We start from the raw sequence: 60,948 nt of genomic DNA, 5'->3' as shown, positions 1-60,948 counted from the left end.
TCACTGATCTAACCCAAATTTCACACTCGGATCCTTTAAATAAGTCTGTCCTCGTATTAATGTATGACGCTCCAGAGACGAAGAGGCTGCTGAAACTGTGCCAGGTGCTTCAGGTGTTATAATGCTGTGGATCACTTTGCACCGATGAGCCTGAATGGGTTTTACCCGAGTGAGAGTAAAGGCAGGGCGAACACTCTGTAAAAGGAGGGGATCTTTGGGATGTTCTGACTATTACTCTGACTCAGTCACACACACACACACACACACACACACACACACACACACACACACACACACACACACACCGTCCTGCTGCCACAAACAAACTAAAACACCAAATGTGGATTCATCCGCCACTGAAAATAGTCCCCGACAAATGCTTTATTTCCTCCTGTTTGAGTGTTGAAAACCACAGTGAGCAGCTGATTTAGGAAAAATACTTTTAAAGAGGAAACTATGTATTTCTGAGCTGTTTTTATAGATTTTCATCTTTAGTAGACGTCAGTGGAGCCACATTCAGGGGAAGTTGTGTTGTTGTCTTTTCACTGGATTTGTTGACAGTAATACAGAAGGCGCCTCATCTCTTGAATAAAAATAAAAATGAGTTTTGTCTGTGTGAAAAAAGTTGCACAAAGTCCTCAAGTTTCAGTCAATTTCTTACATTTTATTACTGTTGCACCATTTATACAAGTACATATAATTTTGAATGCATCAATTTCCATATCATCTTTTTGTTTGTTTTGAATGAACGTGTGCTGTGGAAGTAGCAGTGGTGACACATGGAATGAAAATATCGACTGTAGTTGGCATGGATGCAGACTGAGAAATTATTTTTTTCCACTTGACCAAAAAGACAGGACTACAGGTTCACCCAACCACGGACATGCAATTTACTGAGTCAAGAGAGGAAGAAAAACTGAACCAAGCGACGCACGACGCTCCTCAGTGTTTGTTTCTGCTACGGTTTGACGGGTGCTGGGAGGAAAACGCCGTGCGTCAGCCGGAGGAAACCGAAAAGCTGGCAAATAGATGGCTGGGATGAGTGAATATATACATATATATATCTGTATATATGCAAAGGTGGAGACCATGAACGCACATTTACTCAAGAACTGTAGCTGAGAAGAAATTTGGGGTGCTGGTATCGTACTCGACTCCAAAACATGTCAGAGGGAAGTTTTGTCACGTTTATCCGTCATCTTTCTACGCAAATTCAGATTTCCCAATCTTTCCTTATTCCTTTCCTTCCTATCTTACTTCTTTCCTTCCTCCGTCTCTCGTCATTCCATCTTTCCTTCCATCTGTATCTCCGTTTTTTCCCTCTTTTCAGTTTTCAGCTCATATAAAAGCATGAAAATCACCAAAACTGGAGATGCAAGGTTTCTTCTTCACAATCACTACGTAAACATTGGATGTTTAAGTAGTTTACACTGCTAAGTCCGTCCTTCCTTCCTTCCTTCCTTCCGTCCTTCCTTCCTTCCTTCCTTCCTTCCTTCCTTCCTTCCATTGCCAGTCCTGAATCTACAGATATAAACTTTCTCCTTCACTGTCAGTACTTTTACCTTGGACTAAAAATCACAGTACAGCACTTCGCTGCTGTGCAGTACTGCAGTACTCTTCTACAGTAGTACATTTTCTTCCACCACTGCATACACGAGCATATATGCAGTATATATTTCTGGAAAGTAAAGGAAAATCAGGGGTGAAGATGACGAAATCAGAAGCTCCCTTTTCATGTGCAAGGCTTTTCCATCCCATAATGATAGCGTGGCGTGCGCTTGCCATAGAAACGTGGACCACAGTAGATGGAGTAGGTTGTAAGCGGCTCTGATCATTCACTGAACCCCCGGCCCCCCCCGTCCCCCCCGTCCCCCCCGTCCTGGATCAGACTGCTGGGAGTCACAGAGCTTCACAGGTGCAGGAAACAGAGCGGGGCCAAACAGCACCTGTACCTGATCTCACCTGGGCTGTTTTCACCTGCTTAGATACCAAACTGGTGAGGTTTGCTCCACAGGGCAGCTTCACTGACGCTCCTGCTGTGATCACATCAAGCTTCCACTATGAGGGCCAAATTTCAATGAATCTACAGACTGAGGAGTGTTTAATTAAAACGGTTTTGTCACATTTAGCGTTTTTATTCCACTGCAGCACTTTCCTCCAGGTGTTTAGCTTGACAGCATCATCACGGCTGAGCTTAAAATGACCAGCCAAGGTGAATTTCAAGGTCAGGAAAACACCAAACTCCAGCATCTGAATTAAGTGGAATGAAGGACTTTTATTTACAGTATATCTACTGTATGTCTACTTTGAGGTACTTTCACTGTCAGCGACACAGTCCAGAAAATGAGAAGAGGAAACAGCTTCAGACACAGCTGGACCGACGCTATCTGAGCTGCCCTGATGATGCAGAAAACGTCACCAGCTCGGTTTTCCAGGCGAGGTCAAATGATCGTGAAGCGTCTCCCCCACGTCTGTCTTTTGAAGTAAAGCAGATTTGGATGGAGGGTCGGAGAATTCCATCAGACTTTCTGAGGACACCGTGGAGATCTTTACAGCGAGGCTTTGCAGATTTTATAAGCGTATTACAAATGTTAAAAAACCACTTAGTTCACTTACAATATAGCTAAGGGTTTCAGTACAAAATCTAGAAGTTTATCTGAAAAATTCCTACGACTCTTTTATACGTCTAAGAATGTGTTTTGTGCTGCAAAGTCAGCCGTTTTCCACCTCCGAAATGTCTCAGAAAGCCCAAACGTTCTCAGGCCTCGAATGCCCTTTAAGAGCTCCTGGGTTGCAGGAAAACGATGTTAAAACAACCCAGAAATACCAAACGCCAAATGGGTGGAGCACAATGCCACAGCACCCCATGACTGTAGATACCGAGAACACAACCATCTGAAGAGGAGGACGGGAGGAAGGGGGAGAGCTGAGGAGGAGTCGATGGTCCAGCCGGCAAAGTGATTTCTAAAGCCCCCCCCCACCCACCCCCCCACCCCCCGACCTTCCCTCTGTCCTTTTCCCCAGATTTCGATATTGTGGCATCCGCGGAGCAGAGGGTGCACGAGCGCAGGCCTTCTGTGGGCTGAGATGGGTTAAACCTCCTGACTGTCTGAGGGAGCGCGATGATGGATGTGGGATGGCGAGGCGCGTGGCCGACACAGACTCGTATCAAAGTTCAAATACTACAGCAGAAAAAAATAAAACATAACAATAATAATAGCAATAATCATCTGCAGCGGTGGGAAACTTCTCCAGGTGGTTGCTCCAGTCCTCCTCATTTAACAAATCATCATTACGATTATTATTATTATTGTTATTATCATAATATGGGTGGGCTAGTTAATTTCATTTTCATTTTTTAATCTTCGTCGTCGTTGAGTTAGGTACTTTATTTTTTCATTTCCGAAAAGAAGCTGTCCATTAATCTTGAACTGCTACGGTTTGATCCTTGCTTGGCGCCTCTGTGGCGTTCGCCTCCTTGGCGGGAGGCTCGGCGGCTGGTGTTGAACTAGGGGCCGCGGCGGCCTCCTTCGCCGGCGCGGGGGCCGCCGCCTCTGTGGGCTTGGGGTCAGGGGAGGCGGCGGGGGCCGCCTCGGCTTTGGCTGCTGGTGCCGCGGGGGCCTCAGTCTTTTTGGCGTCGGCCTCATCTTTGCTCTCGGCCGCCGGGGTGGGCGCTGCGGCCTTAGCCTCGGGCTCCTTGGCGGCAGGGGCGGATTCTTTGGCCGGGGCCGGAGCAGCTGGTTTCTCCTCGGCCTTGGCGGGCTCTGCACTCTTGGGTGCCTCAGTTTTCGGCTCAGCGTTGGCGGCGGGCTTCTCGGGCTCCTTCGCGGCGGGAGCTGCGTTCTTTTCCTCCTCTTTAGGCGCTGCAGCGTCTGCTGCTGGCGCCTCCTTGGCCGCCGTGTCGTTAGCTACCTCCTTAGCATCGGTGGCAGCCGGGGCCTCGTCTTTGTTGTCCTTCGGTGCTTCGCTCTCCTCAGCAGAGGCGCCCTCTGCTTTGGCATCCTTGTCTTTGGCCTTGTCATCATTTACGTTGTATCCCTTCTTCTTTTTGCTGAGCTTGCCTCCCATTTTGAATCTGTGGAACAGAAGGGAAAAAGAAGTTTAGTATCCTGGAAACAATCATTCAATCATTGCGAAAAAGAAGCAAGCTGTGCAAAAATAAACCAACCGATGGACCGAATGAGAGCAACAAGCACAAAAATCAAGGCCTGAGCACGCTGGAAGCTCTGAGAAATAAATGAAATATCACCACAAACGATGGAGAGAGCGACGCTTCAAGAGCTGCTCCTCTTCTGAAGATGATGCTGCGATGAAGAGCAGTCTCTCTTTGTGGTAAATATGAATCAGTGTATTGCACCAGCAGCCTCTCAGCGTTCAGGCTTTTCTGCATGAGACAGCAAGAGCATCATTTGACATGTCTGCATGAGCTTTCACGAGGGGAGAAGATGATGCTCGTTGAGATGCACACAGAAACGAAATGCAGTCGTTATGCATTTATGGAGAAACGTCTCTCATGCTGCATTTTTGATGTATTCTCTCAACCTGAACCACACGCTGCTCAGAGAGCCTCCCTGCATGACATTTCCCTCTCTCAGATCAGGCAAAGCTTATTTAAAACCGACCAGAGGAAACAGTAATGTGAGTTGAGAAAACAGTCAGCACAGTGGTTAAAATGTGCGTTGGCCCTGTGACAGACACCAAAGCCTTTAGAGTACGAAACACAAATACCAAAACGACAAACTTCGTGCATCGTGGACTACAGAGACTCTCACACCTCGTCATCACCTCTCAGATGAAGAACGTCTTATTAGGAAAAACCTTCCACAGCTGAGACACTGAGAGCAAGAGGAAATAAAAATATGACAACACTGCTATCAAGTGGCTTTTAAGAGACGGTAGTAATGCTTTAATACAATTAAGTAACTAATCAAATTCTGCTATTTCTAACAAACACAAGTGTCGAGCTTTCGTCAACATAACGAGGAAACATTTTACCGTACATGGTTAATGTTTTATCGTCATGTTTGGTGACTCACAGCTCTTGGCTGATTATTGGCGACAGAGTCGTCATCTTGGTTAAATATTGAGAAAGTCAACGGTAACTTGAAGTGTGAGACTGGAGGTGTCGACTTTTTCAATATGTAACTGAAACCACAATCTTTATTCAACCAGAACCACAAACAGGACGCAGGATGCAAACCTGGACGCTGGCGTCAAGACAAAGAACGCACAATTAAGGCAATAATTACATTTCCTCCAAAACATACTTCACAAAATCATTGAGTAATATACAAAAAAATGTACTTTTAAGGCCACAGGCAGCCTCTTAGATCATTTTCTGCAACACATTTAAAGGAGATGAAATGTGTATTTGGAGAATCCAGAGCAAACAAAACCTGCCTGAAGTGAGAATATGGGTGAAACGTCCTTTAAACATGAAGAAATCCAGAAAGATGGCAAAGCTGCGAGCAGCATCCAAACAGCTAAAGATGGTCCTGACACATAAAACACGGGATCATCAGCAAAGATTCAGTTTTTTAGCAAACTGAATGGATTCCTGAGGTCTGTAGAGGTTTTTCTGAAGCGACTCCAAGACTGCACTCAGAGCTGTGGGCAAACTGTCATTGAGCAGGTACAGAGGACTGTGTGTAGGCAGGCTCAACACACACACACACACACACACACACACACACACACACACACACACACACACACCTGCAGATTCCTGGCTCCCGCCTACATTTTTTCATGGATATCACCATCTGTCTGCTCGATGGGAGGGAAGACTTCAACACCACAACAAATCAGGCTTATTAGGAGCAAAGACTCAAGAACGGTTAGATTTGTTATTTGAAAGATGAAGTCTGTGTGTTGATGCACAAAACTGCCAAAAACAACTTGGCAGTCGATCCTGCTCATTAAGAAAAGGCAGAAAAAAAGCGCCGTGTGTGTTTTCAGTTCTGCCTCTGAATTTCCAAACTGCTGTAGAAAAGCAACTAAAAACTACGGATCTGCTTTCAACCTCGACGGTATTTGGACACGGAAACACTTTTGTTTACTGTGCCTGACAAAGCAACAGCACGCACCTCCACCACCACACAATCCTCATCATAATCTGCTTATTTTTATCCAGAAAATGTCTTTAATGAACTCTCGGATCCAGCAGCAGCATATAGACACCCAAGATCTGTTTCATGTGAGGCAGCAGTTCATGAGAAAATAACGAAAATGCTCAAAATTCCCTGATTTAACAGTATAAAGAAGTTCATGGATTCATACGAAACCGTACCGAATTTAATCAAGTCTGGTGAATAAGTCCACAAACGTTACATGAACGTGAACTTTTGAACTTCCACTGGGGTTTGTGCTTAATTGTGTTGTTGCCCTAATTGTTCTTCTTTGTCCCATTTAACATCTAATATGACTGAAAAGCGAGTCGGAACAAAAACGCTCTTCCTGGTTTCTCAGCTTCCCAACATTGAGTCTCTTTGCCTGTAATAAATAAAAGCTGGTGTAAAAACAGGATGAAATGAAGAAAATGGTGTCAAATCAAACGAAACCAATATCTTTGATGGATTAACTTCACAACACCTTGAGATGATTCTTCATTTCTGAGGTTGAAAATCATCTGTTTGTTCTGTAAATATGAAATCCGTCCAAACGTCTCTGAAAGCAGACGTGACCTTTTCCTCCCAAACAAACCAGACCACCGAGAGCTTCTGCTGGCTACTCACAGATTCGCCCTGTGAATGGGACAGAGCCGGCGGTGAATCCACTCAAAATGCTAATCACCTCGTCGCCGCTGACTGAATTACTCCACTATTCATGCAAAACTCCCCTGAACGTCCAGCAGTCGGTATCTGCCAGGGCCGCCGCTCCTGCCGCAGCTTTATACGGGCCACAATGGAGGTCTCTCTGCTGCATCACATCATTTGACTCCCGGCTTGCGCTGCCAGTACAATGACTCACAATCATCTGGGCGGACAATGGCTGCTTTTCAACCAAAGGCACGCTTTCTCGCTGCTGGGCGTGTGGTTTTAGTGTTTGAAGAGCCGGGGCAGGGCCGACACAACCGGGAGAAAATGCTCTGGGTCACACAAAAGACTTAATTTAACCTGCAAACGGCAGTCAGGGAAGCACAAAAGGAAGTCTGATCGGCCAGATGTGAACTTCCAGCATCACTTCATGTGGACGGTGGAATCAGGGCCGAGGAAAAACACAAGTTAACGTTTGGCTGACTCTTCTGCCTAAAGTGTCTCCAAATGAGGTGAAAAGAGTCTTTAAAATACCTTAAAATGAGTCCACCTGGAGCAGAACGTTAAATTCAGGGATGAGACAGCTTGAACTGTCCGAACTCTCCAACTTGCTGTTTCACCCAAAGTCATCATTCCTATCACTTCATCTTTAGATTAATTAAATTAAATGGATTTTTTTTGACTGTCCAAACGTATCCATAAGCAGTTAAGGAGTCCCAATCCCTTTAGACACAGTCTCATTGTCACAGCTGTAAAAGCCGTTAATCTTCTAACTGTGTGAGTCCCTGATCTCTATCTCTGTGAAATCAGTTCTTGTTCCCTGACCAAGGTTCATCTGTTATGAGGAAATCTCTTATTCTTCTAGAAGTATTAGACAGATTTCAAACGGTCCATTCAGTTCTGGCCCTGCACAGAAACCTCTGCACCTCTGTTCAGGGTTGAATTTAACACTTCAAACATAAGATGAGAAGAAAAACAAAGTGAATACAGAGATTTGGACCGATGGTGGTCGAGGGTTTAAGGGTGGATATAACACCGAAACGGTTCTGTTCAGACAGCATCCTGCGTCTCCATCATCACGCAGACCAAAACGACTTTTTAGGAGAAGATCGGTTTGGGTTAAAAACATCACGACATACGTCACTCAAGTCAAAGGAAGTCACTGTGAATGTTTGTTGGACGCATCGATCCACCACACCTCCTCCACATGCGGACTTTTCTTGGTTTTTGTAGTACCTGAGCTCCTCCTTTGCTCCCGCCTTGCACCTTTTCAGACATGTTTCTGGTGAACTGAACATGAGTTGGTTTGGAAAGCACTGACAAATGACCTCGTTTGTGATCTGGAGGACTTCGGTGACTTCGAGTCGTCTTTCAGGACTCGCCCCAGCCTTCACAGACCTCAGTGAAACTCTTTTCCGTGCTCCATTTATTTTTCCTGAGCGCGCACAGACACAACATTAACACCACCTGCACTTCTTCCTCCTCCTTTTCCGCCGCGTTCAGCAGTTGCCTCCCCGAGCCACCGACCGTCCAATCCCTCAGCCCCAGAAGCTGCTGAGTCCACAAAACACTTGACCGATGACGGCGGCGCTCAGTGAAAAAGCGCTCGTACGACATTATTAATCGACGGTCAGATGTGCGCCCGGCCGGTGGAAAGGTGGAAAAGTGGTTTAAGATGAGCCAGATTCTCTGAAGGAACAGATGGACGAGTTCTCCTCAGAGTTCTTCTCAGACTCTCGCCGTCTCAGGCGAGTCATCTGTCACGCCCACACACCGACGCTGCTGCTGCTGCTGCTGCTGTTTTCCTCGTCTACCTGCCTCACCGTCGCCTCTCTGCAATGATCCCTCCATCATCACGCTCTCTGCTCTGCGTCTGTGCTCTCGTTTGCTTCACCTGCGGTGTCTTCAGACCTCCTCCTGCTCTGCAGAAAGCCTCTCTTTGTGTCTTCTTTAAATTGGACTCTGCCTCCTGGGGTTCTTATCTCTTTCTGTCTGTCTGTGGATGCACCTTCACATCTTTCCTCTCGGCTGGATCCTCTTCTTTCTTAATAACTATGCAAAGTTAAGGCCTCTGTGTTTGTGTGGATGTGATTAAAGCCGCGCTAATCGACATTTTCACATTAACAATGAGACATTTAAAAGTCTAAATAAACTTCACTGAACACAAAATGCTCAGCACCAAACAGCAGACAGACAAAGACAGACGAGCGGGTGGACATCACAGACAGACTGACGTTTGTCTTCATCAGGTGGACACAACTGCAATTGATAATAAGAAAGTTGTTCACCTCCAAGCTTTTGTCTGTTTTCATTTGTTTTCTCGAGCAGAACGACGTCTGAATGAGCAGCTGGTTGTTTTATCTGCTGCCTCAATAACAGCAAATCTTTCAGTTCAGTTGAAAAATCGCTCCTCTTCATCACGAGTCACATCCAACATGTGTTCTGATTTTTAATTTCGTCTAAACCAGCCCAGTAAGAACCTTCCTCCATCTCGTCCTTTGTGGTTTTCACTTCCTGCCCTCCATCTGGATTTAACGTCAGGTGACTGCAAACAACCTATTGTTAACACTGAAGACTCACCCTGAAGAATTTATTTATCAATTATTTCTCCTCACACGTTCATTTTTGCTGGTATTTAAGGGGTATGTGTAAAGAGCACCCACACACTGTGTTTGTCTCCGTCATTATACGATCTCTGCTTCCTCTTGGCCCATTTTTATCCGGTCAGATTGTAATCCCTTTGTCCTGTCCCTCTGCTCAGGCAGATGGAGGTCTCCAGGAGGTCCTGGGGTCTCAGTAAATCCCCGGCCTTGGAGCAGCGGCGAGCCCGGCCTGGCAGGTTCCCTGTTCCTGCCATCCAAGATGACACGTTAAAGGTTAAAGCTGTCGCTGCCCGACTCCCCGTCCGGCTCGGACACTCGCTCTGCTTCCATGGACGTCGGAAAATCGACTTGACAGAAGAAAGCAGGAGGAGCTGCAGGTGCACTGACGGCAGTTTGGTTTCGGGACTGAGGAACCGGATCGAGAAGCTATTTTTAGATCATGTCATGAAAAGCGATTTTTTTCCCTCCACCTTTAAAACATTGGACTATGAGCTCTCAGTCTGTTTTCTGCTGTAATTCTTCTTCAGGACCTTTTTGTTTCCTTTCTCACTCATGCTGCGGACGTCTGATGATGCTTTCACTGACCAACCCATCCACTGATCCAGACCGAAGTGAACGAACTGCTGGTTTGAGAGCTCGGCTCTGTTTGTGACCCTGGCCTAAAAAATAAATTTGGCTGGATTCAGAAAAAATCAAACATGCATCAGTCGGCGTTAGAAGCAATCATTCACTGTGCCTAGAAGTAGACATTCTGGGAGAAATGTGGTTTTCACGGGACGCTGACAGAGGAAGTATCTGATTCTGAATCCAGCCTGCGGCTAAAAACAGCACAGGTTCACCTGTGTGGCACTGACCTCCATTTTGAAACAGCTCTGCCTTATCAGAGCGTCTCTGAGCGGACGTGAGCTGTCTGCTTCTACCTGGTCGGTGCAGATTTAGACTCAGTGCTCAGGCAGTTCTTCACCTCGGCGACACAGCAGCTGTCAGATCAGTAACTCAGCCTCACACAGATGTGCATCTCGTGTGTTTAAGCACGCACACGTACAGACACTTCAACAAACACCTAAAAAATACTGTGGAATGCTAAAAATGACACAAACACACACCTGTAACACAGTGTAAGTATAGCTGCTGTAAACAGAGAATGGGGGGGGGGGGTTGTATTGTGATCACACATCGGTGAAACTGCAAACCTGTGGAAGCCTATTTCCTCTAATTACCCATCATGCCCTGGTGTTATTACTCTGCACATCCCTGTGACACCAAACCCTAATTTCAAGCTTATTAGTCCTGAAGTGGAATCATGGCTACCTGGTGTTTAATTAATTAGATTATATAATACATGATAAATTATGGCTCCGACCTCTTATTGCTTAATGTTCCCCCCTGAGAGCCTCAGATTGTTCTCCTTCAGGTGTGTTCAGGTGTCGACATTATGCATTACAAAAAAAAGCAATTCATGTTTTAACAAATGTCACATGACAGTGTGAAGAAAAGTTAAAGGAATTATTCTGTGTATTAAATATTGTCTAGAGCTGGATTCAGGATGTGCTTAGCCTAGCTTAGCATAACAGCTGGAAGCAGGGGGAAACAGCTAGCCTGTCTCTTTCCACAGTTAAAAAATACAGCTACCAGGCCCTCCAAAGATCACTGCTTGTGTAACCTGTACATAACATAAATAAAAAAAAGGAAAATTTGGTGTTTTTGTTGTTATGATTTCTTCAGGAACAACAGTTTATCAGCATTTCCTTGCAGAACTGTTGTTCTGTTTGTAAAATCACTAATTAAATAAACGTAATAACATGTCCGTGTAGACCTGAGAGCAGTGACGTGTGAAGGACCACAGTGAAGTGGTTCAGTCGGAGAAGTATCTGCCCTGTGTGCTCCCAACATGAGTGTAACGCTATAATTCATAACGCAGGCCTGAACACTTCCTCCCGCTGCCATCCAGCTGGCTGATTTAAGACGAGTCTGTTTCACCAAACTGCAGCAGGCGAGCGCAGGGAGCTGAGCGGACAGGCTGGAAAACTGGAGCAGAAAATTTGGCCCAATCACACACACAGACACAAATAAAAAAAACCCTCTGCACCGGCTCTCTGTACTGAGCTGGAAGAAACGGGGGAGCAGAGGATGCTGGGAGTCGGGAGCTCACAGTCAGCGGAGGCCGATTTGAGATACTCAAGTAGCTGAAATGACAGATTGGAGTCCATGACGAAGGTTTTAGGAGGCGAGATTCTCACATTGTGCCGGTACGATTTTCCCACAGAAGTCAGCTATTTTAAAACGCAGCGCTCCGAACCTTGGCAAGCCTGACGCCATCAGAGCCAAAGATGATGCAAAAGTATTTTCTCCCACCGTTTCAACCACATTCTCTACACTTTTCTTGCAGCCTGGAAACGTAGAGCTGCGAGTGAATTTCGGGATACAGTAGCAGGCACAATGTGTGCCAGCAGTGGAAGTCTGAACTGGTCCCCTGAGTCAAAGCTAGCAGCAGGACCAGCGGCTGCAGTGAACACGTTCAGTCCAAAGTGGCTTCCAGCTGTGCCAAGTTAACTTCACTTATGGGTAAAGTTTAAGGTGTTTGAAGCTGCTACGCAGAATTTCATGCCTCAGATGTGAGACTCAAAGACGCTAATATCGACCAATTTATGGGAAGTAAAGTAGGAATAAACGTGACTGAAGTTGACTTAATTTCACATTTCACCAAAAACCATTGATGTCAAACAGAGTATCTATATTTCATGTGAACTGTCAGAAATCATAAACTCTGCATGCAGCTGAATGATTTCATGCAAATCCAACTAGTAGCTACTGGCTTTAAGTTACAAAATTAAAAATAAAAACTGGCTTGACTTGACTGTCCGTCTATATACCTTCGCTACAAATCAGGTAACTTGTCGATGTCTTCCAAATGATTAACTTAAACTGCTCGATTAAGATAAGGGAAAGTCCTGTCAAAGAAATTATTTTAAAAACAAGAGGAAGTCTACAGCCATGCCAGCTGCTCAGTGAGGCTGTGCCGAAGCACAGTGGCGCTTTAAGCTAAATGCTAATGCCAGCATGCTAACACGCGACATGGTGACATTTGGCGGCTTTAGCGTGTTCACCATCTTCGTTTAGGGGGCTAACATTTGCCAATTAGCACAAAACATAACGCGATGATGGGAATGTTGTTAGTCAAAGTATGTGATCACATCATGACATAAATTTCATACTTTTTAATATATTTTACTCTGAACGGATGAACCTGAAATCTGTTTTTTCTTGCTTTAACATTAGTAACTTTGGCCCAAAGGGACTAAAACAGCTTTGCTAATGACAGCATTTCAAGTTCTTGGCGGTCACTAAATGTTTTATCACAAACTTTTCTTTCTGACTCAGTGTTTTATTTATTCAATCCTTATTTTTGAACAGTAGATCTAATAGATTGTTTTGGATTTGATACTGAAGCAGGAAGTGATCTAAACAAAGTCATCACTTTTTTCTGGAGAGCAGTCCAATTACCCAGAGTACACACAGACTGCCTACTGCTTATTCTGGCCTCAGGCAGAACGCACGCACGCACACACACACACACACACACACACACACACACACACACACACACACACACAGCCATGTGCATTCAAACAAATGCTAAACACACAAACACAGGCAGGAATAAACACACACACGAATGTGGTGTTTAGAGGATCAATCCTCAGACTGACAGAGCTTGAGAAACTGGGCTGGAAATGGTTATTGATCAGCGGCGGTGCGACCACAGAGAGCTGCTGTGTGTTCAGCTGCTGCTTACGAGTCAGAGGACGCACTCAGCAGAGATGAAAGCCAGCGAGACGCTTTTTACTGAGACGTTTATTACTGAATCCAGAGCCGCTCTGAAGGCTTTGTTGGCTGCAGAGGAACCAACGGCACACAAAACAAAACAGAGAAGTGAAACGGATTATGTCGCTCTCTGTGGGTTCGGTGGCATTTCGCTCCACAAAGTCCTCTCCTCCTCAGACGCTCACATGACCTCCATGTCTGCAAAGCTGGCAGAAGTTTGTCTGGATGGAAAGAAACTCAACACAAACGCTCAGCTTGTTCCATCTCTGTAGATTTCTGTTCCAAAACCACTTTTTAATGAGCTGAAAGTTCACGTTTCAGCTTCACTGACTTTGTCTTTGACCTCATGATGTAGTTTAGGAAACAGCCCGGTCCTCACGAGAAAAACGACAGCATCAGTCATCGTCCATTAACGTTCTCCTAAACAGCGACCTCTAGTGGCCGTTCGTGCTGCAAAACGTGAATCACAGGAGGCCGCTGGAGATCGCTTCCACAGGCGATCGATCAGGAAACGGCCACTTATCAAAATCACTGTGAGGCAACGACAAACAACCTGTTTTTGTTTAGTTTGAAGGACCAGAACTAAACTAAACTACTGAACTAAACCTGGTGACTCACAGACGTCGACACTGTTTGGAATAAAGTTAAGAAAAAACCTGTTTCAGCTGCTGACCTAGAGTCCCAGGAGAGACAAAAACTGTCTGAAAAGGTTGAATCTGTATCAAAGATCAGAGGCAGCGCTGAAGATGAAGCCTGCAAACTCCTGTGATTGATGATCAACGTCAGTTTTCCGTTTCTGATCTTCATCATTTCTTCTTTCTGCTCGCAAACCTGCAAAACTTTTGTCATCCCATCCTGATTTATCGTGAAACGGAGCGAAGCCTCTGGCCTTGTTTCTGCTGTAAACCGTTCAGAGGGTTCGTTGTTATCTGACACATCCAGGTCAGACTCTCAGGCTGCCTTAAGTGATTGAACAGGTGCTATCAAAGCTTCAGCAAAACACCCACAATTCACTGCGTTACAGGCATTTGCACATCACCAGCAGCTGACTGGGTCGTGTCAGTCGGTCATCGGTGGGGTTTTAAAATCAGAAATCAGCACAGCTGTAAGACAGCACCACCTGACCACCGCACGCTGTGGGACTCAAAGACAACGCTGCATTAACGTGACTGATCGGACTCGTCATGCGTTCGTGGCCTTGGCTCTGTTTTCTCAGACTCAGAGAGGTCGGGGACGAAGGCAGCGGCCCAGCAGTGAACCTCGAGGCCTGTTTAGGGTTTACATGGTCCCAAAGCCTCCAGAGAGAGTCACGTCTGACCGGCCTCAGAGGGGCTCTCTCTAACTGGTTCCTCACCCAGAGACGTGACTTTGGTGATTTCTGGTGTAAAACTGTTTGAATCCCTTATGAAGTGATGAATTACTGTGAGTGCACGGATCCACAGGGACCGAGCTTCAGTCTGCATCCCAGCGAGAAGCAGCGTGAAGGGGCATGATCCAGCTCGCCCAGCAGGTCCTCCGGGAGGTGACGCAAATTAAATGAAGTCTATTAACTGTCGCACCCTGTTGTCGGAGTTGAACACTGTAACAGGAAACCTGAACCTCTCCCACGTGGAACATGTGACCAATCAAAATGCTGCATTCAAGTTTCATTGGCCGCCATGAGTCCGGTGACTATTTTACTGTCACATGTGTACAAAGAGGGATCCTGGGTCTCACTTTTGTCCCTTGGACATCATTTTATGTTCACTCTGAGTCTGTCGTTGTGCAGCATATTGCACATTAAATGTCCTCTTCTCAAACTGAGCTGAACCTCTTGTTAGATTTTGCTGATGCTTACTTTGTGTACTCCCAGACAGCAGTGACATTTTAAAAAGCCTGACAGTGAACAAAAAACTGCAAACTAAACCCTCCAGAAAAAGCAATCGAGCACAAAGAACGCGGACATCAATGGGTCTCTAACACTGCTAATTATATGGATGTAAATAGAGTTCATGCTAACTCTCCGTTTGGACCACCAGGATACTTTAGCATGTCCTGTATGTCTCTATAGGACTTTATAAATCCACAGAATAAACATGTTTGGGCGGCATATCGTTCCATAATGTGCTCTGATTTGACTTGTCTGCCTTCCCAACATCTGAACACATGAAATGCGACTTTAATGATTTAACAGTTAGTCGAGCTGTGAGGGTCCTCAGAGGTGACAGGCGTCTTCAGCGCATCTGCAGAAATATGCAGGGTGACACATTGACGTTTGAGTTCTTTGTGAATTGCATGAATGCCAAAAATCGACCCGCCATTGAACTTTAAACACTCAACACATTCCTGATGGATGTGGCAGCCCTGAAGCCGCAGCCTTTGGTCTGTGAAGCTTTGTGATTTCAAGTCAAGAGTTCAGGTGTGTGTTTTTGTTCCAGCTGCTCACACCTGATCTTGATAGTGCTGATTACAAAGAGGGGAACAAGCTCCTGAGCAGAGCTGGCATGAAAGTATGCAGCAGGGCTTGGTTTGGAGAGTCTGTCCTGGTCTGATTACAATCCTTCAGCACAAACACATTTCAACATTCAGCTTAAGCTAAAAAGATGCTTCAGCACTCACAGTTTAAAACCCTTTGTTGTTTGGTCGATTAAAAATGTTCCCAAAGCCAAATGTGACATTTTCAAATGGTTCCTTGGTCCAACCAACAGTCTGAAAACTGAAAAATATTCAGTTTGCTATCATAGAAGATGGGGACAGTGAGCGAATACCAACATTTGAAGAGCTGAAAACATTGAGTTTTGGTGCATTTTTGCTTAAAACTGACTGTGTTTTTCTGGAACTACTGGCAGCAGAGTCACCAGAGTTCCAGTTGGACCAGCAGAGCTTTAATTTTGTTCCTTCATTGTTAAATTTCATGACATTCATTTGAATTTCATCCAAAGCTTCTTAGACTAAGCGTGTTTAACATCTGTAGGATGTAGGATGGACGCCTGTTGGTGCAGGACACCAATGGATCCACCATACCTTTATATGTTTCTGTCCCACTGCTCATAACACTGTTTGACCAGCAGTTTGCAGCTGCATGCACATTTAATCTGAAAGCATGGACGAGGATCCAGCTGATGATCTCCATCTAGTGATATTAGCTAATGCTGCAGAACCAGAAACCTGCAGCAGCCTGGATTACTACAGCTCAGAGCCCTTCAGCATGAAATGAAGGCAGATTCATTCACAAGTTCAGGCTGTGACTGTGCTGCTGCTCAGACGACAGATTCAAAGAACAGAAATGAGCAGAAAACGTCGTCCAATCACACTTGAAAATGTTGATTTTAGGGTTAATCCTCACGTACATATCAGTCACGCTTGATGGTTTTCACGTTAATGAGCCTTGTGTCAGACTGTCCAGCTCAGTGACGGCAAACACCACCATGAGAGCGGCACTAACTACGACACCCGTGCTGAGCCAAACAGCGCGAGCAGATAAGATGAGGCGACAGAGGAGAACTCTTTGGACAAACATGAACTTCAGAGGTAAATATCTGTCTTATCCATATGAGGAGGAAGTTCAAACAGGCCGAGTTAACACAAAGTGCGCGAGGTTTCCTCGTTATACAAATACGGAGGCGAGGAGTCATTCTTTGTATTAGCTCGCTCAGTGTTGATCTGAGCATTTCTACAAAATTATTCCACAAATAATACGACTAAAAGCCCATCCAGCAAATACAATGTGATATTCAAATGTCTGTGTTTATTATCTGCACTCATTCTGTGCCAAAGACGCTCTCCAGTGAACACGTCTGTTGTTTTTCATTTACGAGCTTCCTGCCACATTTCCAAGTGACGCGTCTTTCTCAGGGGAGACATTTTTCACCAGGTAAAGTCATTACCTTCACAGCAGCAGACTGCTCAGTAACAGCAGCGGAGTTGTGTTAAAACAGGAGGCTACTCGATCCAATGCGTCACACGGAAATCTGATATTTAATGAAAGGTGACTCATGTTTGATACCACTCCCAGTAAGCAAGCTTTGACGTCTTGCGAGTCAAAACACATGTGGGTCAAAGCCAGGTTTTTCAGACGTTACATAAAATGCTGTTGAACTCAAAGAATACGAACTCGAGAACTGCGACCGCCCCTCTGAGGAAAACAGCATCAGTCATTTGAACTAATGGTCAAGTTCAACGTGTTTACGTTGGAGGGACAAAGACCTCCAGCAGCTGAAGGAATCTGGACTCTTGATCATCAAAGGAGGAAGGAGCTTGATGTTGTGAAGAGTCTGCAGAAGGAGGTGGACGGTCGGGTCAACAAAACTCTGGACTTTGACACTGGAGTCCGCTGTTTGCGTCACGTTTCCTACACTTGGTTTCGACCGCGTTCTCTCACCTTAACCATCAGTTAATCCGCTGTGATCTCTCCCTAACGAGCCGTCTTTGTGCCTGAACGCAACCAAACCATCACCAGAGCAGAAGGTATTATTCTGCAGCAGTGCTCGCTCACACTCTTTGATCGATGATGACGTCAAATCAGAAACGTGTTGGAGGGCAGATACGAACACATGCTTTGTTGTTTGATTCCTGTTGCTCACAGTCTTCAAGACCTGGCGATGCCAAAAAAAGTGAGTTACCCACTGCTGCAGCACCACCGGGGACCTTTCGGTTCCCCTTTGGCTTGTTTCAGAAGACTGTGAGGAGCTTCTTTTAGGTAAAATACTCAAATTTGGGGTGAAAGCAAACATCCTCTGACCTGCTCTGAATCAGTTACATGTTTGATGTCTAATGCTCGAGCTCATTATGACCCAGAACAGTGTTTCTCTACGCACCTCGTAGCATAGTCTGGCTATTGTCTGGCTTCACCCCAGGAAGGCTGGAAGTCTTTTGTGATGACGTTCGGAGATGAAAACATTATTGATGCGATGGAGCAGCTCTGAGTGAACCGTAAACACCTTCGTTAACAGATGAGACGCTGAGACGAATCCAGCAGCTGATGAGAAACATCCTGATGTTTTACACTTTAACATGCGGGCTCTGTGTATAACCTGCTGCTTTTAATTTACGGACAGTGTTGCTGAGACATGCATGTTATATTACAAGTGGTTTATGGTGGCTTTTTCTGTGATTGGAAAAACTCATTTCCCCGCAGTGTGATTCTGAAGTGCTTCGGTTTGTGTGTTTGTGAGTGTGCGGTCATTGGTTGAGCTGTGTGTGCACTGTTCACATGTCCATATACATATATTCATGAGCAGCATCAGCAGCATATGGCAGATGTGATATAGAACAGGATATATCGTGTGTCATATTTTTCCAATAAATAGGTCCCGGTCCCATCGGAGAGTGTACACACAAACACACATTCACACAGACTGCAGCTCACAATACGTCTGATATTATTCTCATTATGGAGCCATTGAACGTCTGTATTTACAACTCTGCTGGATTTATCGAATCATCAGACGTGTTGCAGTGTCCGAAGGACGCTTTGATTCCAGCGTGTTGGTCGTCATTGGTCAGATACACGTGGAGAAGGTGTCAGCAGCCACAGGGTCCTGGTTTCTGTCAGGGTGCTTCAGCTGACGTATGCACATTTATCTGCTTTAAAGAAATGATATTTGCAAATCAATATTTACAAATACAAACATCTCTGCACCAAATTACAAACTCAGTGCTACGACACAGATATCTGAGACTGAAAGACGCCACAAGTCAAATCTTCAATCGTCCACATCTAATAATATTTTTTCGCAGTGTTTTCTCATCTTCTTTGACCTTTTTGCATTGAAGCAATGAACCAATCACAGTGTTTCAGCTACAGTGTCTGAGGCTCAGTATCCACGAGGTGGATGTTAACATGTGTGACCTCACGGCTCAGCTACAGCGAACTTTATCGCTCTGTTGATGCAGCTGATTTAATTTAATGCAATAACGAGCCGCTGTTTGGCTCGCATCCACTTCCTGCCTGATAGAAAAGCTGTCTGCCAACCAGCCCAAACCATAAACATCATTAATACAGAACATGCACTGAGAATGAATCCAAGGAGATCACGATTGTTTTGTGATGCTTGAGGCTGCGTCTCATCTGTCTCCTCACTCCCATAACTCTACTTTTTGCTTAAGTTTGGCTTTTCTATGCTGGTGAAGCTGCCTGAAGCCATGAAACCACTCACCACATTTAAAGCTGCAGTTATTTCTTGGCCACTAGGGGGCAGAAGACCTCCGCAACAAGCTGACAGTTCATACATATCATCGCCTTAGCTAATTCTTATGGCTAACATGTTAGCATTTTGCTACTTCTACAGCTTGAGTTTCAGACCTCGAGAGGAGGACATTTTTGGAAAGTGATCATTGTTTTTTAGTCGTTTCAGGGTGTTTTTCCTGGTCCTCGCTTCTTCAAAGGACTGCCTGACGGTTAAGACTTGCACTTAATGTTAGAATGAGGCTTTGGTTAATAAAGTGGGGGTTGGGGCAGTGGTTCCAGCCTCTTTTGGGCAAGATGGTGGCGACATTAGCTGTGATCAAGTCAATTGTTTGCTTGAAGGTTTTGTCAAGGCCTGACGATGTTGAAGTCTCAGCATTTCACCAGAAAAAAAGATGAAATTATCTCTGATTTTGACTTTTTGCTTGGCTTAGCTACATTTTTCCTTTGTCTGTCAGCTGACCCTTCAGGTCAGGTTGGAAACCACCGAGTTAGCCTGCGTTAAAGGGCGAGAGAGCCCACCACGCCGAGGAGGGTCCTCACTTCTATAGAAGTACAAATGTGCATGTTGTTGAGGTAAGGAAGTGACTGCGACCAACAGTGTAAGCAGTTTTTAATCCTCAGTGTGTTTCTGCAGAAGGCCACCTCTGACGCATGTTCTCACAGACACACACACACACACACACACACACAAACACACACACATACACACACACACACACACACACACACACACACACATACACACATACAAAAGCACAACTACTTTGGCCCGCGTGTGCACAGATAAACACACACAATGTTTATTAATGAGCAATGTGGACAGCGTGTCTGAGAAATATGTGACCTCTGACCGGCTCGCAGCTCCACTCTGCACACACACACACACACACACACACACACACACATCCATCAGCCTCAAGGTTGCCATAAAGAAAACAAAAAGGGGCCCTGCGTCGCAAATGTAAACTCAACCAAACATTCACATTTAAAGAGACAGCGAGGCTGAAACTGTCTGAGGAGAGACGGGAACAGACATGAGGCGAGTTTTCTTCAGAGCTGGAGGTAAAGATCAGAAGGTACAACCTCACTAGAGTCAAAAGACCTTCATTTAGCCAAAATATGTGTCACTCCACCCAGTAAACGTGACTAAACAGCAGAGCGCTCCAGTATTCTGCTGAGCTCAAACACCCACAGACTGAGCTGGAGCGTAAATTACATCATTGTGTCAAATTCTCGACGTGACTTCCAGTGAGATAAAACGTTAAAGGTCTCAGAAAATGACATGATGTCCTTGAAAATGACATTATTTCCATATTTTTGAGGTCGTTTGCTGCGGATGAACTCTCGTTGAGTCTTGCTGCACTAACGATCAAACAGTTTGTGTGGAATTTGGAAATGTTCCACTTTGTCGCCCCCCAGTGGCAGCTTGACAAAACGAGCATCCCATGGCAAACAGTAGTTTCAACCCCGAGTCTACAACACGAAGGAACTACGGAGATGTAGTTACAAATCATGTCGACCTTAGAAGCTCAGGCTTTGCTGCATTACAGCAGAAATAATGCAAATTTGATCTTCGCTGTAATGGATTACACAATTCAAGCACCTTAAGTCTGCTGGAAACCAACAAACCGCTCTCAGTGATACCAGTCACATGTCATTAAAAATGATGTCCGGAGCTGTAGGAGCTGCAGACTGATCTGATTCACTGGGTTCTGACTTGCAGGGGCGGAATTTAGGTGCTGATGCTGAACCTGCTGATGACCCACAGCTTCAGGCGGCTCTGTGAGTCATCACTTGTTTACGAGAAAACATGTGATGTAGAATACGGTCTGCTGGACGCTGCAGGGTGGGAGTCCTCGCCGGACGCATGAATGAGCGTCAGTCCTCCCTTTGTGGCTATTTACGGAGCAGTAGGCGACCTGTGGCCTGGTTTTAAACCAGTGAGCGTACGCCGTCGCTGACTGGACGCTCTGACAGCGAACTTTGGCTGAAATGATCCAGCTCGTGAGTCAAGGACTCTTCCTCTGACTAAAGTTACGGTTCCTCTTCTCCACCGCTGTCCTTCATCAGCACAAGCCCAGGGTCAGACCATATTTGGTGTTTGTTTTTAACCGCCTGCGGTGCCAGATGGGTGGTGTTTACTACATCAGTGCAGTTCAGACTGTGTCAGGTAAACTGTCAATCTCAAAATATGGTCACTAAGTTCTTCCTGTCGTCTAAACTTCTGCTGTTCCCGTCGAACAAACTCTATCACCTGTCACCTGAGCAGGAAACGCCACACCTTAAAGCTGCAAACATACAAGAGTCTAAATCATCTAATGATCAGACTCCTTCAGGGAATCGCTGAAGGAAGTGACTGACTCAGATGATGCTACACATTTTAAAATGTCTTCACTGCATGACCAAACAAAGGTGGATCAGAAATGACTGATTCTTACTCCTCTGGCTTTGTCTTTGGTGAAGAAATGAAGACGAACCTTCGGTCTGTGTATTCAACCACGGCTGAAAATAGTCCCCGTTTCACTATTTCCTCTTTCCTCCTCAGTTCTAAAAGCAGTGAACTTGTGATGTACTTTCTAAAACCAGTTCTGGTTCAGTCACACTTCACCTTACAGATGACCGTCTACCCTCTCTTCCGTCATTTTCGTTGTTCATCTCTTCAGCCTCCATCAGGATCTGTGCTACCACACTCTCTGCAGCCTTTTAAGGGACTTTATCTCTGCTCTCCTCATCCTCTCATTGTCTCTGAGGTAGTTTTAAAGGGTCAGATTCTGCTGCCATGTCACCTGGTTAATGTCACGCCGCGGCCTCGACAAATCTGCATCACCTTCTACATTTAAGGCTTTTAGCTGATGCTCTTCAGAATCCGGCAGCAGAATGAGGAGTTTTGTCTATCGGCAGCATTACAGAAACCACTGGTAGAGGTCAACGTGGAAGCAATTTGGCAATAAAACACTCCTGTGAGCTTAATGTGACTGGAAGAAAAAAGACCTTGAAAGAAGAAAACAAGCCGGGGTGAAGGAGCTGAAAAGTTTCCTTTCTACACAAACCAAAAGCGCTTTCCTTTTATATTAAAGGATCTGTTACTTATCTGACTTCTTGCTTTTTCTTTCCCACACTTTATTTACATCATTACAAAGGCACTTTCAGCGAAGCCTCGCTCAAACTGACAGAAGCTCAATTTGAAATTCTCATCAGGAGTTTTCCAAAGATAAGACACAAGTCACAGTGAACTGCGGGGAAATCTCTAAAAGACGTGCAGCTTTTGATGTGAACGGTGAAACCTCTTGGGCTGAAAACTTTCTCTCAAGTGAGATATCGCTTCTGGAACAAGCAGGAAAAGAATATATCTGTAAAAACTGAGTCACACAGTGGAGAAACGTGTATTTATCCTGTTGTTATATTAACTAACTCAAGGTACTGCTACGCCCTGCAAGGGGAGGGGGCTGCACTGCAGAGGCTGAACTGCACAAATGTCCCTGAAATGAGCAAAATCTCTTCAAATGCTTCAACATGCAACAAGTCCAAATGAACCCGTCATTCGTAAAGTCGTTTGCACTCTAGAAGGACTTGGAGAAGCATTTCCTGGTCTGCCGGTCCAATCAGGAGGATATCGTGTGTCTGTTCCATCTATGAAATATAAAAAGTGGTGATCTGTATGAGATAACGCTCAGTTTCCGCAGCTGATGGTGGTCAGCCAATGCTAAACATGCTAGCAGCATTAGCACTGGTGCTAGCTCGGCTGCCCCTCTCTCTCCCAGCCCCTCAGGAGGAGAGTCTTGCGGCCATGTGCACGAACCGGAGACGGCGTCCTGCAGGAGTCTGCTCTGCAGCTGGGAGAGAAAAGGTTTCCTGTCCAGTTCAGATCTGAAGCACCAACCCCGTGGTGTCACTGCGCCTTTTTACCCAAGAGCTGACTGACAGGTTTAATGACAGCGCCTAATGACCAGCAGAGAAAAGGTCAAGAACAATGGCATTAAACGTCAAGTCAGACTGGAAATAATGAAGATGTAATAATGTAACTGCCCACTGTGTTTGTGGATGTTGGCTGTTGGCCTCATTCTTCCCTCACACACAAACTGCAAGCTTTAACCAAACCGAGTTTAATTTGAAGAAGCCGCTGAGCCGTCGTCTCAGTTTGCTTTCTGGCCTCCTTGTTTGGTTGATGTGATTTCCAGCATTTACTCTGGACGTGAGCCAGTGGATTTCCATAACTCTTGTGTTTCTTTCCTGTCCGGGTTGTCATGAACTTGATGAACCTTGATATGGCAGCTTTGGTTTCGAAGGCAGAAAGACTGGAAACCTTCACATCCCCCAACAATGAGACTGGATCAGTTTTAAGCATTTTAGGCATTTATTTACCTCTTTGTGAAAATTACACTTATATGCATGTTCCAAAATTGTTTCTCCAAAAATAGCAGCGATGTCCTCAGAGGACTCACGTCCTCTGGGAAATCATGGGTCTCTGGGAATAGAAAGTGGAGCGTGTCCACATAAAACTGAACATTTCCTCCCCAAAACAGCTTCATTAGATGTAATTATTTACTGAGAGTTCTCCATGAGGGGAAAACAAATCCCTGAAATGCATTGTAGATTTCTTTAATTCTCTGAGTTTTGCACTGGATAAGAGTCATGACATAAATAATGCATGCTGTGTTTGGGTGGTGTCCAGAGGGGGACCAGTGTTATGGGGACAGTCTTGGCTCACAGGACCTGAGAGGAACTCGCCTGTCTTTGAGCCACAGGCAGACACCAGCTCTGTTTTTGGATTGTTTGCTGCACGCTCTGGCACACGACCCTGCAGAGCGATAAACCTCAAAATACCAAAAACGAGCTGAGAAACCCGGTTGTTGAATATCATCGTAAGAGTACTTTAAACGCTGGTTATCTGGCTCCCTCCTGTTTGAGGTGCTCTTACCAAAGAACGCTCAGATACCTCAGATTTCCTGCTCTGCCTCGTAGGCTGTCGGGATTAGCAATGTTGCCTCTGTACAAGGCCTGATAATGATGGAAAGGAGGTCTGAGCTAAAGGAACGTGCATCCCTGCAGTGTGCGTTGGGCCATCACAGGCTGAGGGTTCAGTGGGTAGAGCGAGGCGCTATCACACCAAAGGTTGGGGGTTTGATTCCAGCGTGGGCAGAGCTTAGTGCCATTTCTGCTGATATCATGGAAGAAGTTCAAAAGTTTGCACCAGAGCCGGATGTTTGTGTTTCAGAACGCTCAAGTTCATCTAATAACTTTTCTTAAAAATGTAATTTGCGTAACTATAATTCATAAAATCAACACATGAAGTACGACCTCATGTTTTGCAGAAAGAAGAAGCAAAAGAAAAAAATTGTAGACGGCATTTTGTAGATAAAGTTGTTGGTATCAACCACGAAAAGCAGCCAACTGCCTTAGACTAAAACCTGGGACCCCTGGGGGCCCCGAAGCCCAAAGTTCACTTTGTAACAAAGGATCTCTGTTAATTCATATTTGTTTGGGAAGATGCATCACTGAGGCACAACATCATGAGTGACATGATGAGGGCCTCAACCTGGAGCCACATAGCGTCACTGTGCACCAGGTAACAGGGGCCTGACTGCTTGTTTGTGGCCCGGGGCCCCTGGCAGCTTAGTGCTGATATTCAATTAGGAAGTGGAGGAACAACATTTTTTTTATTTTTCAATGTCTGCACCAAAAATCATGTCATGAAATTTTGATTTTTGGTAGATTTATCCTGAACTGAGCCAAAAAACTTCAGATTCCCCAGGAATCGAAGGCCACTGGAGGTTTTGATGTCAGGTCTTAAATCCCCTGATTAGAGCGAGGCGTCGTCAGTGGGTGGAACTGTCATGCTGAGAATCTGTGATCTGGTCAGCTACAGACGACCGGAGGGAGACTCGGTTGAAAACAGGTCCTCGGTTGTGGGTTTGACACTGCCCAGAGGCGCACAGGCACACACACACACACACACACACACACACACACACACACACACACACACACGGCCGTGCAGACAAATAGATGTGACACCGTCGGCTGAGTGCAGACAGCCTTACAGAGAGACGACATTTGTTCTGGTTGGTTGCTCGGCCTGTCAGAGTGACAAAGAGTCTGATGGGGTTCTTTGGTTTCACTGCGTCCGGAGGTGAACAGACAGGAGAGGAAGTGGTTATGAGTGCAGATAACGGCGCCCTACAATAGAGGAATTCATAAAGAAGCAAACAAAGAACGATCAGCATCCCTGAATCGTCCTGATCAGGTTCTCTTCAGGTCTGAGCTCAAACTGGACTCCTCTGTTGTTGATCCTGCTCCTGGACTGGCTGGTGCTTTAAAGACCAGAACTAAAAGCTTTTCAAACACATTAGTTTAGTCTAACATTCAACTAGAAGCTTTTTTTTTATTTACTTCCAGTTTTAAAGCAATATTAACTGATTTTTTTGGTCACTTGAGGTCAGCAAAATGAGTTGATATGGCTAACACGTTAGCAACAGTAGCATATTCACACATCCAGCATCCATGTGCAGGTCTGGTTTGATCTCCACCAACACCTGCTGCACGTTCCACGTTCTTCTAGTCGTAACTGTGTGTGAGTGCTGGGCAGGTGGTGCTCAGAGCTGAAAACAGCCGCCTGCTGGTGACTGAACCTGGAGGACGAGCCTGCAGAGTCAGGTTTGACACTACAAGCCACACCTTTTACTTTGCACGCAGTCATTAGATCCATTGCTGATATAAACAGAATGATTAGTGCAGCTTTTCAACGGGAAACCGACCCGTTAATGATGCTCAACTCCCAGCTGACCTCAACATGAACCACGCCAGCCCAAAGAAATCAGCGTTCAGCACCCACAGCTTAACTCAACGACATATCAGGGACAATTGAACCAAACACGTAGACGGCGATACACGAAGCACTGAGCTGCCCGCTGCCTTTTCCTTTGAGTGCAGCTCTGGATGCTGCCAACCCTCCAAATGTTTTCAGTCTGGCAGCTTGCCCCTCCGTCTACTAAATCATGCGATGCACTGCAGTCCACTCAATCTGTCAAAGGCGCTCTGAATCTACTCAATTAGGAGAGCTGCAAAGTGTAGCCAAAACACCCCGGTGTTTTCATAGCAGCAGATCTGCCCGAGCAATTTATTTATAATTCCAATTTATTAATATTGTCTCTTGGTTTCAAAGGGGAATCAAACACAAGCTGAAGTGCTGAACCCGAGAGCTATTAAGCGATGCTGCTTCGGAGAGCTGCAAGCATTATAGATGAGTTTTGAAGAAATGAAAGTCATTATTTTATGCTTACCGTTTAGCAGAGGACCCACTTTGTGTGGCATGTACATGGGCAGCGCTGGACTTAATTTGCCATAATTTATGCACAGAATTTAGCAATCAGTCACTTTGTACTAAGAGCACACGAAAAGCCAGCGCGGCTGTAATGTGTTGAGTATGAAAATAGAAAATATGACAGAATAATGAATAGCAGTCACTACAGGGGGATGCAAATTAGCGGCTAGTGTGGCTGCAGCATATCAATGACGGTGCTCTTCTCCATGGAATATTCATTTAAACAGTCCTTTTCAGCTCAGTGGAGGACTGCATTTGAAAAAGCAATGAAAATGCATCTAATTATGAGAAAACAGAGAAGTAAGACTGCGCTCGTACCGAACTAGACGACAAATCCTGACCGGCCAGTTTCTACCTGACGCCACGGTCTGATCAGCTGTCTTAGTCGTACTCATGGTACAAACCGCTGTCACTTCCAGGCAGAGCACACTGTCTGCTCACCCCCTGCTGTACAGAAAGCACTCACACTGACCAGGACTGTGTTACACAAACACTGCGTGTGTCATAGATCAGCTGCTCTGTGTCGTCTTTGTTAAAGTTAATGTTTGAGGGCTTTCAGCTAACATAATGCCTCGTCTGGCAGCCATATTGGGGGAAAGACTGATTCTCTGCACTGCACGATCTCAGCAGATAGAAAGATTCATATCGATTCATATCAGATGTGGAAATTACAACATGAGCTTTGACGTCTTCTTGCACGGCTAACAGGCTAGCTGATGCTTGCAGAAGCTAGCCTGTTAGCTGTGGTGATACTAGTCAACGTTTACGTTTACTCTGGAGTAAAGAGAAGTCAATGTGCTGTCATTATTAATCTACGTTTATTAATCATGTTTTGTTTAGTCAATTTATTTTACTTGGAAGTTACTGGACCAGGAAGTCCCACGACAGCTGTGTTTTAGTTTGTTAGCCACGGCCACCTGTTTCCTACTATAGTCCATATATATAAAGTATGCTCTGTCACAGGGTCCTCATCACTCATTGTTCTACCATTTATTTGAAAGTTAGCAGGACAGCGGACCATTAGGCACGATACCACACTGATCTGTTTACCGTCACGTCAACATCAGAGTCGGAACTGAGATTTCTCTGAAAGCTCTGAAATATCCAATTCAACACTTAATCTAACAAAAGTGGCCAAAATCTGCCATGTGCAGTTTGCACCACAACAAAAGAGCAAAAGAGCGACGTGACATCATCTGCAAACAAGCTTTTAAACCTAAGTTGATTGCATTAGTGCTGTACTGAGCGTTCACTTTCCTGATTAATCTTAACATGACCGACTGCAATTCTACATCCCACCCACATGCTGTGAGTGAGCAAAACTAAATTTGGACCATAATAAATCATCTCCCAGACCAGCTGCAGTGTTTTGGTACCGTGCAGCGTAATAGAGACACACGGCATGAGGATGGAAATCAGCGTCTGCAGCGTGTCGGTGGAATATCAACAACTGAACTCACTCATCGCATTCGCTTTAAGGTGAAGTCCATTTTCTCCTCAGTGCGTCCAAACAAATCGGGTCGGGCCTGGCTTTCAGGATTCCTCGTGGCGAATCAACGACGCTCATTTAAACCTCAACTTTGTCTTTCATTCTCAGCCGAGCTGGATGATACACGCTAATGACGCTGACACTGTGATGCGTTCATGGTTTTTTTCCAGCTGGAAAGCTGTTGCATGATGGTCCTCTGCTGAGGGCCTAACAGCGGCGTCTGTCCTCCTCCCTGATCAGTCCACGCGGCAGCCATTTTGAGCAGGAGCGCACACTGTACATGTAAGATAAGCTGCAATAAAGTGCACATCATAAACCACAAATCAAAATGGACCCTGAGCGGCGTCGGGGACGGCGCGGGGTGGATGTATTAGTCCTCTCTGTCATTTCAAAGGGACTCTTCCCAAACTGTTGTGACAGCCGGCTCTATCTTCCACTCCATCACAGGCTCCTGCCAATAATCCTTCCTCCCAACACACGCCGCCGCCGCCACCCAGCCTCAGATACATGCTGTTAAGACAGGAGACTTCAAGTGCTGTCAAGTACTCGGTTTGCGTACTTTCAAAGGAATCGTGATCTCGTCTCTGCATCTCTCCTCGCAGGCGCTGCTGAATTTCAATGAGAAGGCCCACCCGCCTGGCAAGCTGGGTGTTTTTGACAGTTTTGACTGAAGACGGGGAAAAAAACAGTGAATCACCTGCGAAACACTTGGATTACTTGTTCGCCGCATCCTGAAGTCGCTGCGGTGTGGTGGGCACGCCAAACACACAAAACAGCTCGGAAATAACCGGTCATTTAATCGACATGAATACGGGTTATGTTATTATGAATATAATGCGTTGAGCGGGTTTACACTGCTAATTCAAACAACAGGCAATATTAAAAGCTGATTTAAATAAGCTCAGGAACACGGCGCACTTCATCATGGCCACTGTTTGTACTGTATCACGAAGGGGACGAAGGGCTTTGTGTTCTCAGCTGTGTTTGCATGTTATCGATTATATACAGCAGCTTTGTTCTTTGCATTATCTGAATACCTTCCTTATTCTGTCGTGTTTCAAGCACACACACACAGAACAAGAGAATACCTGAAAATCCTGAACAGGTGTTCAGTGTCAGCACAGAGACAACAAACTGCTGTAGAGCTGCAGACAGGGACGTCGGGCAAAGCACGCAAAAGAAAACCAGATTAAAATTAATAGATTGTTCACATTATGTGACAGCAGCCTCACATGAGGTGTCATGTGATGAAGATTCACGTCACACTGGCATGTGGCTTTCAGACGTTTGACATGAAATTATCTAGAAATATAACACTGGTCATGAAACATTGGCTCACAGTCCAGATTTTATCAGGTGACATGATTAAATCTAAACTGTGTGTGCTGTCGCCGTTACCCGGTAGGAAGTGAATACCAATAATTATATGATTGCATTTCTGCACCAATGAATAAAGATGTGCTAATGTTAGCATGCTAATTAAACACTATTGGACGTTAAAAAGATGAACATTAGCATTGTCAGTGTCACAATAAGGGAACATGTGTGATGTGCTAATTTACATGCTAAATGTTAGCGTGTCAGTGCCGCTCTTCATCATCCTGTGTTAAGACGTGTCATGTGACTTTTCTTCACGTCTGTATTTCTAACCATGCTGCATCTGGACACTGATAGCTGGCAAATGTTAGCGATATTCTCCCAAATCGTGAGAGTGATAGTAATTAACCGATTAACAATAATAATAATTTGAGTTTTCCCACCTGAACGATCGAGCTGAGCCGTCACAGACACATCAACAGGCGACAGAAATGGAAATCTTTCATCAGGGTGTGTGAGACTGTGGAGACGCTGAGCACAGCTCTGGGCTCTCTACGTTAGAGCTAATTGATGTCAGAATGGCTCCTGATTGGTCTGAGATTTGTGTTGTGTGTGTTCAGCCCGCGTTCCCAAAAGGGGTGATCGCATTTACATCTTACATTATCTGACACTGTTACCCAGAGCAGCTTACAGCGAGTACAGCAGTGTAATATTTCCTTCCTTTATTACTCCTGTTCTGCATTTCCATTCTTTTGATTTCCTGATTGCTGTCTGCATTGAGTTGTACTCGGTTTTTATGGCATGAAAGGCTCCAGAGGAATACAGAACAGTTGTGAACTACATTTCCAAGATGCACCTGTGTGACAAACATCGGCGAGCTTCGTCTGCCGTCATCTTAAGCTCTTGGACAAACATTTGGCACAATTAAGATTTTCCCTCAGATTAAGATCGTTTCCTGAATTACCATCAGTACAAATACCATCGACTGTCACCTTGAAATGACCAAAGTGTTATAAGAAATGAGAGAATCAGGAGCCAGACGGAGAAGCAGATTATTTTTCTGTGATAGGGTAAGACGTGGGGTGGGGATATGTCTAATTATCTGCTGTTTTTCGAAGCATCGTCCAACTCCAGTGAGATGATACAAATATTCTAGAGGTAGATATCTGCACATATCACCTCAGGACAGAGGCTCCATTTGGCTGCCGAAACCACCCGGGGATTGTTTCGGAGCAGAATGTTTCTTTTCTTTGTCTCGCTCTCAGCTCGGCTTTGGCGGGCTCTATCTCTTATGTCAATCAATATCACTGCAGCTTTGAGCCCACCACTAGCAGCTCTGCCATCCCAGTGTCCCACTCCGCCCTCCTCTCCATCTGTCTGCACGGACCCCCGAGGCCCCCGGCTTCCACCCCGAGCCAGACATGGTCCAGCATCAATCAATATCTCTGCAGGGCCGCGCTGGTTTCTCAGAACGGATCGCAGCCAAGTGACATTTCTGAGAAAGTTCTGGGAATAAAACGAGGACTTCTGATGGGAAATTGGTTTTAAATGACTGTCGGTTGTTTTGCATGTTTTAGCTCATTAACTGTGCACATATTTTACATGCCTGTCATCAGTTTTTACATTAGCGTCTGACTTCTCAGGCGCTTGTTCTCCACTTATTCCACCGCTGAATAAATTCATGCTGCAAAGACTCGAAACCCCGTCAACATTGGCATATTAAAGGAGGACTGCTGAAATCTTGTGCTTATGAACAACAAATTATATTTAGGAGCTGCTAATTAGCAACTTTTTTAATGCAAGACAATAACTTCATACTTGCTCTTTGCAGTGTTTGCATCGTTGGCCGTGATAGTGGCGTGGCTCTGTGGCGTTCACACTGAAATATCTGCACACAAACTGCCCTTAAATCTTTTCATTTAGCGCCATCATGTCAGTTTGTGCGATACTTTGGTTCACAGCCAAACACAAAACTGACGACTCTCCCATCAGCCTCAACACATACCCTGTGTTTAGTGTTAGGTAACAAATGTTAGCATGCTAACATGCTAAACCAAAACGGTGAACATTATCCATATCTGACTCATCTGCGATTCAAAACTTTCCTTCCTCAAGGTAATAGCACTCTTATACTCTTTCATATAGTTTACGTACATGTAGTTGATTTACTCTGTACCCTTTTTTCATGTCTTTTTGTTCATTTTCTCCGTCTCTTTTATTCTCACTGTCTATAACAACTTAATTTCCCCAGCATGGCATCCACAAAGTCTTATCTTACATAATCTTATCTTAGTGAAACAGTAATGAAACTACGCAGCTGGAAACATGGAACTGGAAATAAATTGTGCATTTCTCACAACACAACAAAGCTTCCTGTTTTGTGCCATAAAGCAGCTGAAGTGACAGTAATGGAATCCAACATGGCCGCTCACACTATCAGACGCAGCCTAGCAGCTGACAGTCTTCTCGGTGTTGGTCTGGTGTTCATAATTGGACTCCAGGTTCAAAAATGGATCGACTGTTGACTGATGCACTAATAAAATGTCAACCCTGCCTTCAGTATTTATGTGAGTCAAAGTTTTGTGCCTGGCCATTTTAAAAGACCTAAAAAGTGACTCAGTGAATGAGAAGCGAGGACACCAGCTGAATCCTTCTGACGCTCTGCCCGCCTGCCTCTGAGCCCGCAGACAGAGGTAATAACTCCTGACTGCTTTCTGGGGACTTTTCTGTGATGTTTATGATCCGCTTTACCAGCTAGATCCGAGCGCACGGGCAAACAATCATCTTCAATATCGTTCCATAAATCTGACGCACGACGGCAGAGGAAGACGTTCAAAGGAGGCAGTGTGTTCACAGGCACCAGATTATTGTTGAAAAAGCAGCTCTTATCAACTGCTGCTGCCCACACAGACCAAACATGTGACACTCACTCTGCGTTCTGCACTTCCCTCTTTCAGAACATCAGTCCTTTACTTCCTGCTACCAGCGTATCCAATGCTGTCGAGGCTGTCAAACCCACATTCTCACAACTAAAGCTGGTCTCTCATTTACTTCTGTTCATCTTACCAGAGGAGAATAAAACTCTTGTTACACCAAACACCAGAAAATGCAGTGCATTTCATTAGCAGAGAGACCATAGTCTGACCCAGTGCTTCCAAACCTGGGGGTCGAGACCCCTGTAAGGCTGTAAAATGCCCACCAGGGCAGGAAATGAAGAAGAAATGAAATGAAATGTGTTAATATTGTACAGTTTTGCCCCTTTAGGCCTTTAAAACCAATTAAAAGAAATAAACTCAAAAGAAAGAATTACCTTTATTCACCTAACTGACCACCACTCTTCTGCACTATATGGCCAAAAGTATGTGGACACCCCTGCGTGGAAGAACTTGACCGGCCTGCACAGAGTCCATCTGACACCTGTGGTACTACCCAGCACCGGTGCTGGACCTCACTGATGCTCGTCTCTGAATGGGATCAAAACCAGCAGCAGGTTCAACAAGAAGACGAGAAGAGTGACGGCTGTTAAAGCAGCTCAAGCTTTTGGACTCACGTGTTCAGGTTATGATCAATTAATCTCAGAAGAGATCATATAAAACAACTCCCCTGTGAATCATATTATTTTTTCCTCTTTCCAAATGTGGACCTTCAAGTCTACATTTCTACGCTTAATTTGTCATTAACGAGTCGATAATGACATTAACGATTTCAAAGTCCTCCTGGAGGATGTCGCTTTGCTCCCAATTAAAAATTCTTGCATCTTGCAATTCTTGCAAAAACAGCACCACCACCTTTAAATATCACTCTTTCATTGCATTCTCTCTTGATTTCTTACCTTTTCTGCAGCTGAAGGAAATAACACCTTAATTCTTACTTAGTTCTTAAGTGTGAAACTTCCTCTGCTGCCAAATGTCTCTCCTGAAGGGCCGACCGGTCACCAGAGGAGTCTGATAAATAAGCTGCACATGACTGCTGTGACTTGTCCTGCCTGTTTTCCACCAGAGCTCAAAGTGAAGAGGGAAACTGTGGTTGTGACTTTAAAACGGCAGCAGAAACCAGGCCGAGCTTTGAGCACATGGACGCAGCACAAAGAGATCTAACAACACGACTGCATGTGTTTCTCAAAAACACGTCGAGCGCAGCCTCAGACATCCACCCCGGCCTTGTTTTCCTTCATCTGTCTGTCTGTCTGTCTGCTCGGCTAAACTGGCCCTCTCAGCGTTGCATCTAAATGACCCCTGTCACCAGAGCGTCGCAGCTCGCAGACAGACGCCGGCGAAGCGAAATTGGACGTGGCGGGCGTCCGCTGTCTCCAGCCACAACAGTGAGGCGGCAAGAGAGAGAGAAAGAGGGCAGCCCTGCAGTCAGCGACGCTGGGTGGCAGGCCAGATGAAGAGACGGGATAAAGTCGGCTCTAAACTCCAGCTAACCCCAAAAAAGAGCCACAGGGGGGTGAGAGCCAAGACACACATCACCCAGCACCACGCAGGCAGGCTGGACCCACCGAGGACACACAGTCTAGACTGCCTCTAATTGGTCTTTCTGGTGTCAGCTGTGTTACAGCCGAGCAAGTAGCGAGATGAGCTCTCCAGCCACTGAAGCACCGAGCTCGTTACGTTTCGAGATACGAGAATTCAGATCGGATTCGTCCAGAAAAACAGAGCGGATCAATTAAAAGCTCTTCAGTTTGATCATTTTTATCAAACTGGATACTTTTCATCATATATGATTACATCAAAATCCAGTGAAATGTATTTAATTATTGCAAAGTTTATTAATGTCACATTAATGTTGTTTATTTTATTTTAAAAATTGGAAATCTTTTTAAAACAAATTATATTTAAACAATCCATAATGTTATTAATTGGAATTATGCTTTTAAGGCTTCAGGGGAGGTGAAATATACAAATACATCATTTATCTAGTTAAATATTATTTCATATATATATATGCATTTAGACATATATTTCAAATACTTATTTTTTTAATCATTTTTAAGATTATCCAGTAATCCGAGCTGAAGTGAAGCGTTGGACTATCGGCCCTCCACCGTTACCACGCATGTAGAAAACACACACATCCACCTCCTCACGGTCGAACGTCGCCCACACACACATCGCTGAGTGTTCGAGACGAGCCCTTGATCACGTCTTGCACTTGAGGAAAAAAACGAGCCGGTGAGAGATATTCTTGTAATTTTCTTCTCGTCGTCAGTTTCTCTCTGGTTGATGGGAGCTGACAGAACTGGGACTGCAATGCAAACACGGGGAGGCCGAGCACCTACGAGTCTAAACTCTGTTGTACCATCTCATTATTCTCAGACTCCATCTCTGGACTGCTTAAGATTCACGTGAGGAGCAGCGCCGGTACTGTTCTCCGGGCTCGGCGGTCCTTAAAGATGTACTGAGAAAAGAAAGGACAGGGGGACAGAAGACGCTGATGGCTGCTGAAGGCTGTGCAGCTCCAACATGCTCCGTGTGACTGCAGGATAGAAAAACGTTATTTGTCCAGTTTTTCCAGCTTTACTCGAACCATAACCGGAGCTGTGACTGAAAACGTGTTGATTGTGAACAGGTGTGAACGTGGTAATGCTGCGATCTGCTGAACGTCACAGAGACACTGAGACATGGATTTTTCACTCGTTTTGGTCGACGGCGACCCCAGAACTTTTTCACGGCGGTGGTCAGGTTGTGCTCATCAGCAGCTCTGCTGTGCGTCACATCTTCTGGCGTCGCAGGCTTGTGCTCAGCTGCACTGGTGGGCAAAAACAAGATGGCTGCTGCCCACCTCACTGATAAAAAAACAAAAAGCCAGCAGATATGAGTGTGAACTTTCACTGAGGTTCACGCTGATCTATAATTCACACTGCATATCTGCATCAGGAAATTCCAGCAGTTAATAATTGACTGTTTGATACAATCTGAGAAAAAGCTGCACCGAAGTCACGACAGGAATGCCACGTATTTCTCTGGTTTCCTCAGGTTTTGCTGCTTAAGGCGGTAAACAAGCCTGAAGCCGGTCAGAAAAAACCTTCATTCAGAGCCAGGAGTCGTTATCTAGCACGACCACAGGTGATATCTCTGTAAAAATGCTCCTGTTGATGTGCAGAAACCTTAAATCGCTCCATAATCTGCTGCTCTGTCAGAGGGATTACTTCGCACTAACAGGCGCGTTTCCTCTCGCAGCCTGAAATGAAATTGTTTGGCTATTGAGATCTCATAACTATCAAACTGCCATCGCTGTCTGCGCTGCCTCTACGGCCGAATCTGTCTCCTCCACAGATAAGAGCACAGGTCAGTGGAAGAAATATGGTCTCGCCAAATGATTCTCAAATCCACAAGGACGACGGAGTGACTGAGTGGATTTTGGGATTCAGCAGAGAGCGAGCTGAGATTGCCGAGTTCATTCCCGCCCCGCCGGGGTACATATCAGATAACGTTGTCGCTTTCGGTTTGAGCTGTAATTTCCTGGAAGACGAGGCGCGATGTGACAGATGGCGCTCATGGTGAAAGAGCTGCCGAGGACGAGGACATGCTGCACCGCCGTCAAACCTCCGGCGGGACCGGAGCGGGCAGGGACACGAGGAGGGGCCGGCCGCCACTTCCACTTTCACTCTTCTTGCACTTTTGCTGCAGAAAACCCGACTGTGAGACACATCGAAGCCCGGGTCAAAGACATGAGATTAGCATTTGTAAAATCACGTTAGTGTTTACGTTGAGCTGTCGTCAGCTCGTCCTCTCCGGATATTCTGCAGGTGAAATGTCTGTTTGTGCTTCTTTATTTACTGAATTAAAGGTGCAGATTAGTGAGAACTGATCCACAAATGTATCCGCAGCCTCCTGTTGATGCTGGAAAACACAGACTGTCAGGACCTTTAATGAAGTCAGCGAGCATCTTTAAACTTTATTTTTGGCCACTAGGGGGCGTGTTGGTAGAAACCAAACCTGAAGAGGCCAAAAGGTTTGGTACAGCTGCAACTTCATGATTTTATGACTATAAAAGACCAATTTCACAATATTAATCTCAAGAACTTGATTAATGTAGATCTGCCACCCCAACACAGGATCACACATACACAGGGCAGACTGTAAAACTCAGCTTCTATTGGAAACTTTCTTCCATGAAATGCAGAAAACTGTGCAAAAGCTCGTCATATTCAAACACACTGAATCTAAAGATAAGGACTCGGCCTTTAAATAAATGCTGCCTTGTGCGATTTTTAACCGTAATCATCTCTTCTAGGTCACTAAAACCGCCAACTTCCCAGAGAGAACACAGAGGACACGACCTCAGCAGGACATACTGTAACTGTGACTCTGCGCTACTCATTATAACGTCTATAAAAAGACAGATATAAACTGCGAGGCAGCGGGCGACCATGTTGTTGGGAAATAAAAATTCCTGATCGTCGCACCACCTCCACACTCCCCGTAAACCCTCTGCTGCGCTGTGACTCTGCTTCAGCGAAAACAGCACCAAAATAAACCCTGAGAACAGTTTACAGTCATTTAATACAGCGTCATTCTTCCTTTGACATCAGATGGAAACATCCAACTTCCCCATTCCTGTCAGAGCGGCACGCAAACTGAGGCCTCGTGCACAGTCTGAAAGCCTGCAGATTTAAAGGCTACAGGTGTTAAAATGGCAGCTCGTTCTGGTCTCCCTGCAGCTCGTGGACTCTTGATAGAGAACAAACACTCAGCCAACACTTCACATTTAAACCTTCACACTGCTGCGAGCTAACTGTGGCTCCTTTCCAAGAAATCCACTTCCCCGTTTCACAACAGCTCATTCAACAGAAAACAGGAGCTGCGTTACAACTCTCACAGTGTTCATTTCGCTGTTTTGGTGCTCTAGAATTTAACTGAGTGACCAGAAAGATAGAAACCCCTGCACATCAATGCAGCTCATACAACACATGCTACTGGTTGTTGCCTCTGGCCCGTTGCAGAGGACCAAACGTTGGATGTTGTCTTGACTTGTGGGAAATGGAGTGATGGTAGCACTGTGGTATGTGCAGCACTGATATCTGGCGCTTAGGCTCCGACCTCGTCACTCCCTGCAAAGAAACAGACTTCAGCACGGCGGGGAGTGATGACGGTAACTTCCATCTAATGGGAATGTCCACTCAGAGCCTACAGGTGGATGCTGGGTGCTTCTAAAAGGCAATGCAACGCAGAGCTTTCAGGTGGGCGGTGTGGCAGCAGAACACTGAGCAGAGCCCTGACGGCTTAAGCACTCCACCAAGATGAAAAGAGGAAAGCGTGGAACCTAAGATATATTTGTAAGCAGCAGTGAAAAGGGAAGGCCAATGCGAGAGCAGCGGCTGACTGTCTGAGCCCTTCAGGCGTCACTTCATTAACGGCAGGAGTAATTGTGGCAGCCCGTTATTGGCGGTTATGTTTATGCTGCGTGTAAATTTTCCCACAGTAACACTAACACGCCAGCCAGATCGCTTCACCAGAAATGATTTGTATACATATTCATGTCATAATCACTGAAAGGGCTGTCATCACAGCAGCTGCATTTTCTTTGGAAATGACAGCGACATGAGTTTGAGAGCATGTCCACAGATTTGGGTGTGTTATGCTAATGGTGGCTAATGCGGGCTGAAGCCTCAGCTGCTTGTGCATCGAGCCTCGAACGTCCCAACGTTCACGCCGTTAACACCCACAGCACGACACAGCTTCCTCCTCATGGATTCATACTGACCCCATATGCTCCCAGCCCATTTTAAACACACTGGATTCAGCGCAGCCCTGCCTCAAACACAGCACCACTGCATTCTGCAGGGCGGTCAGATCTGGCTTCGAGCTCTGCACTTCCTCACCGTGTAAAACAAGACAAGCTGCTACCCATAATGCCCTCTGCACCGACACACAGCTCATCACAGCTCATTTTTGTCCGTCACTGGATCAAAGCGAAGATCGACGTCAGATTATTCCACCTGCTGCTTCGAAGATGTGATGCAAGACTTTTCTAGAATAAAGCAGGTGACACTGGGAGTGAAAATCACCTCACCTCATTGTGTTGAAGTGTGATGCTTTTTTCAGCCGTAGTGACAGTAGTAGCAGCAGTGGTGACTCAACCTGCAACTGCGCCCATCTTCCTCTACAGTGACACACACACACACACACACACACACACACACACACACACACACAGTTGCATGTGCATCAAGCAGCAGCTTCTCCTGCTTCATCTCGGCCTGCATCACACGCAGTCTGACGCTTTAATTAAGAGGCACACTGCATTGTGGGAAAGTGATCCTGTTGATCATGTGACTCACTAGAGCCTCGATAAAGAGTTCATTTTGTTTTTTTAATCTCTGCCATCTCAGTGGGGGGGGCAACAAAGGCAGACAAAGAGGGGACCTCATTCACCCTCTCTCTCTTTGTCTGACACACGCACACACGCGCACACACACACACACACATTGTCTACCTTTCTTTTCTATCTGACAAAAGTATATGGACACTTCTGTGATTACACATACACATTTTTGTCCACATACTTTTGGCCATGTAGTGTATGTGGGTGTGTGATGGAGAGAGAGACTGAGGGTGAGCAAGGTCCTTAACACACACACAAACACACACACACACACACACACACACACACACACACACACACACACACATACTTGTGATTGACTCTTTGTGGGGACACTCATGAACATAAATCATTCTGCAGCCTCAGCTTAAGCTTAACCTAAACCTAATACTAACCTGACCCTTGAAACCAAGTCCTAACCTTCAAACAGCCTTTTGAAATTTTGAGGACCGGCCAGTGTCCTCACTCTGTTAGTCACAATCTTGTCCTGGTCCTCACTATGTAGCTAGTACAAGTACACACACACACACACACACACACACACACACACACACACACACACACACACACACACCTTGACAGGCGGTGATGGATGAGTCACCGTCGTAACTTCACATCAGGCTGTTGTTTGTCTCCGTCCAGCAGGATGAATGAGCAGACTCAGAGCTGGATTTATGGGAGCCAATCAGCAGCCAGACAGACGGGACACATTACTACCGTCCCTCCGTTACCACGGTGATCTTATAACTCAGACAGAGCAGCAAACACTTCAACAATTCAACAAGTATTTATCATCCATATCAGCAACAGTATTTTAATACACTGTACATGTTGTGCAGACTCGTGCAGTTCAACACATGGCATTGGTAGTTTTTTCAGAAGAATACTGGCAGTAGTATTTTTATGGCAGTAGTATTTTTATGGCAGTAGTATTTTATAATCTATAAATAACAGCTGATTTTTTATTCTTTCTCCTCTATCGTCCTTATCTTGGTCCTTCTGTGCCACTGTTTTTGCTGTTTTTGCTTTTTAATACTTTGCTAACTGTAACGACTTCATTTCCCTGTGTAGGATCAATAAAGTTTTATCTTATCTTATCTTATCTTATCTTATCTTATCTTAGAGCTTGACAGGAATGTTATAGTCGAGCGGAGCTGAATGATGCATTGACGTCACACTGATATCTTGATATGAGACGAGATACGTTGAGTTTTTGTTTTTTATAATATCATGACATAGATTACATTTGTGTGCTGTGATTATTGTATTATTATTATTATTATTATTATTATTATTATTAGTAGTAGTAGTAGTAGTAGTAGTAGTAGTAGTAGCATTAGTATTATTATTAGCATTTGAAGGTTTTTCCCTTCCATAAACAGCCGTCAGTAAAGTGACTGGACACATGTCAAAAGAACATGTCTCTAAAATACTGCCACATTATGAGTTACTATATGATACTGGGAGTACAGCTCATTACTAGGTCTCACCACAGATGTACTGTAAGGCCTTAGTGCAGTATTATTTTATACCACAAACAATAGAGAATTAAAAGCTCACTGATACTACATTGATTATATTAATAGGTTTGAATTAGAAACATATTAGAGTATTAGAATTATCGTATGTGACGGCAAACCTGTATGAAGTCAGTGTGGAAGAAATATTCAAATTCTTAAACAAAAAATGCAGTAACACCATGTACAAGTACACATCTGCAGCATTTTTTTCATTAACAAAAGTACAGAGTATCAGCTAAACATACTGGAGCATGTACTCATTATGCAGAACGAAGTATTTCTCAGATGTTGAAAATACATTTATTGGAGTAGAAAGTGTCATGTAGCATCAAGTGGAAATACTGAAGTATTTGGTTACTTTTCATCACTGCAGATTATTATATATGCATACAGTCACAGTGCAGTACCACAGGAACAATGAATGTCCCTAAAGGAGTATTAATACTGCATAGATATGACGACGACGTGATGGAAGTCAACATATTACATCCAGCAGTTCAGATACTGTTGAATTCAGCTGATTCACAGCAGAATATCACAGAGTAAACATGAAGTATCAGAAGTCCCTCCACGTACTGCAGGATTACTTCACATTGACCTGAGCTGGAGAGTCAGGGCTGCAACAGAAGCACGTTTTCAGGCTGATGTGAACGGAGCTGCAGACTGTTTACGTGAATAATCTGTTTTTTAATCGATTAACGGACAGAAGACAGTGAAAAACCTCCATCCACACCCCAAAATCTTCAGCTAACGAGCACAAAAGGCAGAGAAAAGTAGCAGATCCTGGAAGCACAGAAGGTTTTTCATCATGGTTTCATCATCAGGATCGTTTCTTTGTCTTTACGTCAAACATTCGACTGATTCTTTCAGCGCAACATTGCAGCATCACTATGATCCACTGAATGAAATCACAGTGAAGCAGCGGCGTGTATCTGCTACAGCATCACCGTCAGTGTCCATTCACACACAAACCGCCATGTAGCAGCTCCCAGCGCGCGCGCGCACACACACACGCACACACACACACAGAAACACACGATCCCACCGCCACAAAAGGCATCTTATTCGATCTGTACAATCAGTTTTTCTTCCGATTTAAAAGGTTCGACCAAGAAGTGAAACCCCGCCATCCTCCTCCTCTCCATCCTATTGATAGGCAAGGTGGCATCTCTCCCATCCACACCCTACTCGAAGTGCGCATGCGTGCCGCGGCAAACAAAGGACCAGGCAATTAACCGACGGAGGATGGCTAATAAAGTTTGACTGGCTGCAGAAACAACATCCAGCATCGATGCAGCAGCGACAGAAGCGGAGTGAAAGGATGAACTTAACGTTTCTGAGAATCTGGGGGGCTTCAGGTACGCCCCCAGTTCTCCATCCCCCCCCCCCCATCCCACACACGCTCCCCAAATCCCCATCTCCCCCCTCCTCCTCCACCCTCATCCTTCCTCTTCCCAGTGCAATAAAATGGAAATATGAGATCAATAATTCATCTGAATCATGACATAATCTGCTCAGAGACGCTGCGTGTGTGTGATGGTGTGTGTATGTGTGTGTGTTCCAGCTGCATGAAGCCGAATGGTGTCACACCTCCACACAGACAAAGAGGTGGGGCGAGCAGGGGAGGGCTCCTCTCGTTTTGGGATGTTGAATTGTTTACTGGCTATAAATTATGAAGAAAAACGCTCCCCTCCGCGTTGCCTAGCAGCCTGCGGAAATTATATAATCCTAAACAATTTCAGGGCAATCAGGAAACAATAAAGCGCGCGTGGGGCGCGTGAGAGGACGCCCGTGCGCAGTCTGAGCGCATTTTTCCTGAATAAAAGTGTGAAAAACCAGAATGCGTGTCTGAGGGTGAAGCGCGTGTTCCTCCAGACTGTACACACCCCTTTCCTGAGCTCGTGCACAATTTTTCGCCAGGAAAAGGGAGGATAGAAGAAGAATTCATTTCTGGAATTTCTAAAATTTTCCAGTTCAGCTCAGTTTTCTTCTTTTCCTCCCATCAAATCTACCGGATCTTTTGTCTGGTGTCCAGCAGCCGCCCGTGCAGCGTGCGCCCCGGCTCCCCAAATGGAGGGATGGAAAAAGACAAAAGGGTTGGAAAAAAAACTAAAATAAAACAGCCACGAGCATCCAAAGCGCTCCTTTCGGGAGAAAAGGAGGAGGACAGACCGTGGTGGCGGCTCTTACCGTGCGCACTGAAGTTCCGACGCTCCCTCTGCTCTCCCCGCAGTTTCAAGTAGCGGCTGCTGTAATTTTTTGCGGCTTCTCCTGCGCGCCCGGCGGCTTGTGCCTGCTGCACGGTACGGTTCGACGCGGCGATCCTCCGCCTGCGCGCACACGCATCCGTACGCGCATGCACGCGCGTGGATTGTGCACGCACGCACACAGAGCAGACGCACAATCCGAATGTTCCTCTTGAGGAAAATGTGTTTTATTGTGTGAGTCTTGCTCTAATTTCTGATAAAGCGTTATGACGCGCCAGGAAGAGTTTGATCGGCTGCTCTGTGGTGATTCAGAGTCCTGTAGCTGTCATACGATATTCTATTGTACTTAATGATAATTAGCCAGAGCTATCGCTGTAATATTCCTGCAATATTTCAATAATATTCCCTCAAATGTTTAGAGAATATATCAACAAATCTATTTAATATTACTTAATGTGTATTTTTCTCTCCGTAAAATTTCTTCTTCACGCTGGATTTGTGTTTTTAATAAATAATCAGTCAGATTTTGTGTTGCGCCGCCGGTGTGTACATTTTCTCTGCGCTTGTTTTAGTGGAAATACTCCTCCACCCTCGTCTGTCTTGGCATGCTCGCTGCCTCTGTGCGCCCCCTGCCATTCAGTGCAGCTGCAGCCTGTGGAGTCCTTCAGTTTGGGGACGCGTTTCTGCGCTTGATGCACTTGTTGATGCATAAATTAACGCACAGGTGGAAGAAAAACTTGGGTGTTTTATTTACTTTCTGACCAGTAGATAAATACTCTGTCCTTCATTTTAGCTTCAAACAATCCATGAATTGTTCTGACGATTTTGCCCCATTCAGGATGTTAAGTCCTTAATCCGTCAGTGTGGAAGCAGAAGTCCAGCTCACAGAAAGGTTTGTTTAATCCGACCAAACAAATGTATACTTTACCATTTTAATCCTCACATTTGAGAAGCTGGAGGCAGAACACACTGAGCATACTGCTTTAAGAAATACTGATAATGAACAGTTATTCAAACACTTGATTACCTCTTTTTAAATTAAAGTTATGTCTACTGACAAATCAATAATCTGACCAATTGTGGCAGCACTGATAAAACTGAACACGGCCTTTCTGTATCCAATACCTCCCGTGTCAAAACCAATCGTGTTACTGAATGTGTACTTAATATTCACGTCAAATGTGTACTTTTGTACTTGATGAAAATACGTGTACTGCTTGCTCGCGCCATGCCTGTGTTTCTTTGTAGTACTGCCATTCAGACGTTAGATGGCAGTGTTTGCAAAGAATTGAGAAGTTTCTTTTGTCTCTGAAACTTTCTGCTGATGAAGCATTTGTTTAAAAGAACCAATGAACGGCACTGCGACTCTTGCAGCTACAGAGGCCCAGCCTTCCAAGAACTCTGTAAAACAGCCTTTTCCCCACTTCACACTGCTATTACTGTTCATACTTTGGCTTAAGCACAGTTTTACGTTCAGGACTGTTTTACTGAATTAACACACGTCTTCCTCCATTGTTAACGCCCGAGTGTGACTCTGCAGTTTGTTATCAACAGCTCAGTCTCTCTGGAGGGATTCCCAGGCTGAAGACCAGCTAACTGCAGCCCCCTCCCTCCCTCCCTCCCCCCCTCCCCCCCTCCAGCAGGAAGTATGCAGGGATTAGAGGGAGGTCAGTTTGTTCTGGAAGACGCTGTGACCCGGCTGACCCGGCTGTACCCGACCTCTGCTCGGAGCTGCTGATAAATCCTGCATGTTCTGAGGTGATCCCTCTGCAGAGAAGAGCTCATGAACTATAACTGACCCTTCAGATCCTGCATCTTCTGTTTGCTAACATCCAGAGCTAAACCTGACAGCGCTAAGCAGGCCGACGCATAAGCTGAAGGGCTCAGCAGAAAACTCACTTACTCACAGCGTTATCAAGCCAGAAAGAGAGCTTTGGTTTCATTCTCATTAAAGGTGCACTGCACAATAAATCCACTGTCATGCTGTGAAAACGGCTGTAATGTCTGGTGGCAAATAAAGGTGTCATCACGGGGGGGTTTGACCCCCACAAGGAGCCAAAAATTCAGGATGCAGCTGCTTCTGCTGCAGCGATTGTGACCTTTATTTCATTTCTACAGGCTTTCCAAAGACAACTGGACTTGCGTGTGGTTCCAGAAGACGTTTCACCTCCCATCCCAGAGTCTTCTTCAGGAGGATGAGAGGCAAAACGTCTTCTGGAACCACAAGCAAGTCCTGCTGCCTTTGGAAGGCACTTAGACGTACCACGACCTGGACGAACGAGAATCTTCACAGACACCATCATTTCATCTTTTACCTGCGTCTTATAGATTAAGGCATGATAAAACTTTTTTAAAGGAGTATTCATAAACTAACTGTTGCTGCTGTCTTTACAACATAACAGAAGACATATTTGGGAGTAGAATGGAGACCTTACAGTTATCAGTGCATTTGGTATTTTCAAGTTCGGGGCACATCGTAAACAGCCTGTAGTAAGAACCAATGATAGCACGTGATGGCGTGAGCCGCACCAACACACACAGCTCGACAGCGTTTCCCTTCCCGTGCTTGTTTTTCACTTGCTGCTGAATCAACGGTTAAACGAACTTCTGCACCTTTGATGATCGTTTTGAATGGAGAGTCTATCATTGGCATGCAGCAAACACAGAGATGCACTGACATGAACATGTGGCCCGAGGTTAAAAGAAGAAACTGTTTCAAACATCAGAGTCGAGTTCAAAAGCAGCTTTGAAGAGTTTGGTTCTGGTGATGTGGCCAGGACGAGTCGTGACAGACAAACCTCAGTCAGCACCATCATTTAAGCATTAATTACACTGAACTGACGCTGTCGAGCGTGAACTGCTTCTCTTTGTGTATGAAATAATACTTCATCGCTTTTCAAATCTAAATTCATTACCACAAACGTCAGTCTCAAAAGATTTCAATGGTTGAGTTAAAGCTCATGACTGGACATAAATTAGATTAGAATTAGAAATTAGAAAATGGTGACCTCTTGTGGCCGAAGTACTTTTATGACAGGAGCCAAGGAGGAAGTCAGGTGAAGAGCAGCAGAGTCAACACGTGGTGGATGGACGGGTCAACAAACACAGGACTTTCACCCAGAAGGCCGTTGTTCATGAGACACTGAAAGTCAACGCTGACGTTTTTTAACTGACCCTTCAGTTACACATGTAAGACTAACATATTTATTTTAACCCAAACCGTGATCAGCTCCTAAACCACGTGACGGTTCGGTATGACGAAGGTTGGGTAAAGTCCAACTGTGTCACTTTGGGACTGACTGGCAATCGACCTTTTCACTCCTTTAGGTGAGGACGTGTTGCAAATGCAGTCAACAGTCTTCATTTTCCAAAAATCCACTGTCCACATTCATACATGTCCTTTTTGCCTTGTAGCTAGCATTTCCTCAGAGCTCTGACTGGACTTGTGTTGATCACCCTGAGTAACTGGAGCTACTTCCAGCTGACAGAAGAGCATAAAGCTCTTCATTTCCTATATTTTTTCCATTCATACACATTTCCTGCTCTCCAACAGAGCATAATCGAAGCCATTTCTAATTCTTTTCAAAGCACGGTTTCTACTGGGGACAGATAGCTGGATATCATGAGGCTGAGGGTCACTAAACGACGCTCTGGGTCTTCCATCATCAGTGACTTACCTCGGACGCCTCTGTAATGTGCTGTATGTTGATACGTGAGAGGCACAAACGGGAGCTACAATCACACCATCAGGTATGAAAAGTTTTCTCACATCTTTACCTGTCGCAGCTTCAGCTGAATGTTACTTCAGTTTCAGTGGAACTGATGTGGTTCTTCATGCTGTTGACTCTAGTTGTAGAACTTATATGAATTATATGGTTTAATGTTTGATTTTTAAGGTGAAACACCTGAAGACTGGAGTGACAGTCAACCTCCATTTTTATTGGCCAAAAAGAATTGGCTCATCCAAATTTTTGTGACTTAAATAAATTACGGATAATGTCATGTTTGGTCAGTTGAAGCTGTAAATGTGCTAACAGCTAAGCTACTTTTTGACCCTCTTTAAATACAGTTCAGTCTTCAAACGTGATGATTGGTTGAGCTGACTGACTAATGATTTTGAGGTTATCCATTTTTTCCATTCACTTACTGCCACAGCAAAAATCAAAGGAGTCTTGATTTCCATCCATCCTTGGCTCCAGTGATCTGTGTCCTCCACACTTCACGCCACCTGAATGATGTCACATCATTGTAGAAAAATATCTGGCACAAATGTAGTGCCTTTACAAACTGGATATTTTCACTAATTCCAAGTGTTTCTCTGGCTCTTTATCAGGGGTTAATGGTAATAACTGGGCTTGTCGCGCCCTGCCCAGACTGAAAGAGCTTGTTGCGTCATCGTATGTCGGTAAATGGTTGAGATTAACATTTAGCCTTCGGTAATCACAGGGAGTTGAAGACAGGCTTGACTGCAAGTAATTATCTATCTCCCTCTCTCTCTCCCCTCTCTCTCCATCAGTAGTTGAGGTGGTGAACCAGGAACCACTGACAGGGTCTCCAAATGATTATTGATGGGCTTGTAGGGCCGTTACTGAGATCGGTGCAGTTTGTGAAGCAGTAAACGTACAGTGTCACACAGATACTGAGAATTTGCTTTAGCTGAGAGGCTCGTGTGATTTGGAAATGAAACCCTGACGGCTGTGTTTCCTGCAGCACACTCACAGGGACTTCATACAGGGTTTTTTTTGTAAACTTTGGTATAAAAAACACTTTGAAAAATCAAATCTCCAGTACAGTAAAGCTGGATTTAAACTGGAAACAAGACCTTAACACCAGTGCTGACTACAACCTCTGATTTCATTTGTTTATAGTCAGATTTCACCCGCTGATGTCACCACACCACCACACGAATGTGCTGTATACGATCAGGCTGCAACTGTGGTTATAGATTACATTTACATTACCTGGCTCTCCATCCTCTCCTTCCCCTCCAGGTGTTCCTAGTGTGTCATCATCAGTCCTCCACGCTCTCTGTCTTCCTCTCAGTGTGATGCTGGTTGGAGGAAGTCTGTTTTGGCTTCACCACTGACACAGCAAAAAACAAACTCCATTATCTCACATCTTTGGTAGAAGTCTGAAACAGCCACAGGAAATGTTTGTCTTCCTCATCCTGTTTTTGAGCGTTCGGAAGTTTGGAGATGTTGGCAAAGAATCAAACAACAAGAGACAACGGGCCCCTGTAGTCCTGCGGTAGTCCTGATGATGAGACGACCAGTCCAAGAAACAAGGCAACAAGGCACCATCACTGAATCCAAACCATGTCATGCTGCTGGCTGCACTCCTTCAAAGTCTGATCCCGGCCTTCATATATCAGGGGGCACTGTCTTGTGCTGATCTTCAGTCACTTAACATGTTCATTTATATGCCAGTCTTAGTTCCAGTTTCTACATATACAACAGTGGCTTTAACATACATATGATACGCTCACACACTCATGAGAGGTCATGTAAGGACTGAGAAGTCAGATGGACAGTCTGAGACACCCCTGGACATGTGATTTGTAGTGAGCAGGCTAAAACATGCAGAGGTTATCTAACAGCTAAGTGGTTCAGCAGTTCCTCATCACTCAACACCAACATGTCAGCTCCAACAACCCCTTCACACAAAAGGTGGAGACCAGAGGTGGAGCTGCATCCACATTACTGTGCGTCTCTAAAGGTGAGCTGAGCTCTTTCCTCTCACTGAATCCAGTTTGACCCTGACCGAGGAATCCTCAGGGGTTTACGGGCCATCGCTGCAGAGCATGAGTGCTACTTAACCTCTGTCAGCGGTCTGGGATTACAGGTCAATGGTCACTCAGGTGACAGTGTCCAGACAGGTGATCTATGGAGCGTGATAACGGGTGGAGAACACCTCGGAGACAAATAACTGGGAAGATTTAGTGAACCCAGAGAGCGTAGCTGTGAAGAAACATGAACAAAACGACCAGGCCAAAGACTTCAGGCACCATCACTGAATCCAAACCATCACAAACAAACCAAAGTTGTGCACAAGCATTTCTGATTGACATCCCACCACCTTCTGGTTTCATCTGGTCTGAACCAGACTGGAACTGCTGACAGTGCTGCAATTTCTGTATCTCTTGAAGAACCCTGGAGACTGTCAAACAACCTTCTCCTCTTTCTTATGCAGTTTGTTTTCCTGCAGCTGGCTCAGATTGTGTTCCCGCTCTGCAACGAGCTGCTGATGGTCACAGGATTGCAAACCCACATGCAACACTGTGGTTTTTTGCTGTTGCACAAGTTCAAAAAAGCCCAGAGTGTTTGAGTATAAAGGCTTCCCAGTGAAACTATGACTATCATCTGTGGCACTGCAGAAGCCTTTGATTGCAAATGAAACAGTTCAGGATCTGAGAATATTAATACAAATAAGCACTTTACACCTTCCTCTCATCTGTCTGTTTCTTAATGCATTTTTAAGAAGAATGTGGATTCTGTGTTGAGATTACATTCACATTGTACTGATAACTGACTGTGGGTCAGAGGGCAGCTCTCAGGTCTGCTGCTCTCCTGCCAGTCATCAGCAGGGGGCACTAAATCCCAAATGACAGGATGGACTACCAGCAGGGTCAGGGGTCATTGTAGGATTGATTCATGCTTGATATTGATCTAATTGATATCAATTTAATTTGTTTTTAAAATGTCTGCTATAAAACTGGGTCAGTACAGCAGCATTAGTGATTTTTTTGTTGTTTTATTTCAGTATGTTTTTGAGGCAGATTCGTCAGTTTCTGTTGTTTCTGTCAGAGGCTGTAAATGAAATAATGGTGGTACACAAATAAAATGCAAAATATGTTTTGTTAAATTTCACATTCTCATCATTAAATTCATTCTTCTGAAAAACAAAAGCAACACTTTAACAAAACCACTCACAGTCCACTTGCTGCATTTTTCCAGAGCTTCACCACAAGGAGCTTTCTGTCATATCACTTGATCTTCATCAGCAGATACACAAGCTGCATTTCTTCCAAACAGTCAGACACTTAAATCATTTTTCAGACAGACAAATCTGGAGAAAATGTATTTGTCTGAGAGCCTTCTCTGCCTCAGTGGCACACTGATAAAAACAAGCAGCAAAAGACAGCATAAACATAAAATCTGTACTGAATCTAGTGTTGCATTGTTTGGACATAAACAAACAGACCATTAGCAATGTGTCAGTTAAAACTGTCCAATGGGGGTGGGCGGAAAGATGTGACCACGCCCACCCCGGAAACAGGAAGTGGATACAAATTCTCACCACTGACATAGCATTCAAGGGTTAATCCTGTCGTTCCACAGACTCTTTGTATTTTTCAAAGTTATTTGACTTATATGTGCTTTACCCAAATGTTACCCAAACTATCTTGCAGCACTAGTGCCAGATACATCGACAAAGTCTGGAAGTATTAGCTTCCCGCGCGGCGTCTGGCTAGCTTGGTTTAAATGTTAGCATTCATATTTGTCAGTTGAACTGGACATAAAATGGCGGTTTACCGTCAAGGAACGCTCCGCTGGTGAAAACGGTGGCTCAGTGGGTGAAGCCACACCGTAAAGAGTCAGCCACAACAGCTTAACAGATTCCCGTGATGAGAAGGTCGTCGTTACCGCCGAGCAGGCAGCCGCAGCAGAGGCCATTTCAGGCGCCATGACACTCCTCCCGCCATCTCGTCCACAGGGGCCTTCTGTCAGCCCTCACCCCGCAGTGTAGCTCCAGGTGGATGAACCCAAACAGGTGCTCCTGAACAGCTTTCCAGTTCGGCTCTTCATGGAAGAAAACGAACCAAAACAGAGCCGGCTGGAGTGGTGGTCCTGTGACGGAGTCAGGCTGCTTGAGTTTAACAGTTTAGAAGTGCGGTGAGACTTCATCACTACAACACATTTTGCCTTTTATAAGTAATAAGCTGCACTGCTTCATTTTAGGTCGGACCATGAAACTTCTCCTTGATTTTCAGTGAAAGCGTCCTCTGTTTGTTTTCATCCATCTAGTGTCTGGACTCCACATATTGACAGCAGGAGGAGTCAGAGAGACAGCGGGGCTGGAGGAGGACGAGGAGGAGGAGGCGGGGGTGCCGGGTGGGGAGGTGGAGCTTCAGGATTATCGTCCACCGGTTTGACTGACTGACTGAACGTCTCCAAAGTTTGACCGGCCTCTCGCTTCTTCGCTTCAGCTGCACGTTTGTTGACCAAACAACAAACCACCGAGCCAGACGGAGCGGACAAAGGTGACGCACGGAGCCGCAGCGGAGGCGCGCAGGAGCGCACAGAGGAGCCGGGGCCCCAGGAGAAGAGCCGAAAGTTTTTAAAGGACTCTGCTGGAGGAGTAACACATGAAACAAAGAGTAAATTTACTGCTGTAGCCCCACACTGACTGACTGACTGACTGTCCTCGACCCTGCAGACGCTCGGGATGAAGATCATGGACTGAAACTGTCGGATCTGCTTCCTTTTTTTCCGTTTTGCTTGGAATCACACCAGCAACACATGAGTTGGATTGACCGGACGCGCGGGTTCCATACAGCAGATCCTCGGGGATTAAAGTAACGAGGGCAATGGATAATTTCTTCACAGAGGTAAGGAAGCACTGCTCAGGTCCTTTACATCTTCATTCATGTAACATGTTGGACACGCTGGGCTTTAGGCGCTTAAACGCATCATGCACTTGGTTGCACTGCAGTATTAGTAACTCTCACTCGTTAAGACTAACTTCAGGATACTTTAAACTATGACAACATCTTGAAAAACTTGTTACACGAATCATTCCGTTTATTAATCACTTCTGAAATATCCCTGCAACAGTCAAAGTTCTTATAGGAGTCCTAATATTATATTATAGGGAAAAAGCTCAATAAAGTTAGCAGAAACTTGCTAGTGAGTGTCAGAAAGTTGTTGCAAGACACAAATGCATGCAAAAAAATGTGATAAAGTTCAGTGAGGCCAACATAAACTCACTACTATGACTTCCTATTGAAATATCGGGGATGTTATGAGCACAAATGGTATCATAAAGTACTTTACATGAGCCGTGAACCTATGACACAGTGACACATGCAAACACTAACCCCTCCAGGAATACCATAAGAATATCACAGGGACTGTGCTGGTCAGACAGGGGGGTTGGACTCGGGGTTGGACCAGGTCCCAGTGGATCTGTGGTATTTCCGCACCTCTTTTCTCGTTTCCTCCAAGAAAAAAGTCCTGTAAGTCTATTAATAGAAGTCTGAACCTGTGTCCCACTGGGAGCTTTTGATTGGCCAGTCAGCAGCAGAGGGACCATTGAATGCTTGTATGATAAAGGACAGTTTAAATTTCTCTGATCCTCTGTTTGCAAACGCTGTCAGCTAACTTGTGAGGCTGATATCGACTCTTGGATGCTGCACTTTCAGCTGATGCCTCCCTCCAGGGCTGCTGATGTGTAAAAAAACCCCGCTGAGGGTCCATTCAAGCCAGAGATCACTTTGCTTTGATTGTGGAGTAGCTGTGGTGAAGCAGATGTCAGTGTTGAGGCTCAGATCTTCACAGCTGTTTATATACGTCATGTTGCTTGCTCTTTATAAAGCAGTGTCTAAACTGTTTCAAGTTGATCTTCACACTTTGTCAATTGACAGAAAGTTAAGACAATTTTGATAATCTGTTTGTTGTTGAACTCACCTTTCAAGCTAAAATGTTAAACATGCCAAGTTCCAGCTTCTCGTTTGTGAGGATTTGTGTGCTTTTCTCTGTGTTTTGCGATTGTAAACTAAATGCTACTTTTGGACTGTTGGTTGGACAAAACAAGCCATTTGAAGACATTAGCCAGGGCTGTAGGAAATGGTGTTGGGTGATTTCGGATGGTTTCTAGAACAAATAATCGATTAAACAAGAAAATAATCGTCATTTGCCCCAATGATTTTAAAGTTGTGCCTTTGTGTAGGAGCTATAAAGAAAGTCAAGCTATGATCTTTGGCTGCTGATCATAGAAAAGCAGGTAACGATGCTTTTATCCCCCTGGAAGTTTGTGTCGGTCTTACAGGGTTGTGAGTTCTATAGACCAGTCAGCAGGTGTGTGGGGATGATGCTGAACCACAGTAATAGTCTGTCAGGTGCTTAATCTTGATCATTTGAAACGTTGTAGTTGTGTAAATCTTCCACGAGTTGTGACTCACAGCTACTCATGGTCGATTTACGACATCAGTATCCGCACCTCCCTGTGGTGACGTCGACCAGGTAACGGCACCAACACCTGAGTCATTCCTGATTTTTTTGTTTTGGCATTTCAAGCCTTTAGGAAAAGAGTTTGTCATCACAGCAGCTGTCATTTCACTGACAGATCGGCTCTGGATAAAAAAACAACGCAATGCTGAAAGCACTTTAAAACCGGTTTCAGGTAGCGGTGTATCGGTGAAACAGCTCAGCTGTTATAAAAAGTTCTGCTTCCTGGTTGAAAGACTGCCTGCTTTCTCATTGGTGCTCATGCATTTTCAAAATCCTGTGAGGTTTCCAGCGGTATGAAATGTCAAAGGTCGGCAGACTCGCTGAGCTCAAAGGCGCTGGTGAGAGCATTCGGGCTGAGTAAAACAAACAGAGCGAGCTTCGCGCCGGTCTCATGACGAGTGCTCGGTACATCTGGCTGCTGAGCTCTCCCTGGAAGTCTTAGAGAGGGAATATTTGTGAGCGCCAGAAGCAGGCAGGCGTGCACAATCGTCTCAAATATCGGCCTGCCTGCCTTTATATCTGCCAGCTAATCGCAGCTGAAACAAAGAGCCCAGTCTTTAAGGAAAAGGGCATTTGACAAGGAAGTAAACCAGCTTCCAGCCACCAGAGACGGAGGCCAACAGTTTGAGAGGAATGTGAACTGGGAAGAAAACCGGAGTGCTCCATATTTACACTGAGGACAGTTCAGATGAGGGACCCACAGCGACTGAGGCTGGACAAAGACACTCTGTTGATAAAGGGCTTCGAACCTTCAGCTGTCGTCTTATTGCAGAAACCTCCTTAAGTTGAACGATTCACTCATTTCCTAACTTTACTCTTTATCTCATTGTTCTTCACTATCTGTGCAAACACACAGAGCATCATGGGTACTTTCTGATGTCAGGAAGCGCTTTGTGTATAATTCTGGTCAGCAGGAGTTTGGTTTGAAGCCTGCTCTCTTTATCATCTTATACTCTAAGGGATGGAATTACATCTTGAAAAATGCAGTGATTTACTCCATAATCTGTTATAATACTGAAATTGGGTAGTGACCTCTAGAGGCTGTAGTAATCATGAATGGAACAAAGTCACATGGGTGGAGGTGGATGGATGAGTCAAAGAAACAGGACCCAGGAGACCGCTGTTCGTGTCCCATGAGAAACCAGAAGTCACACTTAGACTTTTACTTTATTGATCCCAGCAGGCCTAACATACACACACACAGACAAAATATGTACAACAAAGAAGAATTTCTTCATGAAAGTCATGTAAAACTACAATATCTGTATTAAATCAGTAAGTCTTGGGTTTGACACAGCTTTTTCAGGTCAGAAATCGTGGTTTTTGCAGATTTTTGTGTGTTTAATACGCAAATTTAGTCCAATAGTTTTGTCTTTTTAGTCTTGACTTTCTGGTGTAATACTGGGAGTTTTATGAATTTCTTGAAATGTTCAGAATTTTTGTCTTTAATCACAAATTGTGGACTTTTAGAAGCTTTTCGATTGAATCTTGAATTTTCGAATGTCATCCTGTTTGTGCTTCACCACATTAGATTTTAACTTTGTCGTTTCTGCTGATCACTCACTTATCTCCCAGTTGTGGAGCACAACTGGAATAACCTCAGTTGACTGTCAAATTACTGGTTCTTCTGTGAAATACGGAGACTTCAGTTGCTGACTGGACTGAATTATACAATGTCCTCCTGTATGTAAACACACTCTGTGTTTAATACAATGGTCTGAGGGAATGTGGTATTTTCAGCACTTGGTGTCTGTAGTCTGTGGTTTGTGTTGTTTTGGGAGGAGTTTGCAGAAGAGAAGCCTTCTTATTAATATCCCATCAGTTAAAACAAGTTTCTCACTTCCTTCTTATTGGTGCATTTTTAATGTGATCTGTTGATTGTTTCATGAGTGGAGGAGGTTGGAGAGTTTTTCCTGACAGCCTCACTTAAATTGAACATCGCAGTGAATAGAGAGAGGAAAGCTCATTGTCCCAAACTCCAGAGACATGAATGTGTTGACAATGACACATCCGTTAGCAGAAGGTTTCTCGTCTCTAATTACTGAGCTGCAGCCAAAACAGTCTGGACCAGAGTCAGTCTGGGGACTAAAAATAGAGTCTGACTGCGCTTTCAGACTGCACATTTTCATCACTGGGTCATTTTCTGTCCTGTCCAGCCACAATCAGATCACTTTATATCCTGTGCAGAGAAGTTTGTCAAACATAGAAACACTCAGGATCTCTTTAAAGCGTTCAGGACCAGCACAAGCAAGCAGAGCATCAGGATTTAAGATGCTGAAAGTTGGGCCACCTTACTTTAAATCGACAATAAGGCTTAAGAAATATCTGCAGTTTCAAAGCCACTTTCACCCTGAGAGTTATATTGAGTACTGGCACGTAATATGAGCTATTTCCATCAAAACTGTCCTTAACCCCAAAACTATTCAGTGCTTTTGTGTGTTACCACGTTTATTCTCCAAAATTGGATCCTATAAAAATGAAGACTTTTTGCAGAGTGGAAAAACCTCTTAAATGGCATTTTGAAACAGTAAAACTCTCCACTGAACCGAGACCAGCAGCTGTTGCAGGCAGGATGAGGCAGGTTTCATTCAGGTTTAACAGACTGACGCCCCCGAGGCTTCACGGGAGAATAATCCTGGTCGGTGGGCGCCACTGATTGGCCAATATCCAGTTTTATTATATCCAATGAGCAGGCGGCAGTGGATCAGTTTGTGCTCTGAGGCAGTGTGTTTGAAGGTGGAGTGTGTGTGCGTGCGCATGCATGCATGTGTGTGTGTTGACACAGTGGAGTCAGTCGGTTGAGCCCGTCAGACGGTTACAGGGTTTGTTTTTGTTTGAACTGGTGGGCGTGGTGCTAGGTAGGCTTCACCTGTCCACCAATCAGAGAGCAGGCTTGCTTCAGGTGTGGGTCTGCAGTGATCGCTGTGTTAGTGAAGGAGTAGTGTTCATCAGGGACAGCAGACACACAAATAACAAGCAGGACATGATAGAAAGACTGCACCCTGCACACAGTGTTGATGTGTGTAACACATCATGCACTGTTTAAGTAGCAGGACGTGAGTGTGAAGTTTACCTTGTTAATAACTGATGCCTAAAACGCTTCATATTTAAAAAGGCATGAAACCCTGAAATCATATCTTCCCACTATATGCGTGTTCCAGCTTCTCAGATGTGAGGATTTCTGCTTTTTCCGGTTTAATATCGTTGCAAATCCACCATCTTTGTGATTTAAACTGTGTTGAACAAAGCAGCAGATTTAAAGATGCGACCTGTGACATGTGACCATGTGATTTTTCTTTTTCAGATTTTATTTGAGTGCTTTTAGGGCCCAGCCTTGATAAAATTCTCTTGTAATGAACAAGAAAAAAGCAGAGACCTGAACATCTCATCCTGCGAGCCCTTGTCCGACCGCCGGGTTGTTAACCTCTACTTTAAAGCTGAGACCACGCTTCACTTTGTACTAACATGGAGTTCAGATTTTGTCGTTCAACCCTGAGTGTTTTGTCAATGAGTCAGAAATTGGTGTGTGAAGATGCTGGTGGGAATATCGTTATGGTGGCTGCAGCTTCGGCTGGCTGAGCTTGGTGCTGGCGACGAGCTGTTCAGAGGTTTGAGAGCTTCTGCTTCATGTTTTTAATAAAATCGCAGGGACGGTCATGCTCCCAACGTAAGCCTGTAAGAATGTGATCGCTGCACCCGTCAACTTGGTTTTTGTAGATTTCAAAGCAGCCCTGAAACCTTCAGAGCTCTCTTCCCTCCTCAGGCCTCAGCTGTCTGCATTTCTCCTTAAAACCATAAAAAGTAACTGCCCAATCATAGACCTTAATAGGCTCACCACAACAAACAAAGGCTCTACCGGTTTATAGCGCTTCATTTTAACGATAATTTCGACTGTACCGGTCACACTGCTGCGTCAGAGCGGCTCTCAGCCCTCCCTCTGCGGCTCCCTGGCTTGTTTAAAGCTGAAACCTGACACCTGTGGAGGAGCCAGGAGGAGCCAGGAGGAGCTGAGAGGAATTTAAACAGCTTGCAGATTTGTCGTTTTGTGCTCCGCGGACGCCCCTGCGCCCTGTTGTCCTCGTAGGACAACTGTCTTGTGCGTACAGCTGAGCTCTTGCTCGGTCTGCTGTTTTTTATGTTCAGACGTTTCTTCAGGTCACCCTGACGAGTGACCAATCAGAGTCTGAGGAATTTGAGAGGCAAATCTCCTTTTAGACCTGAAAGTGACTCCTGTCTCAGCAGGAGGACAAGAAGCAGTACATCTATGAGACTAATGCCCAACACCAAAAATAGACAAAAAGAGATCTGTTATATGGCCAAAAGTGTGTGGACACAGAAACAAAGCATGTGGATGAGCCTGAAGGTTCATTCTTGGCCTGGATCCTGAATTTACTCAAGCTTTGTGCTTCCAAAGCTTTCAACCACATCTCATGACCTTCCTCACTGAGTGGTCACCCAGTTGTAATGAGATGGTTTAGCTGGCAGCATGTGACCTTGTTCAAGTGATAACAGGTATGTGGCCCCCCAAAATTCAGCCCACGTGTAAAAATTGAACCATTGAAACCATGTATGTTTGAAGCTGTGGCAGGTACGGTTTTCCTTCCTTGTCTCGTTTGTAACAAACACAGTCTTGTCCACAGTCCCATGCAGGGAGTCGGTGTCTTATTTCTCACGTCCTTTTTATGTTTAGTGAAAAAAATGCGCACAGCGAGCCAGCCGAGCTTGGCTGCTGGCCTGGCGAGGCCTTTTTACGCCGCTGCTGAAATAACACCTTCTCAAGGAGGCAGACACTCTGGATGTGAGCCAGAGCCGCCTGCTCTCCATCTTAAACTGGTTTCACTGCTCTCAGCCGACTGAACGCGGGGCAGAGAGGCAACTGTGACTGTGGGAAATCAAACAAAGCCCCAGACCTGCAGCTCCACACCCAGACCCAGACAGGAAACCTGCTTATTTTTATTTCCTCCTTTGGCTGCAGTGGTGACCGAGGACCAAATCTCTGATTTAGATTTATGATTTTAGCCGGCAGCTCAGCGGCCTGGCGGTGAAGTGAGAGGTGAGACGTTGGACTTCAGGTGTAGACTTAAAGTGTCCGCCCTGCTGAAGTGTCCTTGGGCAACTCATTACTCCCTTTCAGCTGCAGATCTACAGTCGCTGAATTCAGTCAGTCGCTGAATAATATAGAGATGAATCAAAATGAAAAAAATCTGTAGTTCCAACCTCACCCAGCATTAGTGGAGCGCCACAACAATAACAGGGCCGGCCCCGGTCTGATGGGGGTCCTGAGCATAGTTTTATTTGTCCCATCCCCCACTCCCTCCCTTTACAGTGTGAGAAGCAATTTAAGAGGTGTTCTCTGATATTATCATAAGTGATAGTGAAATCTGACTCTGAGCCACAACAAAGAGCGTTTCATCTGCACGAGCCACCGCTGAGCAGCTTTGCTCTGAGCCTTCTAATTTAAATATAATGTTCTGTTCATCCAGTTTAATCAGTGATCACACAGTCCAACAGCACCACCATCGTCACCTCTCTGAAAGTCAACGTTAACCTCCATCAAAGGCCGATTAATCGCATGATTTGGAGGATGTAGGTTGCACTGCTTTTCAACTGTATCGCATTATACATAGAAGTGTTCCCGTTATTTAGTCTGCCCTCGCTGATATAAATGGGGTTGACAAAATAATAGAAATAGTACCACAGACTTCATCCAACCAGGAGAACAGGTTGCTATTTATCAAAGCAGCCAGTCAAGCTAAGAAACGGATGAATGACAGAAAACAGTTCAACAGTGTCTGACTGCAGGTTTGTTGTAAATTTCCACCAGTGACGGTAAGCAAACCCATAACCAGCCGCCCAAACTTAACTAGACTTAACAAGCTGCAGGCACCAACATGGCTGACTCCGTGTGACCATGTCATTCACATACCAACAGCTTAGTTCTTTTAAGATAAGACATTTTTGACTTGATCTCCAAAGTGCTCCATAACACAGCGCTCCAGGTTCTCTCACATCTGCTCCTTGTCTCAGTTTGTAGGTTAATCCATGATTTAGATGCCACAATAGCAGCCTTTTGCATGTAGGTCTGCGTTATTGTGATAAAGAGGCCGTCGTGGTTGACGAGGTCGGCGTTGTGTGGTTCAGACGAGGATGAGGTGACGGCTGATCTCACACATATGTTTTGACTGCAGACACATCAGTGCAGGGATTAGGAAAGCAGGATTAGCATTAAAATGGTCTTTATTTGTTTCTGTTTTAGTTTCAGAGTGTTCAATCTCCTTAACCATCTAAACTCACTCCTGTGTATCCTGTTATCTGGAGTCTGATGAACACACACTGAGTCAGGGTCGTCACTCCAAGCCTCCCTGAAATGAAACTGCTCTTAAGTCCAGGTCCTCAGTTTGATCAGCAGGGACAGTAAATCATTTGTTTTACTTTCCTGCTTTCCTCTCCCTCCATCCATAACTCTTCGTCCCTGTTTCACCACCTTCATCTCCCTCTGTTCTGTCCCACTCTTCCTTACCTCCTCTGGCTTTCTATGAAGTCCTGACTTCCTGCCGGATGGCTCTAAACATTCCTCTGGATCCTGACACTTCCTGTCCTCTCGCTCCCTCCAACTCCATCCACATGTGTGTTCACACTGAACGTGGTCTGCAGAAGGCTGTGCTCAACCCTCTGTGGTGTTCATCTCCCCATAAACAAGAAAGTTTCCATAAAATGCGACTGAGACGAGTGATGCGCTTCCCTCAGAGAGGCCTCAGACACACTGTTTGGAGTCCCTCTCTTTGAAATGCAGCCTAAACTGAAATTTGACATGATCATTTTCTTCATAACTCAGTTGGTTATACAATATATTGTCTTCAAAATACACGAGAAGCATAGTTTAAGCATTTGCATTTTTTTGCGCCCTAAAAAAACGTGAATGATAAATATGTCTTTTAATGAAACCTGAAAACTGAAACTTTAAATGCCGTTTTTGCAGCATAACCAGGTAAAACATTCTCACAAGGTAATAAGTCCCACAGCCAAAGAGGACAGGAGCATGAAAAAGCAGGAAAACTATATCAGACACAAATTAATATACCAACCCGACAATTACATAAACGCCTGGAGGAGAACCTGAAGGTCCACTTTCTTTCTCTTGAGCTTTGAGCCACAGGTCACACTCTTTGATTCACTGAAATGAGTTTGCAAACGAGAGGAAAAGCGGGTCAGTGGATCTTGAGATCAGATGTAGGTAAAGTCAGCATTTGAATGGCCAGGTGAGTGTGTTCACTCAGGTACAAAGTGTGTGTGGGTTCAGATGCGGCTCGTGACCTTTGCTGCCACCTGACGTCCGCGTGAACTCTCGTGTCACTTTGTCATAAAGCGGAAACTCCATTAAGATAATGTTAAAAACCGTCACTCCTCCTGTATTTGATGTGTCTGCATATCTGCCCTCCATGTCAACCTGGCCACATGCTTACCGTACAGCGCTGCAGTAACACGGGGACCTTTCCACCGCGGCAGCAGAGGTCATTTCTTGGTTCGGTGGCTGCAGAGGCAATATTTCAAAATCCAGGAAAACGAGTTTAAGCTGAGACGCAGTCCTGACACTAATCCCTGAGCGTCCCGCTGGTTTGTGGTTCCCCACTGTTGAAATGGTCAATTAAAACCAGGAATTAAGTTTCTGGATCCGACCCAGTTTGATTTATCTTCGCTGACAAGGTGTCACTCTGCTGCAGGAGGCAGCCGAGGAAAGACGAGTGTTTTGATGTGGGCAGATCAGACCTGCTGTAACCAGCTCTGCTGCTCAATCTGTGTGTTTCTGACCGCCGATCAAAGAGACTCACTGTCCTTTCAGGCCGAGGTTCAGCTCAACGTTTCTGTCTTTTTTTAATCCTTTAGTCGCCCTTTTTTAGAGTATTCTTTATTTAGATCCCCTTTTGCTGCCAAATAATGATGAAGATAACTCTTAAAATAATATATTAATATTAACAAAATGTATGTATGAATATAACAAGAAAAACTTTTTCCTTTCAATTGTTTTCATTTATAGTCTGTAGAAACCCATAAAATGCCCTTCATAGTTTCTCAGTGAACAAGGTGTCATCTGAACGTTATTCACTGAAGAAAAGGGAAAAGCATCAAATGCTCATCTGAGAAGCTTCAACCAGAGAAAGTTTGACATTTTCGTCTAAAAATTG

General features: G+C 45.0%; 2 protein-coding genes across 4 annotated transcripts in view; one reads left to right on the top strand and one right to left on the bottom strand.

Moving 5' to 3' along the window:
- Positions 1 to 643: 643 nt before the first annotated feature.
- Positions 644 to 42,678, bottom strand: basp1 (brain abundant, membrane attached signal protein 1). 2 transcript variants are annotated; one of them, XM_076744674.1, is made up of 2 exons: positions 42,520 to 42,678; positions 644 to 4,075 (listed from the first exon to the last, which is right to left on the bottom strand). In XM_076744674.1, exon 2 carries the CDS (start codon positions 4,066 to 4,068, stop codon positions 3,421 to 3,423), a length of 648 nt encoding a protein of 215 aa, XP_076600789.1. In that variant the 5' UTR covers positions 4,069 to 4,075; positions 42,520 to 42,678; the 3' UTR covers positions 644 to 3,420. The 2 variants fall into 2 exon arrangements, with proteins under 2 accessions (XP_076600789.1, XP_076600788.1); XM_076744673.1 differs by lacking the exon at positions 42,520 to 42,678 and adding an exon at positions 33,312 to 33,330.
- Positions 42,679 to 50,707: 8,029 nt separating this feature from the next.
- The window catches only part of myo10 (myosin X), a 101,348-nt gene continuing 91,107 nt past the window's right edge, over positions 50,708 to 60,948 (top strand). For both annotated transcript variants that reach the window (XM_076744656.1, XM_076744655.1), the window contains exon 1: positions 50,708 to 51,144. In XM_076744656.1, the coding sequence (XP_076600771.1) occupies positions 51,124 to 51,144 (21 nt within the window). In that variant the 5' untranslated portion in view covers positions 50,708 to 51,123. The remainder of the gene's footprint in view (positions 51,145 to 60,948) is intronic.

The sequence above is a fragment of the Chaetodon auriga genome, chromosome 12 (genome assembly GCF_051107435.1).
Source record: "Chaetodon auriga isolate fChaAug3 chromosome 12, fChaAug3.hap1, whole genome shotgun sequence".
NCBI lineage: Eukaryota > Metazoa > Chordata > Actinopteri > Chaetodontiformes > Chaetodontidae > Chaetodon > Chaetodon auriga.
The sequence above is the reverse complement of the archived record's forward strand: the minus strand, read 5'-3'. Positions and strand labels throughout refer to the sequence as shown.

Excerpts from the sequence above, each read along its gene's own strand:
- basp1 (XM_076744674.1), bottom strand. The coding sequence starts at position 4,068 with ATGGGAGGCAAGCTCAGCAAAAAGAAGAAGGGATACAACGTAAATGAT.